Source organism: Helianthus annuus, chromosome 13, assembly GCF_002127325.2.
Source record: "Helianthus annuus cultivar XRQ/B chromosome 13, HanXRQr2.0-SUNRISE, whole genome shotgun sequence".
Taxonomy (NCBI): Eukaryota; Viridiplantae; Streptophyta; class Magnoliopsida; order Asterales; family Asteraceae; genus Helianthus; species Helianthus annuus.
This window is the reverse complement of record NC_035445.2, coordinates 125,706,549-125,778,637: the sequence shown is the minus strand read 5'-3', so window position 1 is coordinate 125,778,637 and position 72,089 is coordinate 125,706,549. Positions and strand designations below refer to the sequence as shown.

Sequence of the window (72,089 nt, the reverse complement as noted above, 5' to 3'; positions counted from 1 at the left end):
ATGTTCACCTCTTCTTCTACTTTTTATACCAATTTCTATTTATTATTCAAGTCTGATAGAGATAAAAACAAGAAACCATGCATTGCAATAACTCCATACCAGATTTCGCCAAAAAAAAAACAGACACAAAATGACAACAGTGATCATATTACATTCCAGATATTGGTTATGATAATTTGATATGATCATATTACAAGAGGCCCAATGTGGGGCCTACCCACCAACCTACCGATAACTTTGGCCTTTGCATGTGTAACAGATGCTTATAAAATTAAGAACCAAACCAGATTTCGATACAGGTCGGGCAACTGAGCAGTATATGAATACGGTGATCATCAGCTCCGGTTGATTGCTTTGAAGAACTCAACTATCGGTATAGTCAATCAATCGGGTCCAGAGAAAGGTTGTACTCCTATTCTTTTAGAGCTTTATCCTTGATGAATATATTGTTAGATTAATGTGCTGACTCGTGAGACCTTTTGCTGAATCGGGCTGTCTGGTTACTCCGGTATTGTTCTTTGTTTATCGTGTTTTGATACACGATAAGCAATTTTGAGTTGTTTCGTATAAGCAACTCAAAACATGTCATTTCAAAACAAACCAAACAGTTGTAATAAGCAATCTCTAAGTTAACCTTGTTGTTAAGATATATTAGATGGAATAGTTGGGAGATGATCATGAGAAAACTAAAAAACTACCAAGTTCCAGGTTAAGTTTTAGGTTTTTGGGGGTGGGGGCTTTAGGTTTTTGGGGGTGGAGGGTTTAGGTTTATAGGGGGTGGCGGTGACTCAGGGGCGGATCTACGTTCAAACACCGGGTTCCCAGGAACCCATTCGGTTTGTAATTCTTAGTGAAAACGTATATAGAAAACTGAAAAGGAACCCACAAATAAATTATGGGTGAACCCACAAGCATAAAATTCCAGTGGTCCACTGGTTAAACGTATTGTTGCAAACCCTAACATTCCAAGTTTGAGTCCCGCATTCTTTTGTATAGTTGTTAGCCTTTTTCTTTTGAAAGCTTCAAAGAATGTGGCTGAATTTTGAAGTTATGTGTGAATCATTTGATCTCAAAAGTCAATATGGTGTGGCAGTGTGCACAGAAAGTTTTGTACCAACAAAGTTATAATTTTTGGAGGATTATTACCATAAAGCTTTATGTATCTGTCAATCTTTCTTTGAAATTGATTGAATACTTGAAATATTGATTTGATAGTTTGATTGAATACTTATAATTTTGGTTTGAAATTGGTTTTACTTCATCCCTTCGTATGTTAAGCTTCAATTTTTTGGTATGACTTAGGCACTTCACACAAAACAAGCCCCTCTAGGTACTTACTAGTCTGTCCCACAATTGGTTTGAATTGATATGAGAGTATGTTATGTGTATTAGGATTATTATTGGGTTTGGTTGTTGAAATTTATTGAATATTTAAAATTGAATAGTTGAATCTCATGTATTAGATTAAATAATATGAATTTAGAATATGATTTAGTCTTGTTAAAATAAGAATTGTATGGCTACTGAGAACGATTCTTACGTTTCCCGACTAGACCTAATGGCCAATCCGAAAATAGAAATCTTATTACCGAAAAAAAGTGAACCCATAGGAAAAAATCCTGGATCCGCCACTGGGCGGTGTGGGGGTGGGTTAGGGGATTTAGGTTTTTTCGTATTAATGCATATGTGTAATACTTTTTAAAAAAATTATAAATTACAAACAGAGAGTTTTATGAAAAATATTGAAAAAAAAAATTGGTGTGTTTTTAGGTAGTTCTTTTGTTTTCTCATTTAAGCTAGCTTTCTCATGATTCATCCCCCAAAAGAGTTATCTTCACAACAATTAGGAGATATTTTTTTCTAGCTAGGTTTTTTTTTTATAATTATCTTGATTGTATGTTTATATATAGTTGATTAATATTAATATTACACAATAAGTCAGGGATTTTACTTTTATCACTTGTTTTACTAACTATAAATTTCATTTAGCAACATGAATAATAATGGACCAGCTGCCACAGAAACAAGGTGGTTATATGACAGTCCAGTCAATTCCGATGTAGAAGCAAAGCTGAGGCGTTTCTTGGTTGAACTAAAGGATACTGATAGAATACTTGGAATCCAGGTGTGCTTCTCCCCTACAACAAAATTGGCTATTTGGCGCGGCTGAACCCGTCGTAAATTCATTGCAGCCGTTTGTACCGTATTTGTTACAACAAAACTCAGTCGCAAAAACCTTTGCAGCTAATATATATTATGTTATTGTGTTTCTTAGGTTTGTGCATACAAAGATGGGCAAGTGATAATTGATACTGCTGCTGGAGTACTTGGAAAATATAATCGCCGTCCGGTTCAGCCCAACAGCTTATTTCCTGTTTTCTCGGTAACTAAGGCCGTCACAGCCGGTATGATACATTGGCTGGCTGATAAAGGGTATGTTTCTTTGTTTTTATTTTTATGGAAGCTAGAGGGTATCACAGTCATTTGGGTAACAAGTTAAAACGGGTAATATTGTGTACCGGTTAATAGCCTTTTTTATATATATAGTTAGTGTGTTACATCTGAATATAAATACCATATAATTACTTAACTAATATGACTTGGGTTGAATGTATTTAAAATACAAGTTGGTCAGTTTTTTAACCACTTTAAGCTATTTGACCCGTTTCTTTAGAGCTTGAAATAAGCTGCCAAATTGACCAATTGATAAATGATAGGGAAAATTACCAAATTAGCCAAGAATAAACTTTGACCACCAAATTAGCCATTTGATGCCTCCTTTGAGCAGGGCATCACGGATTCAAATGTGCGGGATGCCTCTTTCAATGTGGAAGTGACACGTGTCTCAATGATTAGGTAGACTCCTCCAATGCCCCTCCACAGACTCATCCAATGCCTCAGCAGACTCTTCCAATGCCCCTCAACAGACTCTTCCAATGCCTCAGGCATGAGTTAAAATTTTATGTGGGACCTACCACCCACTTCATCTTCACCACCACCACCACCACCACCGCCACCGCCACCACCACCACCGCCGCCGCCACCACCACCGCCGCCGCCACCACCACCACCATAAAATATACTACTAATCTTCCTTCAGATTCATTTCTTTCTATCCTCTGTTGACTTGGTGAACACAGATCGATCATCATGTCTTCCTTTGAAAGAGGCATCTTCCCTGCTGGAGCTCATGAAGGATCTTGAAGATGAAGTGGTGGTGGCGGTGGCGGTGGCGTTGGCGGTGGTGAAGATGAAGTGGGTGGTAGGTCCCACATAAAATTTTAACTCATACCTGAGGCATTGGAAGAGTCTGCTGAGGGGCATTGGAAGAGTCTGCTGAGGCATTGGATAAGTCTGCTGAGGGGCATTGGAGGAGTCTACCTAATCATTAAGACACGTGTCACTTCCATATTTAAAGATGCATGAGGGGTCTTGAAAGATGCATCCCGCACATTTGAATCCGTGATGCCCTGCTCCAAGGAGGCATCAAATGGTTAATTTGGTGGTCAAAATTTATTCTTGGCTAATTTGATAAATTCCCCTAAATGATATGCATTTAAACATGATTATGACACCCATGTAGGGAATAACAAACAATATGATGTATTTGATCTTAGGAAACTGAAGCTCGATGAAAACATTGGAAACTTTTGGCCAGAGTTTGCTAAGAATGGAAAAGATCAAATAAAGGTTGACTTTAATCTTAGTTCTCTAATTAAAGTTGTCTTTGATATGGTGTGTATGCATAGTCAATTATTAAAACATGGGTTTATAAACGTGTAGCTAGGTAGAACAATGTGGTTATATATATTTGCATGCATAAAGATGACTACTTGTTCAAGATTTGTTTTATTGAGTAAATTTGTATGTTTCATGAATTCAATAATAATTGACGTGTGTTTTAAGCATTCACACCTAAACATTAGAACAGTGGCGGATCTTACCCAAAACTTTAGGGTAGGGGTGTTCATCGAATCGAATATCGAATTTTCGAATTATTCGAATCGAATTGTTCGAATAATTTTTATTTTTCCTTGAATTCGTATTCGAATAAAAAACCCAATTCGTATTCGATTCGTATTCGATTAAAATTTTGAATTCGAATCGAATTCGAATAAATTTGATTTAATTTAGATTCTTTAAAACATGTAAAAAAACTATCAAAATGAAACATAAATTTTAAAGCAGCCATAAAGCACGATATCACATTAAAAAGTTTCAAATAAAGTACCACAAGTCTAAAATTCAAAACGAGAAGTCGGGAATAATCACTCCACATTACAAGTTAATATTTTTATGTTTAGAAATCTATTGATAGATTTGTTAATTAGGTTTTACTTGTGGGTCATGTAATGGGTTTGATAATGGGTAATTTTAATACTTGGAAACAATTTTGAAAATAATTTATAGTATAGCTTAATAAAAGTTATATATTTATTATATATAAAAATAATAAATAAAAATGTATAATTTTTATTCGAATTTCGAATCGAATCGAATTTGAAATTATAAATTCGTATTTGATTCGTATTCGATTTACTTGACTCGAATTGAATCGAATTCGAATTCGAATTCTTATAATCGAAACGAATTCTTGATAATCGAATCGAATTTAAACGAATTTCGAATTTTTCGAATTCGAAACGAATCCTGAACACCCCTACTTTAGGGGCATCCCAATTTATTTTTTTGGGGATCAGGGATATCCTTTGTATAAAACCGGAAAGGGGTTGAGGAGTAGCCCGTGCTACCCCTCCTAATACACTAATTCCGCCCCTGCATTAGAAGGAGATTCTAGAAAATGAGACAGGATTTAGAAGAATAATCACAGAAGATAATTCTATAAATTCTATAAATTCTAAGTTCAGTTGTATTAATTCTAGTTTAATTTACCTAGAAAGTGTAAACAATCCATATGTAATATAAATAATTTTTTGTTGCTAACTTGGTATCAATCCGTCACAGTAAACCCCATCATGGCTGGGGTGTGACAATAAACATTATGTTCTAGCAGTAGTAAGCACTTAACTCCCTCCGTCGAGGTCTAAGCTTCAAATCAAGCTAGTTGCGTTCTAGTGATTTTCCTGCCTTTAACCCCCTTGAAGGAAACAACCAACCCAACCTTAACCGCTTTTTTCATAGCCAGTCCATTGGTTAGTAGGTATTAATTGGATGTGTACCGTAAGTTTTCCGGTAACAAGTTCTCACGTGTAGTGTGTAGTCTGGGTAGTGTGGTGTCATCCCCCCCCCCCCCGCTACATCAGTCTTTAGTGCCTCCCACACCACCCCGAGGGCACCAAAGTTGCTCTTGTGAGTAGAATGGTGGGCGTGAAAGGGAAGGAGAGGTGGGGGCCTGTGTACTTAATCAACAAACTCCATTTGGAGTTAAAAGGAGGGGGCGCCAAAGGGCACCACCCAGCCTTACAAGGAGGATCACTTTCAAAGAGTAAAATCAAATAAACTAATTATTTTTCCTTCTCTCTCAGGTTAATCATGTACTTAATCATACGGCTGGTCTACACAATGCTCTTGCTGGCGTTTGTGAAGAAGATGATACATTATTTTGTGATTTTGATGAGTGCGTAAAGCGTATTGCTATGGTTGCACCTGAGACTGAACCTGGTCGCGTACAGTTGTATCATTATCTATCATATGGCTGGTTGTGTGGTGGAATCATTGAGGTACCATTAGATTCCCTTTCTATTTAACTTCAATTTCTTCAAGTCTCACGAGTCGCAAGCTTCAGATGACAATATTGTTGCAAATACACATATGTAGGATGCAAACTCATGATCTTTAGGTTACCTTGATTAACAGGTCCCTATTACTTGACCACTTTTTGTCTCAAATTCTTTGTGATGCCTAGGATTTTGTTAGGGCAAACAATATACCACACGATCGAGTACCCTTGTTGCAACATTTTTTTGTCGCAACATTCCACCACTAGATAAATAGTTTAGTTTTCTTTCAAAACCGAGTTGCATCTAAACACAAAGTACTTTTTTTCTATCATGAAACTAAAAAATACTTTATTTTAAATACAACTCGATTTTTGGTGGAATAATGTATAAGTTGTTCGAGTGTCCAGCATGCTTCCGGAAAGAAGTTTCAAGACGTTCTGGAGGAAGCTATTGTGCGCCCACTTAACATCGAAGGCGAACTTTACATAGGGATTCCACCTGGTATTATTAATTTAATTCATCAAAACATGCAATGTCACATATTCTTCCTGAAATGTTCATTTAAAAAAAAATTATGTTCTACCTCCCTTCAGGTGTGGAGTCTCGTCTTGCAACTGTTACATTAGATCATGATATCTATAAGCCCAACTCGTTCTCGATCCCACGGCCTTCCTCATACACATTCAACATGATGTCAAGCATTATACCATTATCAAATACTCTCAATGTGCGTCGTGCCATACAACCTGCGGCCAATGGACACTTCTCGGCTCGTGCTGTGGCTCGCTACTATGCCACCCTCGTGGACGGTGGTGTGGTCCCACCTCGTCACCCCTCTTTATCCGAAAGCCACCCCATGAGTGATAAAGTTGACATAAAAATCTTTACCAGCCCAAAAGGGAAAATTCATGACGCGCTTTTGGGAAGTGGAGATTATGAGGATTTGATCGTCCCAGATGGGCAGTTTGGGGTTGGGTTTATAAGATTTAGTGAAACCAATGGTTCGGTAATTGGGGTTGGCCACCCAGGTTTAGGTGGTTCTACAGGTTACTGTGACATAAACAACAGGTTTGCAATTGCTGTAACCATTAACAACTTATCATCAGGTGCTTTGACTGGGGAGATAATCAAGTTTGTTTGTGCGGAACTTGATCTTCCTATACCGGGATGCTATGACAAATGACTAGCTCGTTCTAGTGCTTTAATCTGAAGTTGCTTATTGAAAACTAGTTTGAAGTTGTAATGGTTTACTTTCTTGTTTCTCTAATAATAATAACTGCTAGAAAATCTGAATAAAATTTCTAATTATTAGTTTTATTTAAGATTAAAGTGAGTCTCTTCTAATCATACCCCCTCATGTGAGAGGAAAATTACTATTTGATAGTGGGCCCCACCCAAGTTTGTGAGAGAGGAGGTACGTTTAGCCTCACCAGCTATTATTTTATTTTATCTTATCTTTTTTCTAATTTTAGCTAGGTTCGATTTTTAAGTTATTTTGACCAAAATGATTCAAAAACAGAATGGGTAACAAGCCCGAGCAAGTTTGGAAAAAAACTATGGTTTGTGCACCTCTAACCACAAGTCACTACTCTTATACATGGGTCAACCTTACGTAAAGCGGTTATGTAATCGCTTAACCAGGTGTGGTGCTTAGAATCATGTACTTAAAATTAATTGTATTAGAGGAGATTGTGTGTGTAGTGGCGGATCCAGGGTGTTTTGGGGGTTCCGGGGAACCCCTCAGTTTGGAAAAAAAATAAAAAAAAAATAGTGGAAATTTTATAGGATTTAAAAAAAAAAAAGATAGTGAGAATTAGTGAAAACCTATCAAAAGCAACCTGGTGAAAAAAAATCCTGGATCCGCCACTATGTGTGTTCTAGAGCAACATGCTATAATGATTTTTTTCCTCCACAACATAATAGTACACTATTCTAGACTTGTCAACTACTACATAGGGTCTAAACTAATGTAAGAACATTGTTCCTAACATCCATCCACAGTTGCATCATATTTTAAAACTAAAACCAAAATATACTTCACCAAGATCATGTCACAAGATTAAGTTCATACAAGCATTACATAAATTACAATAAGATTACGCAAAAGAAACAGAAAAGAACACAAACAAACGAGAAGGTTCTAAAACATTAATCCCTTTTATTTAATGTTCAAACGGGACTATGAGCATCCTGAGGCCACATTTCAGTTACACAACTTCCACCATCGCTGCTTATACCACTGTTCGCATTACCATTAAAGATGTCAGGCTCAACACCTAGTCCAGCCATCATATGTTGCCCGGGAACGTGTAGGCCAGAGTGGGGTCTATGGTCATCCCCACAAACGGTTATGGTTGGAGAGACGTTTCCCATTCTAGGCACATTTTGATAGTTGAACATTTGGGGAGTGGTTAAATGGTTCTGAATAAGGTGGCTCAGGCTAGATGTTAATGAACCCCTGGCCAAGGTATCTTCAGCCAACTTAACCTGTAATCGAAGAGCGTTTTCTTTTAGCACCAAGATTTGGTAGAGAAATAGGTTTGACTAGAAAAGGTCGTATTTTGTGGATAACGGGTGCGATGTAGGAAGGGGACAAATGGATCGAAAACCAGTTACTGTGTAAAACTTTACAACCTTCCACGTCTTTTTATTTTAACAAATTATAAAATCAAGATTTTAATTTAACAGCGTACTTTTTGTTATCGTATTTGACACATCACATGTTGATAAATTATAAAAAAAATGATACAAAGTGTTGGTACGTCAAACTGGCCCAGCCCGTACTTAAATTTGCGCGTTATGACATAACTAATTTGAACCACCACCCGACCCGTTTTCTAAAACTTTCTAGGATTTTAAATTTTTCTTTGTTAAAAAGAAAAAGTTATTACAGGTGTTTAACAGTCAAAGTGCATGTAAGTACTGTGTTCGCTTCTGTTACGTATATTGAACCAAACTTGTTACATTCATAGTTAAGGAAAGAAGATACCTTAGCTCTCAAGGCTTCCACATCTGACTTGAGCACTCGGTTGTTGGTTGAAGCATCATTGTATTGGTGCGTAGCAGTCGTGAGTTGCTTGAACAAAACTGAGTACTCTGCTCGTAGCTTTTCCACCTGGATTAGTTAGGAAACTGGTCAAAAGAAATCATTTTTGGCGCGTGTTGAGCTGACCATAAATTATTTTTTCACAAGACATTTTGTTTTTATTAAATAATTAGTCTGTCAAATATTATTACACAAACTATATGATATTGATAGATTTAGGAGACTTTACGCCTTAACAATACACATTGGGCGGCTTTTGACCTGTTTCCTTTTAATTTCTTTTTTCAATTTACCCTTCAGATATATCCCAAATGAACCCGCTCATAACTAAAGGGGTCAAAATTTCCACCTCTAGTACAGTAATACCTATGTTTAGTTGGTGTTTTCAAACATGTTCTTATTGCTTTATATCAACATTTAAAAAAAATAGTAAATACTAGATGCATACTTGTTGCTCAAGATCTGTTAAATGTGCTTGTTTTCTTCTTCTTGAGCGCCTAGCAGATTCTCGGTTTGAAACCATCCTGAACTCATAGTCAATCGTATTAAAGTAGTATTTACTAACCTTCCGTTTAATGAAAGAAATTCTTGACAAGAATTTTTACCTTTTGATCCTTTTTACATCCACTACATCGTTGCTCTGTTCACATTGGCCGGTTTCAATCTCTGGATCATAGTCTGATTGTTCTTCATCACTAGTTGTCCCGATGGCGTTGTTATCCCGCCTTATTGGTTTGATTTCTGAAGTTGGGCTCTCAGCTGACCAAATATGAATACATCATCAACTAACCATGTGAAACCCCTAAAACTTTGTTCATATATGAGTAAAGAATGTCAAATTGTTTTGAAAACAAAAATGATTTAGGAAGTCTTATAAATGAAAAGGTCACTTTGGGTGATTCGGCCTTATTCCATTCTAGATTTTTTTATCAGTAAAAGATCAAACATAACCCGAATCAACACATATCGAGGTGCTTGGATGTGCGTTTAAAAAGTTATTACGTGATATTTAAATATCATCACATATCTAGCTATAAGGTAATGAGTTCTGAACCATACCACAAATCGAGGACTGAGCATCCATTGTCATCGTGACACTAGAGTTCTGTGGAATAATATTCTGAGACCATATAGAGTTACCGAGCATTCCGCCAGAAGTTGAAAACCTATTTAGATTCTCCTGTAATCAAAATGGTTAATAAACTCATTGGTTAAACTAGAAGAACTTAAAGCAAAGGTGCATTGAACACCTAACTAATGTGACCAATGTTCAATACACACTTGATTCTAGTATCAATATTTCAAACTGATGTAAGATACCATTAATCTTGCACCTATTTGACTATAAGCTTAATGTTCACATCTTTAGCAACCGATTGATGTGTACAAAAACAATTAAAAATTTGAAGATGAAAACAGGCATGGTCAGAGAGAGAAAAAAAAAGTAATAAACAAAAAAGAGAATTTTGGACTCAAAAATTTTGTGACACGATAATCTCATATTTCACCTTTAGTTCAAAACAAATGTTCTGTCACCTTTGCAAAATCCACGTATTGCATGAGCGTCGAGTATTCTAAAAACTCTTTTGACCCCGGGCAAGTAGTGAAAATCAGGCCTTAAAATGTATTAAAAAACCTTAAAATATATGATAAAAACTTAAAAATATACATATAAAAAATCATCCTTTTCAAATATCGGGCCCTCTGGAGCTTTGGAAATTGGGTGGTCGCCGACCCACCCAGCCCCAAAACCAGCTCTGACATATTGGGCCATATGAAATTCCTGACCTCAAATACAATCAACGTGTTTAAGGCGCACTGGCTGTGTATAACGGAACTCCACAATTAAACATGTTAAACATGCTTGGGTAGAGCAATCAAGTGGGGACCTCCCGGAGTCCTGAGAAGGTTCCACTCGTGTAACAAAAAACAAACCATGGTAAGCAATTATTGGTTGGTACGAGGAACCATAATTTCTTTATCTATATAATGAGCTTACAAGAAAGGGTAAAAGATCAAATAAAAATAAAATAAACGTACGAACTGTACGAATTGAAAGAAAAGTCAAAAAGTGGCGGTGGCAATATGGTAATTATCAGCAATTTCAATAGTACTGTACTGGGGAAAAGCAAAAAGCATCTGTAGGGTAATTTTGAGCATCAATAGGGTAATTTTGAGCATCTGTAGAGTAATTTTGAGAAATGTAGGGTAATTATCAAATTACTCTAGTAGAGTAATTTTGACTTCTGTAGGGTAATTTTGGGAAATGTCTTGTAGAGTAATTTTGTTAGCATTTAGTTATGGGGTTTAGCTTTATGGTTTAGTTTTTAGCTTTTAGTTTGGGTTGGGGGGGGGGGGGGTAGGTTTTTTTAGGTTTTGGGGGGGGGGGGGGGGTTTAGGTTTTTTTAGGTTTTTTTTTTTTTTTTTTGGGGGGGGGGGGGGGGTTAGGTTTTTTAGGTTTTTGGGGGGTGGGGGGAGGGGTTAGGTTTTTTTAGGTTTTTGGGGGGTGGGGGGGGGGGGGTTAGTGTAATTTTGATAATTACCCTACAATTTTGATAATTACCCTACACGACCAAAATTACTCTACTTGAGCTTTTACAAAATTACCCTACAGAAGTTCAAAATTACTCTACTAGAGTAATTTTAAAGTTGCTGATAATTACCAAAATGCCACCGCCACTTTTTTGACTTTCTTTCACTTCGTACGTTTTGTACGATAATTTTATTTTCACAAGAACTTAACTCTACAAGAAAGTCCCATTGTACTTGTACAACATTAGTTTTAAACCTTTCATTTTAATTTAACTTTTGACCTTTAATTCAACAAGATTCATCATCTTTAACCATCCTCTTATCAATCATGTAACGCTTAACAACTTATTCTCAAATCAAACACAATTTAAATCAAGAACTCAAAATCAATCACTCCATTTCAACAATAAAACTTGGTCTAATGTAGGCCCTACCTAGAGAATCTTAACTCAATAAACAAATAAAAAATTCAACAAATAATTAAAAAAAATCAAACCTGATTTCTATACTGAACAGCAACATCAAGAGAACAACCAGCAGCATAGTTTTTGCTATCATCATTACTAAAAACAACACTATCTGCAGCCGAAAACAACCCATCCGAAGGCGGGTGACCCCGGTGATCAGCATCACTTCCCATTGACTGCTTAAACAACTCTTCAAAATCAATTTCAGAAAAAGTTCTGCTCATGGTGAATGGTTTGTGATTGAAGTTATCCATGATGGTATGTGGGTAACATTCAAATGAATTATTTAGAATCATAAACAGAAAGCCCACATATAATCTTGGGAAAAAGTTGGATCTTTTTGGTTTACTTCACCCTTAAGGATTTGAAAAAGATTGAGGGGTGTGTTTTTTTATGAAAAGTGGGAGGAAGAGTACAAAGGTTCAAGTGACTTTGTAGAAAGTGAGTGAAATCAACAGTGGAAGGGAAGTCAGAATCACTCACTTTGAGGTGACTTTATGTTCAACATTGTAAGGTTCTTTACTTCTTTGTTAAAAAATTAATTCCAGTACGTTGTTTTCATCCGCGCGTTGCAACATAGAACCAACGTCTATTAGAAAGCAAAAATAATCATAATAATAAAAAGTCCAGTTATTGTTAACGATTTATGTTTCGGTTACATATTTCCAGTACAATAACATAAATTAATATTATTTGAAACTATATATAAAAAGATATGTTAAAAATCATGATGTCGCAACGAAAATTCGTTTAAAATTTAAAGCAGCAACTTTTTTTAAAATTCGGGGGTGGTAGTGTAATGCGGGTTTAAAAGAGTAAAAATAACTTTATTAAAGTTCATGGAACGTGTGATAAATTTATGAAAATTCAGGAGGGTAAGAAACTAAGAATGTAATTGGTTTAAAAAAACTTAACATAATTTGAAGGGGTCAAAGTGTAATAACCAAAACCTTTGTGGTCAAAACATTAAAAAAAGAATAAACTGTCTTATAGGATGGTTACAAATGCCATAACAAATGAGTAAATTACATAAATGCCATAAAATAAAAAGTTAAATATATGAGTGTAGATGACATTACTATAATTAAAAGCAAAATGGAGACCAAAGAAAACATGCTAATTCAGTGGTAAAAAAAAAGTACAAAAATAATGTTGCTAAAATACCCTAGATATCCTTTACATAGCTTAGAAATAGGCTTTGAGGGGTTCGGTATGCTAAAAAAAACTTTTTGGTCATTCAGGGACTAAAAGCATCAAAAAGTACATAAGTTTGCATTTTCGCGCATAACTTACGTTCTGAATACATCCGGACATCCAAAAATTTATGTAAGCATTAAAATATTTTATTTTAGTGTTTGGCATAAGAAAAATCCATTCGTTGCGCAATTTGGATCGTTTTTCGCGTTCATGCGTATTCCGTCGTAATTAAGCGAATATCGCGATCATACGGCCAAACGAACCGACATCCGACATATTTTTGAGCATGTTTTATGTCCCCTACACTTAGGCATCATTGTAAAGCCTTGAAAATGGCTTAACGGGCCTTAAACGCATCAAAAATGGCCTTAAAAGCATGCAGGGACTGAAACTGCAATTTATGAAACTGTTTTGCTGATCTGAGTTTTAGGCCGGCCGCGTAAGCCTTCTTTGATTCTTACGTCGGCCGCCTAAAACTGTCAAATGTGCAAAAATAAATTTCCAGCTTCTTCCAGCTGTTCCCCATGGTTGAAAATGGTTTTTATGATTCTAGGGGCTTGTTTTGAGGCTCCCATTGTTTTACAAATCAGGGGGTACACATGTATGGCCTGGATTAAAGCTCGTTTATCGAGGAACAATCCTAACGGTCACCCGAAATCTATAAATACCCCACCCCTATTTGCTTGAAACTCACACCTTGATCTGATGGTTCTCTAAGTTGAAGTAATTTCACTTCATACCCGAGAATAATCGGGTCAAGCTTCCGTTCTTGGACCTTTTGTAAGTCCCCTTTCGTTCTTTTATGCGTTTTTAGCTTAAGAGTCAAACTTTGTTTGAATTTCTGCATTGACCAGTTTATGGTCAACGCGAAGTTCGTTTAAACTTCATAACGTGAGCATAATCACGATGGTTTTAGTCTCTTGTGACTATACCTACTGATTACCACGTTATCTAGGCATAGTGACGAGTCGTAGTTTCAGCCAAAATGCGTATTCTTGCGTATTTTGTAACCAAACTACTTTTAGGTATCAAGACCCTTTGTTTTGAGACCAAACCTGTTTTCAAACCTCGTTAAACATGTTTTAACATGTTTAGCTCGTCACTTTAGGTTTAGTGCTTATATAGGGTCGTAAGATAAGCAATCTAAACAATCGCTTAGACTTTCGAACACGATCCGTTTGGTCGATCATAGGATCCGACCAAACACATTAGGTGGCCATAGTTGTATAGGGAATAACCTTCCGAGGTTATACCTTATGGTCACATCGTTTAGTTAGTTGTATGATAGGTAGTTTATATGCATTAGGAAAATTACCAAAATGCCCTTTTTACGCCAAAATTCATTTTAAGCATATGTAACATAATTTTTGACATCTAAAATGATTAGGCAACAATATTAGACATGTTAAGGCATATTTTACCTGTCATAGGACTAGTTAGGCGGTCCGAACGCGTTTTACGCGAACAACGCATTAAAGTAGCGTTAGCTACCTAAACGAGTCATAATGGGTCGTAAGCACTTAGAATAGGTTCCGTTTTAGAATGTATGCTTTGTTAAACCATATTACATGAGTTCCTATACTCATTTGGTTTACGAAACCACATTTTATCCGATCTTCCGATTTAGGTCCGTTTATTTACATAGTTACCTATATTAGGTGCCGTTTGATTCCGTGATCCCTCTAGCTTTGCTTGGTTGTTATTCAAGACTTCTAAGCACCCTCAAGTGAGTACATAGTCCCCTCTTTTACTGTTTTTCAAACGTTTTGGGGTGAAACACATGTGCCTACTTGTTACTTTCATGCTTTCCATGTTTTCATATCATATACTTGATATATTCATTAGTACACTATTAGTACACGATTTCATTATGTTTTTGCTATGTATGTCCTTTTAGTGCATACTTAGTACATCGTTTTACACGTCATTTTATGCTATGTATGTCCATTCAGTGCATACCTAGTACATTGTTTTACATCACATCACATGTTATGTATGTCCATTTAGTGCATACTTAGTATATTGTTTTACATTGCATTTCACGCTATGTATGTTCATTTGTTGCATATGTGTCACACCCCAACCGATGGCGGAATCATCGGGGCATGGCACTGAGCGAAACAGATTGTCCAGAAGTTTCCACAACAACTATTTATACTATTTAGTTAAATGATACGTCCCATACCGTATCCCAAATAATACAATATATTATTATAGATAACAACTAGTCAAGTAATTCTGTTCCGACAACTCAGATTTAATTAAAAACGAATAAATATTGTTCAAATGCTCCTAAAGACCCTGCCGAACAAGATCTACAGACAACTATGATTTAGACACTTGTTCCTGACAGACAACTATTTGTTGGGGGCCTCTAGAGCTTTATTCTAGCCTCGCTTTCCTAGCAAGCAAACATCTTAAACACCTGTCACATACGTTAAAATAAAGTCAATACATATAATGTAAAGGTAAGCATACAAGTTTGATAATAGCATATAGAGTTCGAAATAGTTTACGCATAACCATTACGTACACAGAGGAAAACGAAGCATGTTAATTATCGACATGGATCTATCGATACCAAAGACTGCGGGTTGACTGTCCGAGACAGTTCGCAATACATGATTACCACCGTAATCCATGCAAGTAATTGTCCTTAACAACCCTCGTGTGAACGGGTGTTGAGTCCAAACTATAGTACTACGTCGTTAAGGCAGGTAGACAGCATTCCACATGTAAACACAACCAACAAGGATTCATTTATTCACGTAATACATGCATATTGGTCAGCGTTTAAATAACTTGAGTAGTGTGATCGTTTGTGTTTTGATATAAGTAACGTATGTAACACCCAAAAGTGCTAAAAGCAAAAAGGGATCGAGTATATTCACAGCGATTGATTGATGGATTGAAGGGAGCGCTTGAGAGTAGGGTTAGCCTGAACAGTTCGATAGCATAACGATGAATACGCGTAAAATGGAAACAAGTGTAAGTGGGTCGAACAGCCTGGTCGATCGAACAGCAGGTTCGATCGAACGGGTTGTTCGTTCGGCTGGACAGTCCGTTCGGACAGTCTGTTCGATCGGCCGGTAGGCTCGATCAGCTAGACAGTTCGAGTGGATTGTTTCTTCCTTTGAGTAGGATGTGTTTGTGTATGATGGTTTGACCTTTTGAAGTTTTCGTTGTAGTATTTGAGAACACTGAAGTGTTCTTACCGTTTAGGTCGATCGATCGAACGGTCTGTTCGATCAGTCGGCTTAACCGATCGGTTAGTCACTTCGATGGTGGCACTCCGTACTACTACGAGTTGTAAATCGATCAAGGGTTGAAGCATAAGTATCTCATGATCCGATGAGTAATGTTTACCAACCGGTTCGTTCGATCGGACATCACCTCGTTCAATACTATACTTCATGGAATTGTCAAAGTGTGGGGCCACTTGCTAGCCGATCGGCTGGCCTGGTCGATCGGCTGACATGTCCGATCAGTTGGGCTGTTCGTTCGGACAGCCTAACCGTTCGGTCAGCATCCTGACCTGGTCGGCCTGTTCGTCTAACACTTGGCTGTTTGGTTATTTGACGTTATTTCGAGGTAGTTTGACAACGAGCTGAACCATAGAACCTTCTTTCTTACTTGTTTCCCCTGCTTGGACAGGAATCACCTAAGTCCGGCCGGTGAACTGTTCAGAACGGTAGTTTGATGTTTAACCCGAAGTCGGTGAACCTCGTAGATAGAATCCGAATCTTGAACCACTCATCCACTAGAATGATTGGTGAGTTGACTCAAGCTCCGTTTCTATCGGTTTGGAGGCATTGAGTGTAAAAGAGTTGAAAGAAAGTTGGAAATCCTTCTTTCAATCCTTCACACCATGTAAATGTTCAGATCTTTGATAGATCTTAGCTTGTTTATGTGGAAATCGGTTAGATCCGAGCTATCCATGGTGGATTGAGGCCAAAACATGATGTCCTTGAAGAACACCATGATGACATCATCCTAGAATGCTTAGATCTTGATGATTTCACGATTAGAAATCAAGATTCGAAAGGTAGAAAGGTGTAGGAGTGTGTATTGATCAAGAAAGTACAAGATTTAGGATGAAAACTTACCGAAATTGGAAGAAATCTGAGAAAAGGTGAGGAGCACGAGCTGATCGGTCAGAGAGATTCCAAAAGTGGAAAGAATGACAATGACAGCCCTATTTATAGGCTCCAAAAGAGGAAAGGGCTGGCCGATCGGCCAGGCATCCCGATCGGACAGCCTGCTCGATCGGACCGTCCGTCCGATCGGCTGGGCTGTTCGATCGGCTGACAGCCTGATCGATCAACAGCCTGGTTCGAGTGTTCGGTGCGACGATTTTCGATATTTCGATTTCGATTGAAGATAATACGAGTACGATAGAGTTTCCAATTCAAATTACTTTCAGTCCCAATCACTATATCTAACATACAATCATCTACATTTCACACTATCCTTACGTTACCATTCGTCATAATTCGATTTCGATTGCATTCGATTTTGAGTTTCGAGTTTCGATTCGAGTTTCGATTGATTCGATTGATCACCACACAAAACATAAAGTAAACACGCACAGGCAACACATAAGGCACACACATGTAAAACAACCAAAGTTTGCGTAATTCGAGATTCGAGTTCGATGATGGTTAGATCGGTTTGATTACTGATTAGTTAACTTTATCGCATTGTTACTTCCTACTATTCACAGTCGTAAATCGGTTCGCGTCGATTTAACATTCGATTACTTCGACTCATTCTGATTAACAACACTTACTCCACATAATACAAATAAAATATAAAATAGACTAATTATAGTCAAAGAAGTCAAAGTTGACTTGGACTTTGACTTTGACATTCGAAAACACGGGGTGTTACAGCCTCCCCTTGTTTAGGGAATTTCGTCCCGAAATTAGGCTCAAAGCTGCACAGCACCGTGGATGATATTACCAATTTCTCGCTTCAGATCTTCATTCAAACAACTGCGGGTACTTAGCCTTCATGTCGCTTTCGAGTTCCCAAGTGAACTCTGCGCCCCGCTTACCTTCCCATCGGACTTTCATGATAGGGATGCGTGAGCGTCTGAGTTGCTTGGTTTGGCGATCCATGATTTCGACAGGCTTTTCCACGAAGTGTAGTGTTTCGTTTACTTGAAGGTCGTCGAGAGGTACAATCAGATCATGATCAGCTAGACACTTTCGGAGGTTCGACACATGGAAAGTTGGGTGGACGTTACTAAGTTCCTCCGGTAGTTCGAGTATGTAGGCGACTTTTCCGATCCTTTCCAGAATCTTAAAAGGTCCAACATATCGAGGCGCTAGTTTCCCTTTCTTGCCGAATCTGACCACACCCTTCCAAGGTGATACCTTTAGGAGTACGTAGTCGGCAACGTCAAATTCAAGGGGCTTGCGTCTTCTATCGGCGTAACTCTTATGTCTGTCCCTGGCTTTCGACAAGTTGTCTCGAATCTGGAGGATTTTGTCAGTTGTTTCTTGTAGTAACTCGGGTCTGGTTAATTGCGAATGACCGATCTCGTGCCATACAATAGGCGAACGACATCTTCTTCCATATAAAGCCTCGAATGGTGCCATTTGTATGCTGGCATGATAGCTGTTGTTGTACGAGAATTCGACGAACGATATAAATTTGTTCCAACTACCACCGAAGTCTATAACACACGCTCGGAGCATGTCCTCAAGAGTATGGATCGTTCTTTCAGTCTGTCCGTCGGTTTGAGGGTGGAATGCAGTACTCAGGTTAAGCGACGTACCAAGAGCCGCTTGAAACGTTTCCCACAATCGCGAAGTAAACCGAGCATCATGGTCCGAAATGATGTCACGAGGCGTACCATGATTACAAATGATCTCGTCGGTGTAGATTCGGGCTAGTTGTTCTACCTTGTAGTCTTCCCGTATTGGTAAAAAGTGGGCTGATTTGGTCAGACGATCAACTATTACCCAAATGTTGTCGTGACCTGATGGCGTGGGCGGAAGTTTGGTTATGAAATCCATAACTATACTCTCCCACTTCCATATGGGGATTGGAGGTTGTTCGAGTAAGCCGGAAGGTCGCTGATGTTCAGCCTTAACTCTCGCACAAGTCAGGCAACTTCCAACATAGAGGGCGATATCCCGTTTCATACCGGCCACCAGTACTTGTAACGAAGATCCTGGTACATTTTATCGGCACCAGGATGAATAGAATACCGGGATTTGTGGGCTTCGTTCATTATAAGCTTTCGCAAATCGGTCCGCTTAGGGATCCAAATTCAGTCCAGATAATAGAAAATCCCATCTGCCTTGCTTACATGCTGAGCTCCATCGTGATAGATTCTCTCCTTCTTCAAGGTGCGTTCGTTAAAGCAAGCATGTTGGGCTTCACGGATGAGAGCTTCGAGATTGTGTTGGGCTTGGGTATTGCGAATACTGAGCAAATAACTCCGCCTGCTGAGTGCGTCGGCAACAACATTTGCCTTGCCTTGGTGATAACGAATCTCACAGTCGTAATCGTTAAGAATTTCTACCCATCGGCGTTGACGCATGTTAAGTTCTTTCTGATTAAAGATGTGTTGTAAACTCCTGTGATCGGTGAAGATCGTACACTTGGTACCATACAGGTAGTGTCGCCAAATCTTCAATGCAAAAACAACTGCGCCTAGCTCGAGATCATGGGTTGTATAGTTCTTTTTGTGGATTTTGAGCTGACGAGATGCGTAAGCTATAACCTTGTCCCGTTGCATGAGAACACAGCCAAGACCAAGGTTGGAAGCATCACAATAGACAATGAAATCGTTGTTTCCGTCTGGCAACGCGAGAACAGGAGCATTGCAGAGCTTGCGCTTAGGGGTTTAAAAGCAGATTCTTGTTCAGTTCCCCAAACAAAAGACCTGTCTTTATGAGTAAGAGCGGTAAGCGGCACAGCGATCTTAGAGAATCCTTCGATAAATCGTCGATAATAGCCCGCTAGTCCGAGAAAAGAACGAACTTCAAACGGGTTCTTTGGCGTAATCCAGCTTTTAACTGCTTCAATCTTCACGGGATCGACATGAATACCCTAACTATTCACGATGTGACCCAGAAACTGAACCTCCTCCAACCAGAATTCACACTTGGAGAACTTGGCGTAGAGTTGGTTCCCCTGGAGCAACTCGAGAACCAAATGTAGATGTTGCGCGTGTTCGGCTTTCGTCTTGGAATAAATCAAGACATCGTCGATGAACACGATGACGAAACGGTCAAGATAAGGCTTGCGCACACGATTCATCAGATCCATAAAAACCGCGGGTGCGTTGGTTAGACCAAAAGGCATAACAACGAACTCATAGTGGCCATAGCGAGTTCGAAAGGAGGTTTTGGGTATATCTTCCTCTTGTATGCGTAACTGATGATAACCTGAACGTAGATCGATCTTCGAGAAACGATGCAACTTGTAGCTGATCAAACAAATCGTCGATTCGAGGTAGGGGATAACGGTTCTTGATGGTCAGCTTATTCAATTCCCGATAGTCGATGCACATCCTGAACCACCCATCCTTCTTTTTGACGAAAAGGACTGGCGCGCCCCAAGGAGAGGTGCTCGGGTGAATAAAGCCTTTTTCAAGTAACTCTTGGAGCTGCTTTGAGAGTTCCCTCATTTCGGATGGTGCGAGTCGATAAGGGGCTTTGGCAACAGGGTTAGCTCCAGGAATGAGGTCGATACGAAAGTCGATATCACGACTTGGCGGTAGTTCGGGAAGATCATCAGGGAATACCTGAGGAAATTCACGAACCACTGGGACGTCTTTGACTTCAACCTTCTTTTTCTTTTCCTTCTCCGCCACTACAATGTTGGCCAAGAAAGCTCTGTATTCCTTGCGGAGATACTTGCTAGCATGGATACATGACATGAGCTTGAGACCTTTCGAAGCTGTTTCACCGTATACACATAAGAGATCACCATTTGCGAGCGAGAATCGAATCATCTTTTCAAAACACACAACTTCAGCATGGTTTTCGCAAAGAAAGTCCATGCCTACTATGATGTCAAAACTTCCGAGTTGCATCGGAATGAGATCAATTTGGAAGAGGTGATTGTTGAGCTCGAGGGTACAATCACGAAGAACAGAGTTAACTGCGACGGTTCTTCTAGTAGCAACTTCGACTTCGAATGACGAGGGGAGATAAGAACGCTTACGACTAAGGAGCTTCTCGAATTCAAACGACACAAAGCAGTTATCGGCTCCAGTATCAAACAAACATGATGCATAAATACCATTCACAAGGAACGTACCATTAACCACGTTGTTGTCAGCCTGGGCTTGACGGGCGTTGATGTTAAAGGTTCTGGCACGGGCTGCTTGCTGTTGTTGCTGAGGCTGCTGCTGTTGCTGCTGCTGTTGGGGTTCTTGTTTCACAACCCGGTTCGGGCACATGTTTGCAAAGTGGTTAGGATCACCACATGCAAAGCAGACTCGAGCATTGAACACCGGTGCTTGAGCTGCAGGTTGGCCTTGAGGGGCTGGGAGTAGAGCTTGATGAGCGGCGGCTTGAACTGGGGCTTAACGGGGACCATAGCGACAATTCGTAGTGAAATGCCCGTAGAGGTTGCAGTGGGCGCAGAAACGACAGTCAATTCCCACCGAATGATGGTATGAGCATGTCGGGCAGAGCGGGTGGGGACCTGTGTAAGCGCGCTTGGCTGGCAGCGCATTGATCACTGGAGCTTGTCGATGGTGCGACTGCTGCTGAGCCTGTACGGCTTGCAGAGGAGCAGCAGTCGTTGTCACAGCACAGTTCTTGTTGCTGGAGCTGTTGTTGTTGTGCTTCTTCTTTCTTCTTGATGACTTGGAGGGTTGGGCAGTGGTGGTGTCGACGGTCGATGCGGTGGTGGCTTGGTGCAGAGACTTGGTATGCTTATCCCAAAAACCAGACTTTACCCGCTTGTCATTGATCTCAGCGGCAAGCAGGCAGGTCTCTTCAATCGATGATGGCTTGGCAGCATGAACGAAATCGGCAACACAATCGGGTAGAGCTCGAATATATTTCTTGATGGCCATGTCTGACGTCATGACTTGATCGGGACAAATGATGCTGAGCTATTTAAAGCGTGCAGTCAAGGCAGCGTTATCTCCATGCTTCTGCTTAATGTTCCAAAACTCGTCCTCCAGCTTTTGGCGTTCATGGGGATGGCAGAATTCATCCATCATGATGGCTTTCAGCTCCTTCCATGTAAGCTCATAAGCTGCATCATTCCCGCGTTTGTTTCGTTTGGCAGTCTACCAGTCTAGAGCTCGGGACTGGAAGACGCCTGTAGCATTGAGGGTGCGGAGATTTTCTGGACAGCCGCTTTAGCGCAGAGTGACTTCGATAGAATCGAACCATTGAAACATAGCTGTTGGGCCATCTTCTCCGGTGAATTCCTTTGGTCCGCATGCCTTGAACTGTTTAAAGCTGAAACCAGTCTTGTTGGTATCTTTAGGAGCATCGATTCGCGACTCCTTAGATGATTTGCTGGCGTTTTCATACACATCGCTCACAGCTTTTGCCACACTCTTGGCAATGATAGCAGCGAGACGCCTGTCTCTCTTCTCTTGGCGAGTAAGTGGGGTTCGGTGTCCAGATGACGACATGGTCTGCAACAGACATCGTCGTAGGTCTCAGACACAACAACCGAATCTCACCTCACACATCTACTACTTACTAAAGCTTAGAAATACGTCGAAACATGCATCACATAATCACATAAACACAAATTCACAGATTCACATAACCACAGAAGCACATAGAGCACAGAATCACAAAAGCACATAAGCATAGAATCACAGAAGCACATAAGCACAGAACCACAGATGCAGTCAGAATACAGAAACCTATCATTCAAAGCTCGCAAGTCGTTCGTATATAGCGATCGCGTATAGTGTATCGAATAGTATAGTATGTTCGTATAGCATGTCGAGTATAATATAAGCGTATATTGTAGCATAGTTTCGTCTAGATTTGTAACGACTTGTTACCGTTTTGAGGTAGAAGAGCAATGCGAATCGTGTGTGTCATTCAAAGTGATAGCAAAAATCGAGCGAACATCAAAATTAAACACATAAGCAGATAAACACACATAAAACACGTAAAATCGACGAATCATCAGAGTTGGCAGTTGCGGGCTCAGAATCGAAACACATAAAAAATCGAGAAATAGATTGTCTGCGGCTACTGGACATCGACTACCCAAAGCGATTCGACTATTCGCAGTAGACTTGTCGTCACTTTTCGAATTTCGGGATCGCGTTTCTGCCTCGATTCTTGGGCATTCAACGCGTATTCCCTAGGTCATACTTGTGAGTTCAGGTCGTTGGAGTCTGTTGAGTCTTTGGTGAGATGAGTAAAAGTTGGAATAAGTTGCCAAGGTTCGGGTTTCACCCCTGGCTTAGCAATTTCTTCCTTGTTTTAGTAAAATTTGAGGAGATTATTCATCAAATATGGATTTCACTCCTGATTTGGTATAATTCTCCTCGTTCGTTAATGAAAATAATGAGAAAATCATTGATAATTGATAAAATCAGCATTGACCAAACAATTTAGTCAAGAGTTTACGGCTTTCACACCTAATCTCGACTAAATCGCTTGACTCTATTTGAAAATTCGAGTGCAGTGATAGCAAAGAATATTAGAATATAGCACATAAGCTTGGTCTGTTGGTTCCTAACTATAGTCTAGGTCTCTAAGACAGCGACCCGGACTAGGTCGTGTCAAGCCTAATTCCCTATAGTTATGGCTCTGATACCAATCTGTCACACCCCAACCGATGGCGGAATCATCGGGGCATGACACTGAGCGAAACAGATTGTCCAGAAGTTTCCACAACAACTATTTATACTATTTAGTTAAATGATACGTCCCATACCGTATCCCAAATAATACAATATATTATTACAGATAACAACTAGTCAAGTAATCTGTTCCGACAACTCAGATTTAATTAAAAACGAATAAATATTGTTCAAATGCTCCTAAAGACCCTGCCGGACAAGATCTACAGACAACTATGCTTTAGACGCTTGTTCCTGACAGACAACTATTTGTTGGGGGCCTCTAGAGCTTTATTCTAGCCTCGCTTTCCTAGCAAGCAAACATCTTAAACACCTGTCACATACGTTAAAATAAAGTCAATACATATAATGTAAAGGTGAGCATACAAGTTTGATAATAGCATATAGAGTTCGAAATAATTTACGCATAACCAGCACGTACACAAAGGAAAACGAATCTTGTTAATTATCGACATGGATCTATCGATACCAATGACTGCGGGTTGACTGTCCGAGACAGTTCGCAATACATGATTACCACCGTAATCCATGCAAGTAATTGTCCTTAACAACCCCCGTGTGAACGGGTGCTGAGTCCAAACTATAGTACTACGTCGTTAAGGCAGGTAGACAACATTCCACGTGTAAACATAACCAACAAGCATTCATTTAGTCACGTAATACATGCATATTGGTCAGCGTTTAAATAGCTTGAGTAGTGTGATCGTTTGTGTTTTGATATAAGTAACGTATGTAACACCCAAAAGTGCTAAAAGCAAAAAGGGATCGAGTATACTCACAGCGATTGATTGATGGATTGAAGGGAGCGCTTGAGAGTAGGGTTAGCCTGAACAGTTCGATAGCATAACGATGAATACGCGTAAAATGGAAACAAGTGTAAGTGGGTCGAACAGCCTGGTCGATCGAACAGCAGGTTCGATCGAACGGGTTGTTCGTTCGGCTGGACAGTCTGTTCGATCGGCCGGTAGGCTCGATCGGCTGGACTGTTCGAGTGGATTGTTTCTTCCTTTGAGTAGGATGTGTTTGTGTATGATGGTTTAACCTTTTGAAGTTTTCGTTGTAGTATTTGAGAACACTGAAGTGTTCTTACCGTTCAGGTCGATCGATCGATCGAACGGTCTGTTCGATCGGCCGGCTTAACTGATCGGTTAGTCACTTCGATGGTGAGTCCTCAGCTGGATGTCACCTGATCGATCAAACAGCATGTTTGATCGGGTGGCACTCCGTACTACTACGAGTTGTAAATTGATCAAGGGTTGAAGCATAGTATCTCATGATCCAATGAGAAATGTTTACCAACCGGTTCGTTTGATCAGACATCACCTCGTTCAATACTATACTTCATGGAATTGTCAAAGTGTGGGGCCACTTGCTAGCCGATCGGCTGGCCTGGTCGATCGGCTGACATCTCCGATCGGTTGGGCTGTTCGTTCGGATAGCCTAACCGTTCGGTCAGCATCCTGACCTGGTCGGCCTGTTCGTCTAACACTTGGCTGTTTGGTTATTTGACGTTATTTCGAGGTAGTTTGACAACGAGCTGAACCATGGAACCTTCGTTTTTACTTGTTTCCCCTGCTCAGACAGGAATCACCCAAGTCTGGCCGGTGAACTGTTCGGAATGGTAGTTTGATGTTTAACCCCAAGTCGGCGAACCTCGTAGATAGAATCCGAATCTTGAACCACTCATCCACTAGAATGATTGGTGAGTTGACTCAAGCTCCGTTTCTATCGGTTTGAAGGCATTGAGTGTAAAAGAGTTGAAAGAAAGTTGGAAATCCTTCTTTCAATCCTTCACACCATGTAAATGTTCAGATCTTTGACAGATCTTAGCTTGTTTATGTGGAAATCAGTTAGATCCGAGCTATCCATGGTGGATTGAGGCCAAAACATGGTGTCCTTAAAGAACACCATGATGACATCATCCTAGAATGCTTAGATCTTGATGATTTAACGGTTAGAAATTAAGATTCGAAAGGTAGAAAGGTGTAGGAGTGTGTATTGATCAAGAAAGTACAAGATTTAGGATGAAAACTTACCGAAATTGGAAGAAATCTGAGAAAAGGTGAGGAGCACGAGCTGGTCGGTCAGAGAGTTTCCAAAAGTGGAAAGAATGACAATGACAGCCCTATTTATAGGCTCCAAAAGAGGAAAGGGCTGGCCGATCGGCCAGGTATCCCGATCGGACAGCCTGCTCGATCGGAAAGTCCGGCCGATCGGCTGGGCTGTTCGATCGGCTGACAGCCTGATCGATCAACAGCCTGGTTCGAGTGTTCGGTGCGACGATTTTCGATATTTCGATTTCGATTGAAGATGATACGAGTACGATAGAGTTTCCTATTCAAATTACTTTCAGTCCCAATCACTATATCTAACATACAATCATCTACATTTCACACTATCCTTACGTTACCATTCGTCATAATTCGATTTCGAATTCATTCGATTTTGAGTTTCGAGTTTCGATTGATTCGATTGATCACCACACAAAACATAAAGTAAACACGCACAGGCAACACATAAGGCACACACACACGTAAAACAACCAAAGTTTGCGTAATTCGAGATTCGAGTTCGATGATGGTTAGATCGTTTGATTACTGATTAGTTAACTTTATCGCATTGTTACTTCCTACTATTCACAGTCGTAAATCGGTTCGCGTTGATTTAACATTCGATTACTTCGATTCATTCTGATTAACAACACTTACTCCACATAATACAAATAAAACATAAAATAGACTAATTATAGTCAAAGAAGTCAAAGTTGACTTGGACTTTGACTTTGACTTTGACATTCGACAACACGGGGTGTTACAATATGCTTATCCAGTATATGGACACATTGTTTTATATCTTTTTGAACCATTTAAAGCTGATTGATTTATGTGAACCATTTGTAACCTTTTGATTTATGTGAACTATTTGTAACCTTTTGATTTATGTGAACCATTTGTAACCTTTTGATTTATGTGAACCATTTGTAACTGTTTGAACCATTGGGTTTTGGGAAGTGATTGGGTAACGGGGCGGGTGTAATGTATTAAAAGCATGGTGGATAAGTCGCTGATACTTCCTATATATAAGTGCTTTTAACACATTATATATCGTTCCGTTATCTAGATCACTTGGGCAAGGTTATCAAAACAAAGTTATATTACAAGGTTTTTCTAACAATATAAACCATACGAGTTTTTACGAGATGTTTTACAAATTTTGGTTTTCTTAAACAAATGTTCTGGGTTAAGAATCATGGCTATGAGATTTTATAAAATATAACCAACTTGATTTGAGTTGGTTAGTTATGATGCAATGATGTACTTTTCAAAACAAGGTTTTTAATAAGGTGTTGCAACATGTAAACTAGCCATGGATCCGACACTCATACAAAACCTATGTACTCGCCGGCATTTTTATGCTGACGAATTTTCAGATGTGTTTCAGGTATCATAGTTGATGATGTTTGATGATGATATTTGTGTACGCTCACACAGGAATGGACGAGGCCTTAGTGACTTAATAACAATGAAAGTCTATTTTTTCTTGATATGTTTCTAATTCCAATATAATGTAATACATTTAATTCAATAAAACGAAACTGTTTAATCCATGGTTGTGAAACACTGATTCTGTTACAACACTCCCCGACGTTTCCCCCACGTTTTGTTGTTACGTGGTCGGGTTGTGACAGAAAAGTTGGTATCAGAGCCAATGGTTATAGGGAATTAGGTTATTAGTAACGCTTTGAACTAGACCATAACCTTCCTAGGACCCTAACGCGAGTTTACTTGCGTTTAGTCATAAAACAATACCGTTGCCTATCTTTAGGCAACAACCACAATAAGAACACAAATTTCGAATCTGCTTTGAAAACTAATCATCCTGTTCTAGGATGATTTATTATAAGGTTTCGAACCTTCAATGTTTTCAAATTCTCGTCAAAGTTTAGGGCTACATAATGTGAACACGTGCAAACTAGAAGGGTGGGTGCCTGTACCCTGAGCTTTCTGTCTAAGGCAAGAGTGTTCGTACAAATCCGCGATATCGGACCAGTCACTCTTACCTGGGAACTCTTGGGGTGAGTGTCCACTTATAGGCGAGCATGTCTTCGCGATACATTATGAGGACCTATTTACTTTAATTCAGCCTTTGTGTGTCATTTGTTTGCTTCGTGGTTCAAACAAATGACCATCACCCATGATTTTTGGTCGGTAATTGTAACATCCTATTCTTACCCAATGCCATTTCATTTGTTTTCTCTCTTGTTTCCCCTTTTTAGAATGCCTCCACGACGCGAAAATCAGGTACCTATTGAAGAGCTGGCAGCTGTCATTACGCAGCAGATGACTGCTGCAATCCCGAACATCGTTGCTCAATGTAACCAAGCTCTCAACAACAATAATGTCCCCTGCAACTTCAAGACGTTCAACTCGGCTAAGCCATCAAAGTTTTCTGGGTCTCAAGGAGCGACTGCACTTCTGCAATGGTTCGAGAGTCTAGAGAGTACCTTCAGATATGTTCAATGTCCAAACGAGCGAAAGGTAGATTTCGCATCTAGTGTCTTTGAGAAACGAGCTTTAACGTGGTGGAATGGTGTGATGAGAGATAGGGGTACTGATGTGGCAATGGCTCAAACGTGGGAAGAGCTTCGAACTCTGATGATGAAGGAATTCTGTCCTCGTCATGAGATTAGGGCCTTGGAAAGGGAATTCGACGATCTTAAGCAAGATAGCGGTGAGCATCGAGCCTACACGGACCGTTATGAGGAGTTAAGTCTATTATGCCCGGATATGGTTACGCCTTTAGATAAGGCAATCGAAAAGTACATTGATGGCCTCCCCGATTCAGTACAAGACATTGTGACTGGTATTAACCCCACTACAGTTAAGCAGGCCATTGAGTTATCTGCTACCTTGACTGAATCTCAAATCAGGGAAGGTAAACTTTTCCGAAAAGGTGATAAGAAACCAGTCAAGGAATCGAAACCCGAAGATGAACAGACTGGATCCTCCAAGAAGTCAAAGAAGCGAAAAGCCTCCCAGAACTTCGCCGTGGTTGCTCACAATGATCAAGCTGCCCCCAACCAACCAGCTCAACCCCCTGCTAGGTAGCCATACAATGGAACTGCACCCTTGTGCAACCAATGTAACCTTCATCATCATGCTAGTGTGAAGTGCCGCAAATGCCAAATTTGTGGACTTATAGGTCATACAGCAAGAGTTTGCCGAGCTGCAGTTGCACCCAATCAAGCTGACAACAATCCTGCTCAATCTCGTTTTCCACCAGGTTCTTGCTACAACTGTGGCGAGATGGGTCATTTCCGAAGAAATTGCCCAAAGCTTGCTAATGCAAATCCAGCACAGGGATGAGCATCTGACCGACTAAAAGACAACATCGTTTAGAAATAATCACGTCTTATGTATTATTTTCTTTTGTTGTCAAGGTCCATGAAACAGCTGTTATCGTTGTTTATAAATAAATCTTCTATTTACATTGCAATGTATTTATGTGGTTGCATGTATAAACAACATATCCCCTACAATACCGACAATCAGGGAATCGTATTCCTTGAAGAACAGACTACCCCCAAATTCCTCCATTTTATAATCTCTTGCGTTTTCCATGAAAATCCTAAGTACCCGTTTCTTCCAAGAAAACGAAGTACAAGGCGCAAGTTACAACTCTGGACAAATACCCAAAGTACCACTATAAATCCTTAATAGGGTACCTAAGGGTATTTCCGTAAATCCTAAAATTGTTGTGTTCCTTAATTCGAATATTACGTTTCTTTGAAAACAAAATCGAATTTTTGGAAGATCATCCTATCTTAATAGATAGATTCTTGAAATTAATTAAATTGCCAAATGAAATCCACGGATTGGATTCCTGGTGTGCTTTAAATATCCGTGTCCAAAGATAACCAATTAAAGGTCAAGTTAAACAATTATGTGATTATGTGCTTATGTGTTCCTTTTTTTATGTTTTTGTGTGATCCAAAATTTTGTTATCCAAATCCTTGTAGAATCTTCCATATCTTCGTATAAGGGATTCATAGTAGGATATCCAAAGGTACTACCTTAAATCCTTAATGGGCTTCTACGTAATAGTTAAGACCCTTGGATTATAAAGTACTATTCCATAATTAGACCCCTTGAGTGGTCTACTTAAACAGATTGATCCAAAAATCTGGTTAGGAATACCATGTGATAATATAACTGAAAAGACTCCTTGGTGGTCTAATTAAAGAGATCATTTGTTGATCTAATTAAAAGAACCCTATGGTAGTCTAGTCACACTCATCACAGGTTTGATTTTTCTTCCCCTTCACATTACAAAACAAACTGTGCGGACTGTGCAAGGAATTACGTAATTATGGATGCATACATAATTATGGAATTCAGTGCACAGAAACCACAGCAAGTTTTGTCATGTGTCTAGAGTTGACTCAATTCATTTCCATTTCTGAAGAATACCCATTGAGGAAAATGACTCATTCCGTTCATTTTCGTTTCTGAAGAATACTCATCAAGCGAAATGAATATCCTTGATTCTTCCTTCATTTCCATTTCTGAAGGATACCCATTGAGGAAAATGACTCATTCCGTTCATTTTCGTTTCTGAAGAATATCCATCGAGGGAAATGAATATCCTTGATTCTTCCTTCATTTCCATTTCTAAAGAATACCCATTGAGGAAAATGACTCATTCCGTTCATTTTCGATTCTGAAGAATATCCATCGAGGGAAATGAATATCCTTGATTCTTCCTTCATTTCCATTTCTGAAGAATACCCATTGAGGAAAATGACTCATTCCGTTCATTTTCGTTTCTGAAGAATATCCATCGAGGGAAATGAATATCCTTGATTCTTCCTTCATTTCCATTTCTGAAGAATACCCATTGAGGAAAATGACTCATTCCGTTCATTTTCGTTTCTGAAGAATATCCATCAAGGGAAATGAATATCCTTGATTCTTCCTTCATTTCCATTTCTGAAGAATACCCATTGAGGAAAATGACTCATTCCGTTCATTTTCATTTCTGAAGAATATCCATCGAGGGAAATGAATATCCTTGATTCTTTCTTCATTTTCGTTTCTGAAGAATACCCATCGAGGGAAATGAATATCCTTGACTTTTCCTTCATTTCCATTTTGAAGAATACCCATTGAGGAAAATGACTCATTCCGTTCATTTTCGTTTTCTGAAGAATGTCCGTTGAGAGAAATAACAGGATTATGCCTTGAATATCCTTGATGGGTTATTCTACGCAAATAGATAAAAACCCTCGATTCCATGCAAGACAATTATTTAACACAGCATCACAGACAGACTCCTACGAATAAATTTCGGGACGAAATTTCTAAAAGTAGGGGAGACTGTGACACCTATGCCTCTGCAACCATCAAACAAATACCAAATTTATGAAATATTGTGTTTCATACTTGGGATTTGTAAAAATATGTGTATCGTTTGCACATATCATTTCATGTTCGATTTCAAGCTTTAAATCGCTTTCTAGAAGGTTATACGCGCACTGATGCGTAAATATAACCAGTTTAATGCAACGAACACTCCGGAATAGTGAAATAGGCTTAACATACCTTAAATAACCTTTGCATAACTTAGAAATAAGTTTTGGAGGGTTTGGTGTGGCGAAATCAACTTTATTCGCTTATAGGGACTAATTTCGACAAACTGCGAAAGTATGCCGATTTGTACTGTAACGAACATTTCGGAACTTGATCATAAGTTAAACATACCCTAGATGTCCTTTACATAGCTTAGAAATAGGCTTTGAGTGGTTCGGTATGCTAAAATAAACTTTTTGGTCATTTAGGGACTAAAAGCATCAAAAAGTACATAAGTTTGCATTTTCGTGCATAACTTACGTTCTGAATACATCCGGACATCCAAAAATTTATGTAAGCATTAAAATATTTTATTTTAGTGTTTGGCATAAGAAAAATCCATTCGTCGCGCAATTTGGATCGTTTTTCGCGTTCATGCGTATTCCGTCGTAATTAAGCGAATATCGTGATCGTACGACCAAACGAATTGACATCCAACATATTTTTGAGCATGTTTTATGTCCCCTACACTTAGGCATCATTGTAGAGCCTTGAAAATTGCTTAACGGGCCTTAAACGCATCAAAAATGGCCTTAAAAGCATGCAAGGACTGAAACTGCAATTTATGAAACTATTTTGCTGGTCTGAGTTTTAGGCCGGCCGCGTAAGCCTTCTTTGATTCTTACGCCGGCCGTCTAAAACTTCCAGATGTGCAAAAATCAAGTTCCAGCTTGTTCCAGTTGTTCCCCATGGTTGCAAATGATTTTTATGATTCTAGGGGCTTGTTTTGAGGCTCCCGTGGTTTTACAGATCAGGGGGTACACATGTATGGCCCGGATTAAAGCTCGTTTATCGAGGAACGATCCTAACGGTCACCCGAAATCTATAAATACCCCACCCCCATTTGCTTGAAACTCACACCTTGATCTGATGGTTCTCTAAGTTGAAGTAATTTCACTTCATACCTGAGAATAATCGGGTCAAGCTTCCGTTCTTGGACCTTTTGTAAGTCCTCTTTCGTTCTTTTATGCATTTTTAGCTTAAAAGTCAAACTTTGTTTGACTTTCTGCATTGACCAGTTTATGGGCAACGCGAAGTTCGTTTGAACTTCATAATGTGAGCGTAATCACGATGGTTTTAGTCTCTTGTGACTATACCTACTGATTACCACGTTATCTAGGCATAGTGACGAGTCGTATTTTCGGTCAAAATGCGTATTCTTGCGTGTTTTGTAACCAAACTACTTTTAGGTATCAAGACCATTTGTTTTGATACCAAACCTGTTTTCAAACCTCGTTAAACATGTTTTAACATGTTTAGCTCGTCACTTTAGGTTTAGTGCTTATATAGGGTCGTAAGATAAGCGACCTAAACAATCGCTTAGACTTTCGAACCCGATCCGTTTGGTCGATCATTAGGATCCGACCAAACACATTAAGTGACCATAGTTGTATAGGGAATAACCTTTCGAGGTTATACCTTATGGTCACATCGTTTAGTTAGTTGTATACTTGTGTGATAGGTAGTTTATATGCCTTAGGAAAATTACCAAAATGCCCTTTTTACGCTAAAATTCATTTTAAGCATATGTAACATGATTTTTGACATCTAAACTGATTAGGCAACAATATTAGACATGTTAAGGCATATTTTACCTGTCATAGGACTAGTTAGGCGGTCCGAACGCGTTTTACGCGAACGACGCATTAAAGTAGCGTTAGCTACCTAAACGAGTCGTAATGGGTCATAAGCACTTAGAATAGGTTCCGTTTTAGAATGTACGCTTTGTTAAACCATATTACATGAGTTCCTATACTTATTTGGTTTACGAAACCACATTTTATCCGATCTTCCGATTTAGGTCCGTTTATTTACATAGTTACCTATATTAGGTATCGTTTGATTCTGTGATCCCTCTAGCTTTGCTTGGTTGTTATTCAAGACTTCTAAGCACCCTCAAGTGAGTACATAGTCCCCTCTTTTACTGTTTTTCAAACGTTTTGGGTGAAACACATCTGCCTACTTGTTACTTTTATGCTTTCCATGTTTTCATATCATATATACTTGCTATGTTCATTAGTACACGATTTCATTATGTTTTTGCTATGTATGTCCTTTTAGTGCATACTTAGTACATCGTTTTATACGTCATTTTATGCTATGTATGTCCATTTAGTGCATACTTAGTACATTGTTTTACATTGCATTTCATGCTATGTATGTGCATTTGTTGCATATGCTTATCCAGTATATGGACACATTGTTTTATATCTTTTTGAACCATTTGAAGCTGATTGATTTATGTGAACCATTTGTAACCTTTTGATTTATGTGAACCATTTGTAACCTTTTGATTTATGTGAACCATTTGTAACTGTTTAAACCATTGGGTTTTGGGAAGTGATTAGGTAACGGGGCGGGTGTAATGTATTAAAAGCATGATGAATACGCCGCTGGTACTTCCTATATATAAGTGCTTTTAACACATTATATATCGTTGCGTTATCTAGATCACTTGGGCAAGGTTATCAAAACAAAGTTATATTACAAGGTTTTTCTAACAATATAAACCATACGAGTTTTATTAACAAGTTTTTACGAAATGTTTTACAAATTTTGGTTTTCTTAAACAAATGTTCTGGGTTAAGAATCATGGCTATGAGATTTTATAAAGTATAACCAACTTGATTTGAGTTGGTTAGTTATGATGCAATGCTGTACTTTTCAAAACAAGGTTTTTAATAAGGTGTTGCAACATGTAAACTAGCCATGGATCCGACACTCATATAAAACCTATGTACTCGCCGGCATTTTTATGCTGACGTATTTTCACCTGTGTTTCAGGTACCATAGTTGATGATGTTAGATGATGATATTTGTGTACGCTCACATAGGAATGGACGAGGCCTTAGTGACTTAATAACAATGAAAGTCTATTTGTTCTTGTTTTGTTTCTAATTCCAATATAATGTAATACTTTTAATTCAATAAAACGAAACTGTTTAATCCATGGTTGTGAAACAATGATTCTGTTACAACACTCCCCGACGTTTCCGCCACGTTTTGTTGTTTTAGGTGGTCGGGGTGTGACAATTATATTAGTTGAAACTATATATAAAAATATCATGACGTCACAACGAAAATTCGTTTAAAATTTAAAGCAGTAACTTTTTAAAAATTCGGGGGTTGTAGTGTAATGCGGGTTGTCTAGACAATATATTTAGATAATAAAAATATAATAACAAATCATTCAATTTTTTTTTATTTTTTTGAAAGGAGAACTTCATTAGAAAATGCCGAACCCGAAAACCGGGACGGACAAAACATACAAACAACTACATATTAACAAATTTACACCAATGGGACGGTAATGGTTCGGATAGTTTTTCGGTTGCAGCGGTTAAAAAGCATATTATTCTAGAGCAAGACTTTAGTGACCGGCATGTTATAGAATGGTGTAACTGGGTACCGCTTAAATGTAATATTTTTGCTTGGCGGGCGGACATGGATAGAATCCCTACGGTGGAGGCCTTAGCTAAGAGGGGTGTTTTGGTTGAAGATGGTGGCTGCAGTTTTTGAAACGAAGGTCCTGATTCGGTTTCGCACATATTCACAGTTTGTCCTTTAGTGTTGGGGTTGTGGGAAAAGATTAGTTTTTGGTATCAAGTGAGAAATTTCTTCATGTTTTCCTTTAGAGATTATACGTAATTTTAGAGTGGTGAAATATTTCGTTACAGGAATAGTTGTTTATTGTATATTGTCATTTTCACAAGATGTAAAAAGAAAAAAGGTTATTTGAGCTTACAACATCCGTATTAAAATTGTATTGTTTTAGTGCTTTTTTCCTTAAAAGTAACCATGTTGTTGTGACAAGGAACCGCAATATTTGTTTAATTTTTTTTTTCTTGAAAAAGTAACATATTTACTTTGAAAGGATGCTTTTATACGTATAAATCGGTCATACAGGTTTATTAGTCTGATCATTTTCGATGATGGGAGGACCACATAAACAATTTAATATATTATATAATAATTAGTTTAAAAACAAAGATGAGAGGACCACATAAACAATTTAATATATTGTATAATTATTAGTTTAAAAACAAGAGTAAATTTCTATTTTGCTCTCTCTGGTTTAGTCACTTTAATAGTTTTATCCCAAACTTTTAAAAATAGTCATTTTACTACATGATCTATGAAGCCTTTCATGATTTTACTCCCTGCCCTAAACGTCATCCATTTTAAACGTTAAAGTCTGTCACATGCAAAACATCTGATGGGCAATTATGTCTTTTCCCGACCCTTATTAACGAATTACCTTTTAAAACCCTAACGTTTAAAATAGATGATGTTTAGGGGCAGGGAGTAAAATCATGAAGGGCTTCATAGATCAGGGAGTAAAATGGCTATTTTTAAAGGTTTAGGACAAAACCGTTAAAGTGACCAAACCATAGGGAGCAAAACGAAAGTTTACTCTAAAAACAAAATACTTTAACTACTTTATATGAAGTTTGGAATATACAAAACATGCAGCTTAAAGCTAGTAAATACGTAAATTAGGTTCTGAAAGGAGGCAGTTAAAAAAACAAAAAAAAAATATATATAATTAGATTCTAAAAGGAGGCAATTAAGAAATATATATACACACACCCATTTTACCCTCTGGTTGGTTTAAGGGAAAACGGGTTTGTAGCTGGACAAGCAGCAAGAAAGGCAGAATCGAAGAAAGTTGATAAGCACGCTAAAACTTGTACAGAAAACCAGCTTGTTTTTGTCCCTTTTGCCTTTGACATATTTGGCTCCCTAGCGCCATAAGCTCTCCAATTTCTGACCAGTGTCCAACGGGTGATGCACAACAATTGCTCAACCTTAGGGGGACGGGGTTTTGTCTTTGGTAGGTTAGGGTTTGTAATTCAGAAAGGGTTGGTGGCGCAGCTTGTTACCCGTCTGCCTTCTGTCTTGATGTAACTTGGCAAGTATGAATTTAAGACTTTGATTTTGATTAAAAAAAATCAAAAGTACATAGATATTCTGTTACAAATAAAAAAACACACACACACTAGGGGTGCTTCATGTGTGGAATAAATTCATGTATTCTTGGGGTGGTTCGTGTCAATTAGGGATGTGTATGGGTAGGTTTGGGTAGGTTTTGACCAAAAACCATAACCATAACCGCGATGTCGGTTGTTGGATAACCATAACCATAACCGATCGGTTATGGTGGTTATGGTTATTCGGTTTTGATGGTTATAGTGGGTCGGTTATGGGTGGTTAACCGTGTGTTTAGCTTAGCTAAAAATAGCTTAGTTTTTGTTAACATGGAATAAATTGTTATTGCATATTTGTGTATATTATTATATTACATAGTATTAAATAATACATATAATCTATAATATTAATACCAATTATTATCGGATATTCAAATAAAGTGATATGATACATTCTATAAATTCAAATAAACATTCAACCAAAACCACAAAATGATATGAAAACCCCATAAGTAATAAAACCCCATAAGTTCTAAAAATCTTCAGTCAAAAACATCAAATATTAAAAATATGATGAAAAGTTATAAATCCTACAAAGATTTATTACATGTCGGTTCGGTTCGGTTATGGTGTGTATGGAAAAAATGATAACCATAACCGACCCGCTATTTTCGGTTTTCAAAAAAACCATTAACCGACCCACCGGTTTTTTATTTGGTTCGGTTTTTTCGATTCGGTTTTGTCGGTTAATTCGGTTATGGTTCGGTTAATTCGGTTTTTTGCACACCCCTAGTGTCAATCATGAATACTTGTACGCGTTTCAAATTCATATATCTAACTCAATTTTCATTTATATATCATGTCTAGGTTCATGTAAATCAGCAATCACCAAACAACTTTATAACCCATCTGCTTCGCTTTGGTTGTAGTTTAGATGTGTGGTCGATATTCCACTGCACGACAACTATATACGAGCAGTGGCGGACATAGAATTTTTTTTCAGTGAGTCCCTTTTTCTGATAAGATTATTTTACAACCGAATGTCAAAATTTTTGGGTCGGTCGCTGTTCGGGTTAGGTCGGGACGAGAGACATAGCACATGAGAATTTTGAAAAGCAGATATGGAAGGATTTTATTGACATTAGAGCATTTATTAATGCTAGCATATACACATTTTACTCTATATATATAATTGAAGTTAAATGGCGGACTCGTTGGAATGAAAATAAAATATCCTAACACATAAGAATTTTGTAAACCCAAAACTATCTTTTGCAATACAAAAGACTAGAAAGATGAAAGCAAAATTACCTACACCATTTGCCGAGGCACAAAGAACTACATTACCTACACGAAAATAAAAAGACTTGAAATTGTGACCTTTAAGATAGAAAACAAGGAATTTAACACTTCAACAAGCTTAACATTGATTCTATAGGTTTCATTTAATTAATTTTATGGGATCCTTAAAAAAATTAACACCCTGTCTCTACTATATTTTTAGAAAACATTGGGGTCGTGTGACCCCGACCCACATAAGGTGGGCCCGCCCTTGTATACGAGAGTGAAGAGTCTGTCTAACCACCGTCAAAACAGACCTTCCCTTTCAACAGATGAACATTTTACGCCCTTAGACATTTAATCTTGAGACGCTAATAACAAGTTAAAATAAAACAAAAACCGTCGAAAGCACGCCATTTAAACACCTCTACTTTATAACCATAAATGCTAAAGACAATGTCTTAAACGACAATGGCAAACATCCTTTTCATGGCTATCACCGTCATCATCACCGTCCTCTTCGTACTAAACCCAACAAAAACTTGCTATAAGTGTGTCGTGTACCTCTTTTTATATTATATAGTGTTTCCCGGTTGCATTATTTTATCATATCAATCATTTGTACATCATACATGAACTACTTTTTTAAAATAATTTATTTGATTTATGCAATCTGCCCTAATTCATCGAGATTTAGATTCAATGGACACACCATTAACGTTGTGTCGTTGTTGCCACAAGCTAAATCATCATGCTCACTAAATCTCACCAATAGCAAAGCAAAGGTAGAGTCTGAGAAGGGTAAGAAGTAGACAGCCTACCTCTACACTGTAGGAATAGAGAGGCTGCTTCCAGTGAGACCCTCGGCTCGAACTCCACAAGCTAACCTCCAACTCGTCAAAAAAGATGACAAATTTGATTGATACTAACTTGTTATATGAAATATCGTTATGTGAATTTGATATAAGAAATCAAATCATAAGTACAATGCGATCAGAAAACATATAATATTATGGTTGCATTTAATTTGAAATTACCTAGCTAAAAGCTCAATCGAGTCAAGCTTAAACGAGCTTGATTTCAAACTTGAGCCTAAATTTGAGCTCATTTAATAATCAACATGCTCGAAATATCCAAATTGAACCGCAATTAATAAACTAGCTGGAGCCTGGAGCCAAGTTTCAAATACCTATCTTGAGTAGATTAAGCAAAGCCCATTATTTATATGAATATCTTGTTCTTTTATGAGTAAATTGTCATTTTAGTCTTTAAGGTTTGTCTCAAATTGCCATTTTAGTTTAAATAGTTTTTTTTTCTCCTTTGGGACTCTGAGTTTTCCATTTTTTTGCCATTTTGATCACATTGCCTAACTTAGTCTAAAAACCTGATTATAACCAGGGGTATTTTTGGCATTAACAAAAAAAGGTTTCTAAATTGCCATTTTCATCCATTATAAAACACTTGAATTCCGAACAACAACACAGACTCGTCGTCGCCGTACTTCCACCGGAAAACCTCACTTACATTCCGAACAACAACAACGTAGACTCGCCGTGACAGAGATCTTCACGGTCGTTGTCACTGTCCGGCTCGGCGTCGCAGAGATCGATAACTTCCGCCGTTGCGTCGAAGATGAAGAAGGTGTACGGTCTCCGATCTAGCTCCGTCGCGGTAGTTCTGGCTCCGGCGCAAGTTCCGGTAACAGATCTGGTGGAAAGGTGAAGAAGAAAGGGAGATGGGGGTTCGTTTTGGTCTCTTGCCAGATGGTTGTGGTGGTGGTTGTGTGGCGGTGGCAGTGGTGGTGCATAGTAGTGGTTGACTGGTTGTGGTGGTGAATGTTGAGAGAGCGAGATAGAGACATGAAAGAGAGTGTGTAGGGTTGTGAGACGGTGGGGATGGTGGTGGTTGTGGTTGTGGTGGTGAATGACGGTGGCAGTGGTGGTGCACGATGGTGATTATTGTGGTGGATGAGAGAGAGACAGGAGAAGGGGGGGTATTTGAGTATAAAATTGATTAAAACAAAAGGATTATAAAAATGGTTTTGGATGAAAATGACAATTTAGAAACCTTTTTTTGTTAATGCCAAAAATACCCCTGGTTATAACCAGGTTTTTAGACTGAGTTCGGAAATGTGATCAAAATGGCAAAAAAATAGAAAACTTAGGGACTCAGAAAAGGGAAAAAAATATTTAGACTAAAATGGTAATTTGGGACAAACCTCAAAGACTAAAATGGCAATTTCTATCTATATCTATTTTTAAATATACAAACACCTAATGTATTATCAAACTTATAATAAAAGACTTCAAATATACAAACACCTAATGTATTATCAAACTTATAATAAAAGACTCCAAATAATGCCACATGTCATTATCTCCTTTAACCTCATAAATTTTATTTATATTTGTTTAATAAATTTCTTTTAATATTAATATTAATATTAATTAATAAGCAATATATAAATATCACTTATTTTTAGCTGTATCTATATCTAAAATTAATAAATATCTTCAATTTTGCAATTAGACCCTTTGTTTTTTTACTTTTAATCCAAAGTTTTTCATCTTTTGCTAGGCCTGTAAACAAATCGAACGAACACGAACACATGCATGTTCGTGTTTGTTCATTTAACTTTAACTGAACAACTCGAACATGTAATCGAACACATTATTTTGTTCGTGTTCGTTCATTAAGAAATCAGTCATGTTTGTGTTCGTTTATGTTGGTTCGTTTAAAGCCTAAACGAACAGTTCACGAACATAAACGAACATAAATTAAACATAAATTAACATTTATTAAACAAACATAAACGAACACAAATGAACGTAATTGTACATATATAAACAAACACAAATTAAAATTAGTGAATACAAACAAACAAGTCTAATATATTTCAGTTCATCCGAAAACACATCTAAATTAGGGCTCATAGATACTAAAATTTAGTAGTTTTTTTATATAAATATTAAGTAAGTAATCAATTACGATATAAGAAAAATTTTAAAATTTCATTTCTATAACTAGAAAACTCAATTACTAATTAGTTATGTTTATATAAGTAGTTAGAAAACCTAATATTTATATAAATATAACTATGTATGTATTTAATATTATTTAAACGAACGTTCACGAACATAAGTGAACGAACACAAGGTGTGTTCATGTTTCTTCCTTTAGTTAAACGAACAAAATTTTTTGGTCATGTTCGTTCGTTTATTAAATAAACAAACATAAACAAACTTCCCGCCAAACAAGTTCATGAACAGTTCATGAACGTTTGGTTCGTTTACAGGCCTATCTTTTGCAATTTAATCCTAACTTTTTTTTTTATTTTCAATTTTGGTCCAACATACTTTTCATCTTTCCCAAGTTTTTCGTTTCGTTCTAAATTTTGTGAGTTAATGCACCGCAACGTGCGTGTGGGGTTCAACATTTTTTCGTATATTTTTTCTCGTTTGACTGGCTCGCCGCGTCACATCTATTTTTCTGCGTTTGACAAGTTCGTCCAACACGCGAGTCCTGGATAGACTTAGTTATTTTTTTTCTGTTTTTTATGTTTCGGTTTAATTTCTCAGCAACTAGCGTGCGTGATTCAAAGATTTTACGTCTGCTTTTCGCTCGATGTTATTTTTTTCGTTTTTATTTATTTTGTTTTTACGATTTTTTCGGTGTTGGTGGTCGTTGACAATGGTATAATATTCCTATTACTTAACACAGTTTTATGACAACGCTGCAACGCATGGGCTTAATACTAGTTATGTATATAATTGCAATAATACTAACTCAATAATATATGTTCTCTTATACATTAAATTATAGGATTAGGTTCAAGAGTGAACACTCCCCTCAGTTGTGAACTGTGTGAACTCATCTTGGCCCTTGATTTCTATGATCTTGAGATTTAGATGAGTGGCATGATGGTAATTATGTGGTTAATTTTTTCCATTTAATTAAATACAAAAAGGGTATATGTGTACTTTTTATCTTAAATTGATTGCATAAATCATATTCTCTCTCATAAATTAAATAGGAAAGTAATTTTATAAAAAAATAGATTTAAATCATGATCTTAATAATTGAAATCGGTTACATATTTCCCATTTTAATTCCTTATCCATAATATCTTTCCTATTTTAAATTCATTATCATTGCTCTGTTTAAATGCGATGTACACATGTGTATTCTGATTTTGCCATGTTTTTAATGCGATATACACATGTGTATATCGTCTGTTTTTGTGATATCTCAGAATTTTTTTGTATTGAGTGTTTGATGTACACTTGTGAATTACTGTACACATATGTACGATGCTGAGTACACATACGTACTGTTCTATTTATATCCAAGTACACATGTGTATACCGTTGAAATATGAGGGTTACGTGGATCTTAAAAATCAAAATTTGAATTCTGGTGATGAAATCTGAAAAATAAAATTAAAATAAAAGATATTGTGGATAATTAATTTAAAATATGAAAGATATTATGGATAAGGAATTAAAATAGGAAATATGTAACTGATTTCAATTATTAAGATAATGATTTAAATCTAATTTTTTATAAAACTACAATCCTACCTTTAACAACTAAAAAGGAAATCAAGGGTCCAGATGAGTTCACACAGTTCACACTTGGGAGGTTGTTCACTCTAAAACCCTACCCTTAAATTATAACAGTAATATATAATTATATAATAAGATATGTAAATACTTTTAAATAATAAACTAGCATGATTCGGAGCAGTGGCGGAGCTAAGCAAAAAATTCAGGGGTATCCCAATTTTTTTTTTGGGGGATTAGAGGTATTATTTGTATAAAAAGATAAAAATTTTACACTACGTAGACAAAGTTGAAGGGTATTTTTACACTACGAAGAGGGAGTTGAGGAGTAGCCCGGGCTACCCCTCCTTGTACATTGGTTCCGCCACTGATTCGGAGGATGCTCAAACTTAGGCGAGCTTAAACTCTACTCAACGACATACAAAAACACAAGTGGGGAAGGATTCACAAGAACATTGATGGTAATGGCATGGGTTGAAATTGAAACCAGTTCCGATTGACCCGAAACACATTTTATTCATAAGTCCACTTTTTTTCATTAACATATATGTGAACGTTGTACATGTGTAATACTTAAGTTAGAGTGTAGAGTTTAAAGGATGGGCTATGTGGATCAGTAATGGTTAATTTTTCATGCGTGTTGGGTCGGGCTGAGCTAAAACAATTTTCCTTTTTTCTTTTTTTTTTTTGTTGTTGAGTTAAATGCCCGGATAGTCCCTGTGGTTTGGTCTTTTTTCAACTTTAGTCCCTAACTTTCTAAAATTACCTCTATAGTTCCCAACTTTTCAATTTTCGTTCCCGAATAGTCCCTGGCGTGGATGGGGGTTAGTTTTCTCAGTTAAGTTGATGTAAAATGACTATAATGCCCTTAAACAACAGGACTTTAAAAAACTGATCCCAGAAAATTATCTTATATTTTCAACAGAAGATGCAATCTACAACCTAATCATGCTACCAAAAGTCAAAATTACCACCTGGGCAATTTCGTGAGGGATTGCTATAAAGAGATATGAGTTTCTCATATGTACAGTGCCATAGCAGTACCATCAGAATGTCACCACTTGACTGCCACCATCGCCGTTGTTGATTCGTAGTCGTCATAGTCGGTTGAACACCAGAGAAACCATGAACAGTAAAGGAAGTAACGTTGTGACGTGAGGGAAAAAACATCAGGTTCCAACAGAAGATGCATGCGTCGATCTACTTCGAAAAGTTCGAAGTTCACGGCGACATGAAGACGATTCTGGCGAAGCTGAAGTCTGGAACGTCATCCCGATATACGAACATAACTAAGGTGGGTTTCATTTTTCGTCTGGCAGAATCTGATTTTGAGTCCGATTCGGATGATAACTGAGGTGGGTTTGAATTAGAGTTTTGAAATTAGGGGCTTTTTATTTGTGGGATTTTAAATTGGGGGTTTCTTCTTCTTTAGATGACGATGATGAGGCCTTGTCCTCTGCTTCCAAGATCGTTGGGGATGTCGCGGTGGTTTGAGGGAGGTGTCATGGATGTCAGAGGTTGGTGTTTGGGTGGTTTGAGGGTGGGCTGTGTTGTGTTAGTTGACTGGTGGTTGTTAACCGTTGGTGGTGGTGGTCCGTTGGTGATGGTTGGTTGTAAGGGTGGGTGGTGGTGGTTGTAGGTTGTCGTAGGTGGGGATGTAGGGGTGGTGCTTGCATGGGGTTTTGCTAGATATAGAGAGAGAACTAATTAAATCATTTTACTTAAGGGCATTATAGTCATTTTACACCAACTTAACTGAGAAAACTAACCCCCATCCACTTCAGGAACTATCCGGGAACGAAAATTGAAAAGTTTGGGACTATAGAGGTAATTTTAGAAAGTTAGGGACTAAAGGTGAAATAAGACCAAACCACAGGGACTATCCGGGCATTTAACTCTTTTTTGTTTGAAAAAAAGTAGCTCTAGGTATATATATACATGCATTCTTTAAACTCCAAAATCAATCCATGTAAGGATTTTGGTTTAGTATAGAAAACACCAACCTTCTAGTTATGCAGTAACATGTCTACTTACAACTCATCAACCTTCTACTTATGCAGGAAGTGTTGATCAAACACCCTGCTCAGAGGGAGTGTTATACTCTTATTTTACATTCTTTTGTTAAAAACTAACAGTTTAATAAATAAACATATATAACAGGCGCTGCATATATATATATATATACCTTCTATGTATGAGCACCAAAGATGTCCAAGAGACCAAGCTTTCCCCAATACTGAACTGCTAACCAACTCACAAAAGAAAAATATGCTACAAGAAAACACGCCCGTTTGAAACGGATCAAATACGCATCCCTTATCATACTCGTACTAACAATGCGTGATTTGAGTAGATATAGCATTCTACCCAATGCGACCGTGATCAAAGAGGTTACAAAACCCGTAACCGCCCCAGCTATGGCTCCCCAACTCACAATGTTAGACCGGCCCTTTTGAGAAAACCACGACGTGAACATCTCCATGGACCTACAAAAAGTTGGAAGAAAAACTAAAAATAGTGTATAGTTTTTAATACCAGTGTCACTGTAGTCATGTTTAACAGATTAACTACTTATTAAAGTAGCAAATTAACAAAAGAACATGTTGGCGAGTCAACTGAGTTAACTCACCTTTTTTGACCCATATCTAAACTACCCGTTTCGCCATTACACAACCCGCCTATTTTCCAGTCTCTACTCTTTTTAAGTTTCAACCACAGTTCTATTCTTATACCCGCTGCAAAGGAACCAAACGTTCAGGGAACAGTTCGTGAACCGTTCGGTGGGAAGTTCGTTTGTGTACGTTCGTTTATTAAACAAACGAACACTAACAAGAAATTTCATTCGTTTAGTTAAATGAATGAATGTGAACAGAGGTCGCGTTCGTTCATTTATGTTTGTGAATGTTCGGTAACGTGTTCGTTTATGTTCAATAGTTCATTAGTGTTTTTAGTTTATATATTTTTTTAAATACTTCAAAATCCCGACAAATAAAATATTCAATAAATGTTAGTGTATTATATATTCTATTCATGAACGCATGTTTGTGTTCGTTTGTTTCAATTTGTGTTCATGAACATTAGTTTGTGTTCATCAACGTTTGTTGCCTAAAATTAACAAACGAACACGCTCATTTCCTGAACATACGAACACGAACATAAAATCTTGTTTGGTAAGTGTTCATGAACGGATATATTTCTTAACAAACGAACATGAACAAGGTCTTGTTCCTGTTCATTCGGTTCATTTGCAGCCCTAGTTATTAACATATGAACTCACCAAATTATATCAAGTGATACATACACACCATCTTTCAAACGTGTTATAAATAAGTTCCAGGCTATGTAGCAGAGAATTAAATAACACTAACTTGTGCAGTAAGGTTGAAATTTTATATATAGCAAGTAAACAAATGTGGATTCAGAGAGAATTTAAATAATTGATTAACTCACAAGATAAGATAGCGCTTAAGCATCTCAGTCGTTGACGGGTGGTCAGCTTGGCAATTAAAAAACTCATCGTAATACAAATTTAGTTTGGAAATGCCGAGTGTATACCAGCAATCATACGTTTCATTCACCTAGCAAGAAAAGCGGAAACGTGTGAAAATATTAGCATTTTTAACGGAAAGAATTTCAACGTTCACAAATCATGTGGGGTCATATGTCCCGTAGATTACCTTGAATCTATCTTTTGCCATCCATGCAGCGTTGAAAGTTGGTCTGCAATCAAGTGGGAGAGCCTCATTAGGAGCTTCCGCAAACGCAGTATGAAGATGACCGGAGTGATCTGTATATTCTACCTGTGCAAGAACAAAGCAACTAAGATATAAGATCATGCATCACTATTTCGGGTCGGGTCATTTTTAGTATGGGTCGCAACAGACCACGTCAGCTTGGGTTGACCCACGGACACCATTTTGACCATATATATGAAAGCTTGAAGTATATACCTCGAATACAGAAGCCCAATAATAATCATGGCGGCATCTGAACTTCTTCTTCTCGGATGGATAAAACACATGCTTTGCTTTATAATTTAGCAACCCAAGTTCACACACTTTTGTTGACCTAAGATCTACATCTGCAACAAAACTATACAATTAGACAAAAGCTATGTTGTCAAAGACGCAAGGCGCAGGCGAGGCGCATCGGCCTCGCCCGGAGCCTAGGCGCAAAAAAAGCGTGGGCTTTTTTAAGAAAAGCTCACAGAGAGAAAAAAAATATAAAAAATATGTTATGCTTTGAAAATAAATAAGATTCCACATATAAAATTAAAAAAACTATTATATATGCCATTTAAGATCATGTAGCTAATAGTTAGTAGCAAAAGTTTAGGACTTATATGTTGTAAGTTTTGGGTGTGTGAATAAAAGTCTCAAAAGGTGGTAAATACTTTGTCCCGCATTGGTGAGGGAACAAAGTGAGTGGTTGTTTATAAGGTAAAATGATTAAATGAGTTTCTGAGCTGGAATTTGGTTGAACTCATGCCTGCCCGCACGTCCTGCGGACACGAATGCAGCTCCGAAAACCCGGGCCCGCGTGATGCAGTTTTTGCACGCACTCGGTTTCATTTTTTTTTCTTTTTTTCAGTTTTCCTGCTTATCTACTGCGCCTCAGCACCGTCTTTGCGCCTAGGCGCGCGCCTTTTTGCGCCTCAGCAGCGGTCTTTTCAAAAAAAAACCCATTTTTGCGCCTAGGCTACCACCAGGCGCTATAGGTGCGCCTCGCTGCGCCCGGGCGCCTAGGCGCGCGCTTTTTGCGCTTTTGACAACACAGGACAAAAGTCACAAAACCTAAAGAGTTGCAATTACAAATTAGGTAATCTAATTTGCACTATCATTTATCTTCAATTCAAATTACACAACTTCAACTCATCTACTCTTACAACCTAAATTTTAATATTAAACACTGCTTTTTTTTATATTGGTTAAAGCCTCTATTCAGAAGCAACAATTCTATGCAATTACACAAAACCTAGAAAATTTATAACAGTGATTAAGTATTCCAATTCGCACTATCGTATATCTTCATCTCTATACATCATCATCATACTCAGTATATCCCACCAATAGCAAAGCTAAGGTAGGGTCTGAGGAGGGTGAGATGTAGACAGCCTTACCTCTACCCCATAGGAATAGAGAGGCTGCTTCCAATGAGACCCCCGGCTCGATAGTAGTTTTGCATCAAGCCTTGGACATAAGACACATAACACTCAACAATTGAGACAAACGCCGATTAGTGCATGTACCCCCTTGTCTTTCGGCTATCAATGCCACCACATGATGCATGATTAACCATCCCCCTCTTTTAACGTTATCTTCATCTCTATACAAATTACACAAAATCAATTCATCGACTCGTTACAACCTATATTTTAACATTGAACACTGCATTTTATATATGATTAATAAAATCTCTATTCAGAAGCAACAAATCTAATGAGTTGCACAAAACCTAGAAACTTGTCTTTCTACCTAGCAAACAATCTATTAGAAATTAGGTATTCTGATTTGCACTATTCAAATTATATATAATAATTCAAGTCATCTACACATTAAAACCTAAAACTTCAACATCAAACACTACAAAATTAAAACAACTAACAACAAACTTACTGCTCAAGCAAGCTACACAATTCAATTCAATTCATCAACACAACAAAACCTAAAAACTTCAACATCATAATCATAACAACAAACACCAAAACTTACTGCTCAAATCACACAACTTCAACAAAACCTAAAACATCAAAATCAAAACAATTAACTACAAAACTTACTGCTGGACACAATCCTGCACTGGCAGGGGACAGAGATCGGATAGGAAATGGAGAAATTGCTAAGAAACAAGGCGAAAATGACAACGGAAAAGACAGCTACAAGGATTAAAATTAGAGGAAAGAGGAGAGCGATAGAGCATCGGAGCAATAGGTATACGACGGGTGTCTGTTTCGCCTCCGCTATCCGCTCCGGCGAATTCATGGTGGTCCGATCACCAGAAGCGGTTACTTTCCGGTGATCGGAAAATGAGAAGTTCGTGTTTCTGAAATGATAAAGGTTACGGAGGATGGGATAGGGACGGGATTGGATAGTGTCGACTTTTATTAGTGTTACATTATTAATATTCAAAAAATGCTACTACATTGGTAATATAGTTACATAAAAATTGATTAAAAGAGTAGTATTTGAGTTTATATGGTTTGGTTTAATTATATGAGTCTAATTTTTATTTATTTTATTTTTTTAATTATTGAGTACCTATCGTTTTTAATCTGATCAATTTAGACCGATTAATTAATAATATCGAAAAATCCGGTAAAAGCATTTCATGTGCACCTCATATGAGAAGTATTTTCGCTTTTTCCAGTTTGACAGTACGTTGTTTCTCTCCATACCTTTTAACTCAATTAACTTCCCTTACTTCAACTCATTTATTCTCAACCACCCCGATGATCATCCATTCGACCTCATTAATGAATTAATGAACAATTGCCTTCAAACATTCAAGATGTCAAAATTGTTGTTCAAGAATGAAGATATTATACTTTGACTATAGCTCAAATCCGATCTAAAAACTAAGCAAATCATCACTTTCTCTCTCTAGAAATGTTCCTCTCTCACTCTCTGACTCAGATTTAGATGAGAATGGATGAGCATGGAGGCTCACCTTTTAACCATTTAGGGTTTGTCTGCTGGGTAAATTACTAACTTGCCTTAATGAGATTTTTATATATAAACATGAAGGCCTTGCATAGACTTTAGTTATGAGCTAAGCCAAATAAATAATACATTAATCCAATTAAATATCCTTAATTAGTTTTTTCATATAAGATTTAGGGTGTTACACTAGTTTTAGGACAAGTCTCCAAAATAAAAATAAAAAAAGCAAAACTCTTTAAACCAACAAAACAAGTGACCCTAAACATATGAGTAACACACTAAGCCCAGCTAACTCAACGACTAGCCATACCATTGGGCTTGGCCCAAATTCATTACAACCCATCTACTACTTCTAATAAAGCAAAACCAACTTATGCCACATGGCATCAAGTTAAGCTACTAAATGCCACGTGGCATTTTTATACTCCCTGATGAAAACCTTTGAGCACTAAAAGCATAGAAGCGGCCTCCGTCTTTTGTCTTCACTCGCTAAATCAATCAATCCATATTGAATCGGAGTTACCTTTTTTTCTCCCATTTGATTGAGCATTTATTGAGGGTTGTTACAATCAAAAACCCTAAATCCAGTGTTTCCTTTCATCCTTTGCCTCCCAATTGAAAGAACCCTAGATCTCATCTCTCTACCTGGTAAGTTTTCGTTTAGGGTTTGATTTCATATGATTTATTCGATTCGAAGTTAGTATACAAATTCCTAACTTATATTTCATATGAGTTAACTTCATATTTATCGAATCCGTCAAGATATGTTTCACCCGTTTTCTGTAGAAGTACTTTCAAGGGTATCCAGATGAGGCTTGGATCAAAAATTGATAAAATCAACAAGTTAGGCTTCCATGTAGCATGTTTCTTCTTATGTTTTCAATAACTATAATCTATTCATTCTTTGCGATTTTAAGATTGGTTTTATTCGGTGCAACAGGTTGAGGTTTCACCATCCTTGCCCTTTTTTATTTTGTATCAAAGGTATGTTCTACCTCTTATTTCCTGTTTTTTTTATTTGATTTCTATAATTGTGTTAATATTTGTTGTTCGATTTTATGTCATTTGATAAGGTCTTAGATCTTGGTATGTCAGGCCATGTTTGATGGATATATAAATAACAGGAAACTGTGGGGGAAAAATAAAGAAATTAGCGGATGCTATGTGGCGAACTGAGATTGAGGTATTGCTACTCTACCTTTTTAACGTGGGTTCAGCCTTCAAGTATTCACTCTTCATTGGCTGATTATCTATTTTGGTTAGTTTGTGTTTCAATTGTGTACCAGTGTATTTTCTATTTTAACTATGTTACTTGAAGTCTAGAACAAATCGATTGCACAGTTCTGCTGCTAATGTTCTTAGGGTTTCTTATTCTCAATTGGCTACTGTTGTAGATGAAACACCCTAATCTCAATCCATTCCGATGACTACAATAGGTGAGCTTTCACATATTTAGGGTTTTTTCTTTTAATCTTGAAATCTGGAGTGAACAACCTGTGTAGATGTTTGCTTTGAATCTGTTTGTTATTGTTTTCGTTGAGATAATTGGATTTTAAATGTGAATGATGGCGTATTTATAAAGACCACTTTTCTTTTGCTACTGAATGTTGTGAAACGGCAGGTATAATTTGTAATCTATTTTCTACAGGGAGTATAGGGATTTTCTCCAGCAGCTTTAGGGGAAGTCTTTAGTTGAAGATCAATAGAAGACTGAGTCATGAAGGTTGTTGAAGGAACTTTCAACAGCAGGTGATTTATTATGTACGTGTTTAAAAAAAGTATTTTAATATATTTGTTACAATATAACATGACTTAATATAATAATTTCTTAATAATCCATAAAGGGTAACTTTAGTTAAACATTTTACTTAGAATTATATACATAACTGATGCAATTCAATGTTATGATATTCATTTGTGGAAAAATATTGATAGGTTGTTGTAATTGAGTTCCTTATTACATCTTAAGTTTTAATTAGAGAAAAAAATGTGATCATTATTTGTTGGTTTTCATGTTTAGGTCGAACCGAATTAAATGATAGCGAACCAAGTGTTTTTCGTTCTGCTATAGAGGAAACAATTCTAGCAGAACACAGGTTTACCTGGTAGAGTTTGAAAGAAAAGCTAAAACCTTGCCCTTTCATGAGGATTTTTCGGTAAGTCAGTCTAACTTATGGTTAGCATTAGACTTACCAATTTGATGCACCCCTTGAAATGGCAGCAATTTAGCCTCTAACAATAGGGAAGTTCTTCGGTTGCCCTTGATATACATAGCTTGCAATTACAAATTTACAATCATTAATTTGTTTAGTTGAAATCTCAAAATTATGATTAATAACTTCTAACAATGGCTCTATGTTCTTGAATTCCTTTTTTCCTTCAATTGATTAATAAGTTCTCCGTTGTCGACGTTTCGGCACTGGTGAAATTTATGCAACAATAGTGAAGCTCGACTTTTAATACTGATAATGTGATATTATAAAAATCAAATTTGGATATCATAAAAGTTGAGATGTCAATGAGGGTGTTTAACATCCATCATATTAAGTTGGTAAATGATGAGTTAATAGATTTATTACCCTTAAAACCTTTAATAATTTTCATATTTTTGTTTGCAAATCCGGTCCCATTAACATTGTAGAGCTTGAAGTGCGAGTACCACTCTATGATTTGATAGGTCCAGAAGAAGGTGGTTTATATCATTTTTGTTAGAAGTATGATGACAGCCGGTAAGAGTGATGATCCGGTTGTTGCGAAACGGTCCCACAAAAAGTAATTAAGTGTTGGTGTTCGAAGGTATGTTGTGGCGGTTTGATTCTTTCGTTTCTTTTTTTCAGTGTTTTGGGTTAATTTGGTGATTTGGTTTCTTTTATTGTGGGTATTATGGGTCATCTTTTGTTTAGAATTTAGTGAAGGAGAGCTTATGGGACTAAAAATCCAGAAATTTGTGGGTCTGAGAAGTTTATATCATGGCATTTTAGTGGTGGATTTGGGCAAAAATCACAAGTTTTTTAGTTGTTACCTGTGGCCCTATTTGGTGTCCATTTTGTCCAGGTTGTTATGCCTCATGTGGGCCAGTTTTATCTTTTATAAATTGGCCAATCTTCTATCAGTTTAGACCAGCTCCAATCCGTGAAAAGAGTTGGGTATGTTTGATGGTGTTTATTGGTTTTGATGGCCCACCACCTGATTTTATTAGTTGGGTGGAAGGGGTTTAATAGACCCGTTATATCAATTTTTTGTTGGGTAGGGGCTGCGTTTTTTTTAACCACCAGATGGCGGCTTTTCATCGTGTAAGAAAGTGGACCAGAAAAGTCAAAACCTTTTTTGTGAAAGGTTATGTCTTTATTCCAATAATTACAAGTAAGTTGAAAAACTTCTAAATTTCCTTTCCTTTAAGAAACTCGTTTTCTAAAAGAAAACCAAGTTTTTGATGGGTGAGTTACGATTTTGTGAGCCTAGGTTTCTAATTGCACCTTTTTATGTTGCCCGTTCTTATTTCACAATACACACATATCATATCTATACCTATTTAATACATAATCCAATTGTATTTTATCTCAAAATATCCTATTAAAATACCGAATCTTAAAAGAATGGACTATGATGCTTAAGATAAACTCAATAAAGGTGATATTTATTTACCAACTTCAAATTAATTTGATGTTCAGCTTGGTCTTCTAATTATAGGTTTTCGGACAAGTGAGGTGGTTAGTAATAGTAACACGGAGTACCCTCTTGGCTGCAGTAGACTTGAAAGCTTAATTGACTATAGCATACATGACTATTAAAATCCGGTGAAGTTTACGACGCAGGAACACAAAGTTGTGAGTTCATGCTCCCCCTTTTCTTTTAACTGTTTTCAGATTTATAACTTCGGGAGTGAAATACATGTTACAAATGTTACAATGTTTATAAATGGTATGATGAATACAAAAACAAGAAGCACTCTTGGTGATAACTAGTACCAAGTATGATGCGTTTTGAGGAATGATACGAGAAATCGTGTCACGAATAGGGTACCATAAGCACCATTAATCGTGTACATACTAAAACCGCAGAACAAAAGGTTAGATCTAATGGGTGACCGGGCAGCCACACTCTCGGTGAGAACTAGTACCGAGTAGTGCTTTTGTGTCTCCGTCATGAATCGACAACTAAAAAAATGCCTATGGTTTGGTGACTTCCTACGTCGTGTCACATGTTAATGGCCTTGCAACCCATTAACAACCCTGATACATACAAGAATACTTTATAATTCATACCACAAGAATAATTTATTTGTACGAGGTTCGTACACTAGAATACTTTATTTGGTTCATACCACAAGAATACTTTATTTATACAAGAATACTTTATTTACACAAGAATACTTTATTTTTACAAGACACATTTCACGTTTTCATACTAAGTATACAAACGTTCAATACAAGAACTGCATGAATTCACACCAACATTATGTTGACGTTTTTCCAAAACTCACATGTATTTCAGGTAACTAAAGTGGATGTGCGCGCGGTCTTACTCATGCTCCTGGATGTTGTTATGTTTATCTTTAAATAAAGTTGTAAACTTTCAGACAATGTGTTGTCTCGTGATGTAAACACTTAAACCATGTTTTCTGTTATGTAATGGTGTTTGAAGTTATTTTTACGAGCATGTAGTATGTTTACCTTTCGTATACAATGAGAATCTTTCATAATCACACCTCGTGCTTCCGCCTAAGAAAGGGGTGTGACGATATGTTGGTTGGTTGGTTTGAATCATTTATAATCTCAAAACTGGTCAAACAAGAAAACCTATATAAAATGGAACGGGTCAAATGGCCGTACCAGTTGACAGTCTTTTAAATTGTGTATTCATTGATTTAGATCAATATTTATTTTTAATCATATTTTCTTTGTATTTATATATGTAATATGTAATGAGTAGTTATTTATTAGAAAAAAATACACTAAAAGGTGGTGTTCAGTCACCCGTTTCGACACAACAGTTTTGCTTTTATGTTTGTAACATAAAAAATTATGTTTTTTAAGTTTTAAATTTTATTCTGTTTTGTAACAGAAGTATATGTGCATGCACAAGGAATTTTATTCTATTCTGGTCAGACAAATGGACTTCTGGGGGTTATTTATGTGATTTACTTCCAGCTTTATATCGCATATTGGCAACAAAGATTAATAGATTAATAGATTTTATGCATCGTATAAACACTTTTGGGTGACTTTTGACCCATTCAACTTATTTGGCATGTTAAAAGGGTTTATTGGATGTAAACATGGTTTCAGGAATTATATTATTTCAATAATAACTTTAACCTTGAATTAAAAGATTAAAAGATTAATGGATTTTATGCATCCTATAAACACTTTGGGTGACTTTTGACCTATTCAACTTATTTGGCATGTTAAAAGGCTTTATTGGGTGTAAACATGGTTTCAGGAATTATATTATTTCAATAATAACTTTAACCTTGAATTAAAAGATTAATAGATTTTATGCATCATATAAACACTTTGGGTGATTTTTGAACTATTCAACTTATTTGGCATGTTAAAAGGCTTTATTGGGTGTAAACATGGTTTCAGGAATTATATTATTTCAAAAATAACTTTAACCTTGAATTAAAAGATTAATAGATTTTATGCATATAAACACTTTGGGTGACTTTTGACCCATTCAACTTATTTGGCATTATACTTTTTTTACACAAGGTACAGTTTGTACCCAGAAGTTTATTCTTTTATACGGGGTTGGGGTTGCACTTTTGACATGTTCGGTATTGATGACTTTAGCTATTCTTTTATACGAGGTATTGGTTGTTCTCCTCTCACAATTCCAGTAATAACTTTATTTGTCAATATACGTAAAACTCGAGGCCATTTCCTAAAAAAAAAACACTATTTGAGAAAAACCCTCCTTCACCCGGGCTTGGAACCGGCAAAATAAACTAAATGGTCTATTGATGGCAACGACACCCTACCTATTGGAAATGAGGGTATGTAATTGAAAGTTATATTCGGTCGTTGCGTCCCGAGTTCGTTTTGTGGCTGTGATGAGTTTGGTAAAAAAATTAGGTTCGACGTTGCATAGCAAGGATGGTGAGTGCGCTGTTTGCTACTAGCAACCTGTTATGCAGCCATGACAACCTCAATACCTATTCTGAGCCGTCTGTTAGAAGTCATTAAAGTATTGAAGCGGCATGGTACTTAACACAAAATTCTTGATCAATATCATTAGTTGCCGTCTTCTATAACCAAATTAGTTATATATATATATTGTTACCATTACTGTTGTTGGCTTGTAGATCATACGCGGCGTGAAATGACTCAGAATTTTGTTGAAGACGCTCCATTACAGAAGCACACATTGGAAGACGACCTCTACATACGAATTACAAGTACTAACCAATGGGGACGCCTAAAGTTTGTTTTTAACGCACACAACCTCCATTTGTTTTTATTAGTTATATATTTAGATTTACATTATGATTATAGTACTACTGCTTTCTTCAATCATAATTAGCACATAAGTTATTTTAATGTTTTTTATAAGTAAAAAGTGTTTTCATTACCCAGCCTGTTGGCACGACAATCTTGTCACATCTGAAAAAGAATACAAATATATGATTGTGTGCGTGCTTTAATATGTAGTTTTTTTTTTCATCTCGGGCAAAGAACTCTACCACTTAATCCTACCGGTGATTACTTTGTAGCAAAGAGTATGTGTCAATTAGCATGTGCACCGAATAAATTACTTTTTGTATGATTTAATTATGTGTTAATCATAAATAGCTTTACTATGATTTATTTCATTGATTATTGATTATATGTGTTCTGCTCAATATATGTTAAGGTCAAAATAGGTTCGGGTCAGTCAAAACGGGTTTTGCTCAAAATAGGTTCATGTCAATATGTGTTTTGCTCAATATACGTTAAGGTCAAAACTGGTTAAAAATGCTTTATTTAAGAAAATATATATCAAATAACCAAAGTTATAAAAAAATAATTAAAAAAAATGAAATCTATCCGGGTTCTAAAAAGAGAGCTATAAAATCATTTGTACAATAACATCTCAATATAAAAAATGAATCAAAACATATTTACCTAAGTGAGAAAAATCATATTTTTATACGTTTATATTGAAAAGTTCTTTCATTACAAAGTTGATCTCATTGCCAGTATATATTATATGTTTGTGTTAAGCCACCCACGAAAGTCACGGGATCTTAGTCTAGTATCAACAAAAAAACATGATAAATCCTATACAAAGCTTATGATGAATCAAGATGTGCAAGTGGGCCTTAAACACATGGCCGTGAGGTGGGCGGGGAGGACCAGGCCAGGGCCCCGATATTTTGAGGGGCACGTTTTTTATGAAAAAAACTCGATATGCATACGTAAAATATTTTGTTAATAATGTACACTAATACAAACACCAACATAGTCCCCCTTACAAAACTATTTTTAAGGTTTAGATTAGTTATTAACCCCTTTGGCATTAGGTTTAGACTTTTAGTGAGCCCAATACCCAATTTCGTTAAGTCTTGGGGGCACATTTTTTTGAGCTCAAACAGGGTACACAAATTCTCAGGATCGGCCCTGCCTAAACATATGGGTAACATACCGGTCCCGATAAACGGACATAATGGGTACTGGTACTAAAAATAATCGGTACGGTATTTGAAGGTAAATCAACCAAAATACCGGTATCGTACCGAACCGGTACCGGAAAAATAGGTATCGGTACCGAAAATGGTCAGTACAAAACAATATTGGTCCGGTATCAGTATCCAATACCAAATGCTCATCCCTAATTCAAAATGGTGTGTGGGCTACGGTCTATATCCTAAAAACATATGAATTTGTGTCATATAATTCACATAATAAGGCCCTAGTCTGAATCTTTCCCTTTTTTAAAAATTTTTAATACCCGTCCAAGTCCAACTCATAATCCTCCAAATGAGTGTGTATAAGATTTAATCACGGCCCAATTCCAAAACACATATAAGCCCACATCGCATATTCCTAAAAATCTGGACCCAACAGCTACAGCTCCAGCGGTTTTCATAGTTTTCAAGGCCCATATTCCGGCGAACTAAGTTGGATAATTTTTATTGATGATGGATAGAAGAGTAAAACAAAATGGATTAGCTTTAAAAAGAAGCTGGAAAATGAATTGAGTGGGTTGATATGTAGAAAATGAACTAGTAAATTGCCTCATGCTTTGCCGTGGCGTTCCGTAAAATTTTAACGTTAAAACGTATAACAACTGAAAATATACATAAAATAAGCATGAAACGTAAATCAACTTGAATTTATAAACACACACATATATAAAAATAAACACGTAAAAGTTGATTACAAAGACTTTAGAAAGTTAAGGGGTTATAAATGTCAATATTAAAATCTAAGAGGTAAAAATAAAAAATAAAAAAGAACCCCAAAAGACTAAAAGACAAAAAAAATTGAAACACATACACTATTCACAAACTTTGCTAATTGTATAGAAAATGAATGAATGAATGAATGTGTCGGCATTGTCCTTCAAAATATGTTAGACGGATTTTATTTATTGTTTAGCTTTTGATAAAGTATCCATTTACTGTTACCCGTCACTCGATCATTATTTTTTTGGTTTATTGGACAGATAGACATCTGTTTTGGACATTATGGTTTATTAAATGATCAACATACCTCTCTATTTTGCTCTCTAGTAATTGATTATACATCTAGCTCTAAGGTAATTATACAATTAGCTTATTCTAAAGCAAGCTTGTTCAAGGGTATTGAGTTATTGGCAAAGTATTAACCAAACCCGACAGAACACGAGAAGAACGCTTGGAAAAATGGCGATGGAGATTGTTCAAAAAAAGATGGTGACGTTGAGAAGAGAAGCGCATTGGTGGTAATAAGAAGAGGAAGGACAACAATGGTATACACCTAGATGAACTGTCATTGAAACTATTAGTCATCTCAAAAATGGTAAGATTATGGATATAATTGGTTAAATGAGTCATTGCCGTGTATTCAACGCATATAAGCAGGGTGAGGAGTTTAAAAGAAATGTCCGGTTTTAAACAGTGTATTACCGTCTATTACCATATTATGGATTTGGTGTCTAACTTTCACTAACTACAAGTCTAGTGTTTATACTATTTGCTCGAACGTAACCAGTTTGATCCCTAAAATGGATGTTTATATGGTTGTCGATCATTTTTTTTAAATGAGAAAATAACCCTTACGTTAAAAACAAAAATAAAAAGAGAAAGACTTTGTCGGTCATTTTACACCGAAAAAATATACCTATAGTCGGTCACAAGGCCGGCTCAACCATTTTGGTGGCCTAAGTCGAAGTAAAATCTTGTTGCCTTTTTCCCAAAAAATGTATGTAATTGAAAGTTAAACTTGAAGGGCCCAAGTGTAATTATTTGAAAGATTGTGTTAAAATTTAAAAACAAGAAAAAAATGGTGAATGAGGGATTCGAAACCGGGTCTCACCAACATCCATACATACACAAAACCACTACACTACCAACCATCAATTTATTGATAACCCATACCCTAAATCTTTTATAAATGGACTGTGATTTTATCAAATTGTGCAGGTCCTATAGTTTTGGTGGCCCAAGGCCCAAGCCTCATTTGGCTTACCCTTGGGCTGGCCCTGGTCGGTCATTTTAGTTAATTAACTGAATTAGTTATAAAAATGACATTTTACACCGAAAAAAAAAAGACTTTGTTGATTAAACAAAAGATAAAAGGTTCTTAGGATGTAAGGAGTGGTTAAACACTTTGGAGTGACAAACCAAAAAACCGACCAATCAGAGTGCGCCATGTCAATCAGTCAAAAGTGTTTAAACTTTGCTGAAAAGCGTTGGCAATGGTTTAAACATTTGCTCAAGTTGTAAAGTTTTATTTTTATTTTTTATTTTTTATTTTTTTGTAATCTAGAATATTTAATATTTAAGTTAATAAATATAGAATAAATACATTAAATTAAAAAACAATAAAGTTACATAAATTAAATTAAAAACATTAAAATTACATTTAATTAAAAAACAATAAAATTACATTAACTTGAAATAAATTAAACCAGTCTTCGTCGGAATCGACCAAAAGGTGGAGTAAATCTTGACTTGCGAGATTTAATGTTACCGGTACTCGTCGTTCTCGTCTGGAGTGTTACCAGTTGCGAGCAGTTTAATAGCCGATGTCACCTTTTGCAACGGCGTAAAGCCCTTCCTACCTCGCGCATCGGGGGCCTCTTCAAACCACGGGTCGTTTTCTTCCACGTCGGCCACAATTTTTAGAAACAAATGTTTCGACATACGGAACCTATGCCGAAAGATATCTTCGTTGTACTTCGGGTCTTCGACAAAATAATCCGCCATGAGTGTCTCATGCCCCTCCTCACGTTGACGTTCAATATATCTCATTCGGTTAGATGTGCCCGTGTCTTGAAGTTCGGCTTCTTCGATGAGATTTTGAAAAAAAAAAGAATGCCACTATCGGATGAATCGTCGCTACTCATGGGTGGGAATCATAACGGGAGTTCATCCGCCATTTTGTTTTGTAATTGTTTGGGAAGAATTGGTGGTATTTTTTGGTATGGTTGGGTATATATTTGAAGGTATTTGGTTATGGTTTGGTTTGATATTTATAGTTTAATTTTTTAAAGAAAAAATAATTTTTTTTATTTGTAACGGTAATATTACCGTTAATACTTGGCCCACATTCCAAACATCTTTCTTCCCCGCGTCGGCAATCACTCACCGCACCCTTCACCTCACCGATCGGTAAAGGGGTCGACGGCGGTGTTTCCGCTCGGCAAAACCGAGTTTGCCGCACCTCTTTACCGCCCACTCCGGACATCCTTAGTGTTTCGGGGGGGGGGGGGGGGTTATTGCATGGACCTCCCGGCCGCTGGAGTGATCCCACTCCACAAGCTAGCAACGTCCCAATGCTGCCTGGCGGTGAATACCCCATCCCGAGCTGAGTCCGTTTCCCTCTGGGAAGAAGGTGGCAGAATTCCCCCTGCCTGGACTCGAACCCGGGTCTCTGTGAAGAGTAGAGGTGGGACTGGCCAACTGGGACACCCCAGTTGGTTTCCTTAGACCAAGCGTAATGGGGCGTTTTTTTTTTAAAAAAAATTGCCCGAAAACGCCCTAAAACGCCCAACCCCCCATTACAGGGGGCGTTTTCAGGCGTGATTTTCGAAAAAAATAGGGGTCGGCGTTTTTATTTAAACGCCCAAATTTCTGACATGCATTTGACTTTTGTGGCCCACCCTCACTTTTCACCTTGTTCCTCCAATCACTTTTGGAGCTTTTGTCTGACATGCTTTTCACTTTTTTTTTTTCATTAAAAATAATATGGGCATTATAATTCTTCACCACTACACTACTTTTGCTATAATGCCCCCTTGCTGACTAGGACGCCACATGGCGCAAAACGCCCCATGGTGGGGGCATTATAGTGTTCTACCACTACACATGGTCTTAGACCAAGCGTAATGGGGCGTTTTTTTTTAAAAAAAAATTGCCCGAAAACGCCCTAAAACGCCCAACCCCCAATTACAGGGGGCGTTTTCAGGCGTGATTTTCGAAAAAAATAGGGGCCGGCGTTTTTATTTAAACGCCCAAATTTCTGACATGCATTTGACTTTTGTGGCCCACCCTCACTTTTCACCTTGTTCCTCCAATCACTTTTGGAGCTTTTGTCTGACATGCTTTTCACTTTTTTTTTTTCATTAAAAATAATATGGGCATTATAATTCTTCACCACTACACCACTTTTGCTATAATGCCCCCTTGCTGACTAGGACGCCACATGATGCAAAACGCCCCATGGTGGGGGCATTATAGTGTTCTACCACTACACATGGTCTTAGTGCTTCGATAAACCCAATGACAAAAATACAATTTACTCTTATTAAAAGATGCTTTTATATTTTCTAGAAAACAAACAAAATGATGGTCAACTTTAAGTTGATGTGAAATTAATCATTAAGATCATTTCATTTGACATAAAAAATAAAAATAAATCTGATCGTCGTTAGTTAAACAATTTTTTTTTAATTTAAAAAATAAACTATATTCGTTATTCGTTAATTATTAACCAATAAGTCACCCATAACCACAACTACAGTACACCTAACTACACATGTCTCATAATTATTAATTAACCTAATATTGGGTATGTCACAATCAAAATGGTCATTGCCAGTTATTATTATAATCATTATTATTATTATTATATTTTTTTTTTTATCCCTCAAAAGACATCTATACCATCTCCCTCCACTTGTTCAATGTTGGTCTATGTAAGTAAAAGTTGTAGGGTTGGCTCCATGTGGGTGTAATGAGTTCGGTAGATAGGGTTTGTTAACTGGTTTGGTATTATATGAACAAGTCAAAATAAAACAATTCATTATTCATATTAAGCAAACAACACCACATACATAATGAAAGGAATGCAAGTGTAACATAATAATAAACTGAAAAAACAAGAGTTAAATAGTCAACAAACACACTTTTTGATTACCGTTCATCACCATCCCAATCAACCTTCATTTTAGGTCCGGTAGGTCCATCCTCACTAGAAAATTCCCTCGGTATGAGGCCAAGCAAGCTTCCAATTGGCGATGCCAAAGTTCCGTCCACTGAGCTTTGTACGTTTTCAATCTCCGTTCCTACATCATACGTTATCTTAGGACCCCATTTTCTTGTGAAATTCACCCATGGTAGCTCGCTTACATCATTGATGTATTCGGCTGCCATGACTGAATATCTTTCCTTTACGTTATAAAAATTGTCACTTTTTGCAGTATCGTTTCTAATACCAGCCACATCGTTTCCTTGTAGTACAAGTCCTGGGGCCGGGTATGTTGCATGGCCATTTAGAGATGGGTAAGCTGCGAAGTTGTTACTCGCATCGAAAAACTCTAGGGAAGTGGTGTCCACCCACACCCCTCCACTATGTTGTGCGAAATAAACACGATATAAAAGTCCATTAAAATTGCTAACCCTTAGGGTCACATGCTCCCAATCACCTATATGTTCACCAACCCTTCCTAGAGGGACATTTACCAACCCTACTTTAGCAGTTGCTGGGCCATTAAAAGGGTAAAAAACCCATATGGCTAGATCGGTAAATGTGGCTCCAAGCATTGGTTTGACATGAAGATAAGCCTCACAGCTTTGCAAGTCACCTTTCTTGACCCTTTCTCTCTCAGCTTCATCAACCGGCAGGTCCAGCCAGTAAGTGCCATCGTTCGAACCACCTTGAGGAAGGTTCGAGCCGGTGGGATTGACTGGGATAGGGTTTGATTCTTCTCCTGTGTGGTAGAGTTGAACCCCATTGGTGAAATACCATTTTGTAGAAGCAGGAAAGTAGGTTTCTTTAGGGTGAAAATAAAATCTTGGAGAATATTCTTTAACCAGGGCATCAATTTGAGCTAAATTTGGCATGAAAGAAGTCAAGTTCTCAAAGTTATTATTCTTTAAACAAGAAAGAGATAATAAACTTGTATCATCTCCATTTTTGCTAATTATGAATGTACCTACAGACACCCCTAGAGCTTGTCTCCCCCTAACTTTTGGCCTTAACCCATACACATTCACACCACTAGAACTCCATAACAATGCATCTACTTCGGTTTCATCGGTTAGATCGGCTCGAACACACCGGATTTTATCCAGTGAAGGTTTGCTAGGCAAGGTAGTGATGGTGTAGCCTACTGACTTATAACCCTCCGGTGGGGTTGGTAGCCAGACATAAAATGAATTGTTACTGCTCCAGACTAGAGTGTAGTCTACTGGAGCAGCTAGGGTTCCGCCGGAAACATCTTTTCCGGCGAGAACCCAACCAAAAAGTGGGGTGTTATTGGATTGGCAATGGCATCCAAGCATGGAAAAACCATTTGGTATGGGTGATGGCTCAAAGAACGTGACATCATTATTGGACCAAATTTTGGTGAAAGATGTTATCTGGCAAACTTGAAGTCCTCCAAGATCAATTATTCCACTAGCAAAACCTTCCCCTATGAAATCAATCAAAAATAATAATAATTATTATTATATATAAAAAATAATACTTGTATATCAATTGAGGTTTTGAAGCTTATATAAAGAGAGATGAATAATTAAAACCTAGTGGCCAAGATGGCAAGGCAGAAGGAAGCTTGAAGCTTGTGTCAACAGGAAGAGGTTGAGATGAGGAGTTCCCCATTTTCTGTACAAATGATACTGTGACTTCTTAGAAGAACAAACATGCACACATATATATAACTTGAACCCAGAAACATATTTGTATTATTTAATAAAAATTTAGGAGTCTAGACAAAGTAATTCACATGTTACATGTGTGATTATTATATTCCTACCTGATTATTTAATGAGTCCATTTTTTTAAGTTAAGGATCCATGTGGTTGACTTATTCGCAAAGTGTGTTATCATTCTACAATGAAATTTTTCTCTCACTCGCATGTTATATCGAAAAAAATATAAGGGACGATCTATGTATAATATCACCACCAAAAAAAGGTAATTTTTGTAACACCTCGAAAACGGGTTTGGTAATAAACTCTGTTAATACTAAAAGACGGGTAAAGTACCGTTAGTGGTAAAAGTAACCCGGTAAATATTAGGATTGAAATAAATAAATAATCGTAATATTAAATAAAACATGAATAAAAGACTTTTGAGAAAATAAAGTTACGAAAGGCCCGAGTTATTGGGACTTAAAATAAAACGGGTTATAATTTCCCGAACCCATTAAAATAACTAGGAATAAAAATAACCTAGTTAGAAAGAAGCCTTATAATAATATGTTAGAAGGTTAAAAACACCTAAAATAAGAACCTAATAATAGTTTGGGGACCAAAGGTGTTAAGTTTGAAACTAATATTATTAAAACAAAATTAAAAACACCAAACACACACTTGTGTGTGTGTCTGGTTCGATCAAAAACACAGGGGGGGGGGGGGCGACCAAACATCCTCCACCAAACCCTAATTCATGCAAATTGTCCAAATTGAAGGCCAAATTCTGTTTCAAAACGAAATCCGAGCACGAAATAGTGATCTCCACTGAAAAAGGAATCATAAGGTATGTGAATTTCATGAGAAATCTCTAGTTGAATTTCTGAGTGATATTAGAAAATTCGAAATTGATGGTTGCATGTTTGTTATATGGATGGAATAGGAACAATATAGTGTCTAGGAGTAAGCCCTAGACAAGAATATGACGAAATCATGCCTAATTGTAGTAAATTCCATGAACACCATTGAAGGTGATTAGTTGGTTGTTGTGAACTTGATGAACACTAGGATTTCGAATGTTGTTCTAGTGTAATTTGATATTTATGAAGCGATTTCTGATTTATTGATGTTAACCTTTATATAAAATAGTCTGATTGATGTTAAATTTGGCTATATGACAAGTTATGAACTTGATAATGAATCATGTAAATTTCTGCCCATAAGGTGTTTGTTAAAACGCCTAAGAGAAAGCTAAGATGTTAAGTTTCGAATAAAAACGCATATTCGAATAACATTGTAAAATATGTGTTATATGTCATGAATGGAGTTCTAAACAAATCGTTGATTGAAATCTATAGACAAAGGAGTCGAGTTTTCAAGCGGACAAATCGGAGTGGACATGCGCTTGAAGGGAACGCTTTAAAGGTACGCGACTTGTCGTCTCGTTACATTTATATAGACAAGCTTAGTTAAAATATGTTTAAGGTTGATATAACGAAAATGGTTGAGTTGGTATGTCAATGAGGTGATGGAACTCAGTCGACAACCAAATGGGTCAAATTAATAGTTAAAATAATAGTGATAAAAAATAAAGACATCATTTGGTAAAAAGTTATAACGGGACGGACACATTAAGAAAATGTCTTTTATATAGTAAAAAAACTCACGGCGCGAACCGGAATTGTTTCAAGGAGCATGATGAAATTAATATACCATCATACGTTGATAAATGGTCATGTCGACTAAACGGGTCATATGGTGTTTTAATACCATTTGACATTAATAACTGACGACTACTTGTTGAGTTTTGTGATTACAGGAAATAACATATGTTGCATTGCTTTAATTAGAAAATTTAAAGCAAGAGGTATGTAAGCGGGTCAATGCTATGATCCGAGCCAGGTACATATAGTTAGATTTATAGTTAAAAGTGGTACTGTGGTGAATTAATTAGTGGAAGGCCTTTGTCGTAAATTGAAGGACTAAAATTGACCAAAAAGCCCTTGAGGGGTAAATAGGGTAGACAACCTTTAAAGAGTTGTTTTGAAATAAGCGTCTTGTTAAATTGAGTCCTTGGAATTCGTATAAAATGGTGACAGGATGTAAACCATTAGAAGCATGATTTAAGTCTAAAAATGTAAAATACTCGTAACGGGTCAAAACAAGTATATATGCATAACGAGTTAAAACTTCTTAAGGAATCCATAAAGTTGAATCTTGAAAATTAGTAAATGGAAATAACATGATGACCACGGTATTTTGAAGGAAAATAACAAGTTAGTTTGGTAAAAGCATGAACGGGTCAAAAGTGTCATAATTGAATATCAAGCCGAGATCTTGAAATCTAAATTTTATGAATTCGGATGTCGGATTTTAACTCCATGTGATGGAGAATTAAATTACGGACGCGTAGGAAAAAGAATCGTGTAAAACGGATCAATAACGAATGAGTTATGTCCGTTTTCGTGAAACTTGGGTTGGCTGGGAATTATGCAGCAGCAAATAAACGACTTGCTGTCAAAAAAGGGGCTAGGTGTAGCGCGACGCCCCTAGGTGTAGCGTCTAGGCCCCCTTAATTTCGAAAATTGTTAGAATTTTGTTGTTTTCACTCATGAAGCTTGTTATACCTATTCTAACATTACCAAAGCTAACTTTTATGTTGGTTTTGGTCATAGGTGAATGTCAAGGGAAACCGGATGAAGATCAAGCTCAACGAAGAACCGAACACACGAGATCAAAGCTTCCGCACGGCGCTACGTCGTAACTTTTAAACGACAAACGCAATTACATTATGTTGTACTATTTTCAAATTGTAAAAGTTTTAGTAAACTCGTATTGTCATACGTATGTGTAACCGTATAAGCATGTATTTATACGAAACTTATATAAAATATTTTATAAAACAAGCAAGGGTGTTACAAGTTGGTAATCAGAGCTCATGGTTAAAGAATAAAGTGTGTTCGGTTCGAGGCTTGATCGCAAATCTGGTAAGTACATGTATACTAATAGTTTAGTATGATTAAAGTATTGTGAACAACATACAGGGGCATCGTGTAATACACGTTACCCAAATTAAATCGATAAAGGACCAATAAAGTCAACAAAATTACGTGTGTCGACACGTATAGTGGAAAGCCTTGTATTATAATACGGGCGTTCATTAATGTCGAAATTACTAATTTTTATAAATGTTGTAGTTGAAGGACACTCGCATTCGAAGATAGCGGGAGTTTAACAAATTGCGGATCTGACGAAGGAACGGTACAAAGTATGACAAGCAGAGCATGCTCATCAAGGACCTAAATCGCGTAACGATCGCGAATAAGTTAATGGCAAGGAAAGCCCGTAAGGGCAAGCATTTACCAGGTGCACATTTTAAATTTAATCGCACAAATAGCAATATGCAACAAATATGTAGAGAATAATTGTTGCATATATTAATTAAAAGCTTGGAAAACCCGAATAGAATACCTATCCGGGATATTGTTTCCAAGAGAAACAAATAGAGGCATTACTTACATGGGGCGTAATGTGAATATTATAAAAAGGTCATGAATACTAGGTGTTGATCGTTCACTTTGGCCAAGTAAGTAGTGAACGCGTGGTAACATGAACTTCTTATGATGGACATATTTACATCTGATGTAGTAAGGACAGGGTTAATGGGACAAATTAAAAAGGTAGCCAAATGAGTCAAATAAGTAAAATGTTTAATGGTAAACGTAAACGCAAGTGGATGACGGAAGCGTATTACGTTAGAATAACGAGCCCGAAAGAAGGGACAAAGATTAAAGTAAATGAAAATATGAACCAATTAATATGAATGCTAAGACATAGGGAATAAAGTTTGACTGTCATAAGTGAGGAAATTCACACAGACAAGTCAAGGGGGTAGAATAAAGAATAAAGGACTCGACTAAATAAAACGATAAATTTCGCTAAGATGACCAAATAAATTAAAGTGACGTCTAAAACCATATAAGAATAGTTACTTGATGATAACTTCGGTAAAGATACCCGATAGATGGGTAGGATTCTGAAAGTATGCGTAAACCAAGAGATGGGAACGCGAAATAGAAAGTCAAAGGACTCGGATTAAGAGTCATGACTAAAAGACGATAAGAATTTACAAATAGAAATTTTGATAACTACGTTCAACTATTTTAAAGTTGAACAGGTCGAATAAAGAATGAAGTTTGACGTTCATGAGTAATGAAATCTCACACGAACAAGTCAAACGAGATAAGTAAGGTATAAAAGCTTGGTCGTGTAAGTAAGCGCAAACCGAATAATAGAAGCGCGAAATATTAATAAACCTATGTGATGGGTCATAAAGGAATGTAGATAGGAAAAACGCAAACTAGTGAAACAGGAATGTTAAAGAAAACACTAAGATAAAGAACCCGGGTAACGGGTCGTAAAGAAGTATAGTTAAGAACCGGGTAACGGTAAGCGTAGGACAAATCAACGTATAATTGACGGAAGAAGCCATAGAGTCGGAGGAATAATTCAAAAGAAAACAGAAGTAGCCTTAGACTACGGTTAAGGTCAAATGAAATACAAAAGCGAAAATAAATGATACTAAACATAAAAAGAATAACTTGACGCTATATATATATATGTATATATATATATATAGTGGAGGGTTCAAACGAGAAGAATTTTTTTGTAAGAAGAAAAAAGAAAAAGTTTCAACCAATAAGAATGCTTCATTTTACTTCATTTAATATTTGCATTTAACTTTAATATAAGGGTATATTGGTAAAGTTACATAAATCATTAATTTGTATTCTTCTCCTTGGATAACTAACTAAATTAAATTTGTAACTCTTTTTCAAAATATATACTTTTTCCAAATTAAAAAAAACAACTTAATTTAAAGTGTAGAATAAATTACTAGTTGTGTAGGATAAATTACGAGTTGTGTAGGATATATTTCGAGGTGTGTAGGATAAAATTCTATAATATGTAGGGTATATGTAGAAAAATTTTGATATGTGTAGGTTTTGTAGATTATATGTAGGATAATTAATGATTAGCTGAATAATTAATTAAAGAGAAAAAAATTAATGATATGAGTTATAAATGAAATAGTATTTTACTAATATGTCCTTTCTTCTTTTTCTTCTCACATTAAATTTCTTCTCAAATGAACCTTCCCCTATATATATATATATATATATATATATATATATATATATATATATGTATATACACAGTTGAATATGGACTCGAATAAAAGATGATCTACGGGATTATCATAACCTACGAGGCTATAACTAATGTTAAGGTCTACGGGACCGAAAAGACCTTCGGGCCACAAATAGAAAGAAACGAATTGTCGGGGTCGAACCTAAAAAAAGGGGGGGTAAAAAGATGAAAATCTAAAGAAATAGCCTACGAGGCTAAGTGAAAGAACCTACGGATCAATAGTATAAAGCGAAGGAACTGGTTATTATTCCCCGTGTAAAACGAGAACGAAAAAGAATAAACTACTGATTGCCAATTTCCTTGATATGAGTAATTGACATAAGTTAAAGATAAAACGTTAAACTAAAATTCAATTTTAGTAAGAAACGACGTTTTAACTGATATGAATATTATGAGATGAAATTGGAAGTGGTTAATATTAAAGGATGTAAACACCGATAGGTGTAAAAAATATGATACACTTGAAAGAAAGATTTTCGATAATGAAGGGTCGACATAAACTTAAAACATGACGTGAGGAGATCACGGTCACAAAAGCGATATGAACATAACCACGTTCTAACGTGAGTTACAAGATATGAAATCATAAACACGCAAAAGGCCGATGATGGCAATATAACATATCCAAATGTCGAAATATAAGGTAACCGGTGGCTAGTAAGCCTAGCCGCGAAGACCATTTAAGGTCAAAACAGTAATTATAAATTAATAAAGTGTTTGCCTCAATAAAGTTAGCATAGGATGATGTATTGAGTGCCTCAAATAACCGAGTGGCCAAAAGATGACTCGTTATTAAAAGTGATAAAAACGAGGAATATTAGAAGAAACTAACGGCCTATGAGGCCTTATGCATGAAAGGCACATGCCATGTGGCTTATAATAATCCTTGACTTGAGGAACAAGGATGTAAATTAAAAGAAGGATGCAAGAATGGAGCATCCAAAAGGAGTCGGGCACCACTTTGGAGCCCGAAAGACATTACCGTACATTCCCGGTAAGATTATGGAATTAGTAAAAACGAGCAATGCTCGAATGAAAACGAAACTACGTTCGTTAGATCTAAAATAAGGTTTCGGGGACGAAACCTCTTTAAGAGGGGTAGACTTGTAACACCCCGAAAACGGGTTTGGTAATAAAACCCCATTAATACTAAAAGACGGGTAAGTACCGTTAGTGGTAAAAGTAACCCGGTAAATATTAGGATTGAAATAAATAAATAATCGTAATATTAAATAAAACATGAATAAAAGACTTTTGAGAAAATAAAGTTACGAAAGGCCCGAGTTAACGGGACTTAAAATAAAACGGGTTATAATTTCCCGAACCCATTAAAATAACTAGGAATAAAAATAACCTAGTTAGAAAGAAGCCTTGTAGTAATATGTTAGAAGGTTAAAAACACCTAAAACAAGAACCTAATAATAGTTTTGTCACACCCCCAAAATCCACATGCGGAGTATCACCGCTTGGAGGTGTGACTGACCAGGACCAAGCCACCAATCATATTGAAGATAGCGTGTAAGTAAATATAAAAACCCAAACACAATATAATTGGTGTCCAAACAAAACATAGTTTAAGTAATCAGCGGAAGCATAATGTTTAAAACCAAAAAAAAAAAGTTCAAATGTATCAAATGTTTGACATGGTATATGACAATCCATGTCCCACAACGACCACGCCTCCCCGTTCAAGCTCCATGAGTACCTAACGACCTGCAAGGCATGTAACAACGAGTCAACAACAAAGTTGAGCGAGTTCACAGTTGGTGTTCGTTGTTAAGTTGTTTCAAAAACCAAGAGTTCATTTGTAAGTCGTAAGTTAATCAGTTTACCCTGTTTCCCAAACATATCCATAGTTAGTGGGGGCTTCCCCATGTTAACCACTAGACCGTTACTATATCAACAACTGACGAACAATAGTTGTGCCCTACGTCAATGTCTATCATCATTGACAGTTTGCCATGATCCATTAGTACACGCCCGTTCGAACGACACGGTGTGAGATTTGTCAAACCTAATAGCGCTATTAACCAATGACCCGCTCGCCATCGGCCTCGGCGATTAAGTCGATACAAAAATGAGGGACTTAGGTGATAGAGTTTTGGTCTAGAATCCAGGTTGTCACCCTTCAGTAAAGAGGGTGTGTACGTGTTCCAAACCAGGAGATCACGCAGTTTCCAATTAAATCCTTATCACATATTGTCACCCTTCAACTAAGAGGGTGTGTACGTGTTCCAAACTAGGATGTCACGCGACGTTAGTTTAAATCCTTTATCCATTCCCAACCCTTGGGAATCCCATGCCTTGTGAAAGTGTGAACTCACCTCGGTTTGCTTGGTATGCTAAATTACATGCTCACAAATAATCAGTCAAGGCCTATAGTATGCACGTATACACAATCAGTTTAAGTTCGTAACGATTCACATGCAATCTATGTCACAAAGTGTGCTTAGGCAATCATCATCAAGTAACACATAACAGTTATCTCACGTTGATATAATTCGTGTTTCACATAGTTAGTTTTCAGTCTATTCTAACATGGGTTATTAGTTATCATACTAACAAGGTTAACATACTTATAGAGTTATCACACTAACAGAGTTAACATACTTGACTACTGTTACTTATAAGTTTCACGAGGAACCTTAAGGTTCCTCGTCATAGGGCAGAGGGTTCACGGGGAACCTTAACCTTCCTCACGAGGAACCTTAACCTTCCTCACGAGGAACCTTAACCTTCCTCACGAGGAACCTTAACCTTCCTCAACTGAAGGTTCCCCAGGTAAGCATGATCATCGTCATCAGTTACAGAACACAGGAACCCTAGTCACCACTAACAGTAGCAGTCATTTAAGCAGAAATAAATCATCCACATCAACCTACTAATTCATGTTATCATCCTAGTTTGCATCTAAGCCTGCATAACGATTTCTACACAGTATGGTCATGAAATCCACAAATACAAGCCAGTACACGAACAATATATTCACACAACTTTAGATTCGATATCTATGTTCCGTGCTATCCTTAATCCTAGGGTTTTATTAACAAGATGCATGTTCATAATACAGTTTCATTCAACACACTGTTTATTCGAACCCCAAATCAATATTATGATCCGCACAATCGTCATGTAACAGATTAATCATACATAATTCTTTCAAGAGCACATTCAACAACATAATCATATACTTAGAACTCAAAACAAACTAAACGTGTGAATCACTAACCGAACAGAGAATGATTAAACCAGAAGAATCTGGCTTCGAATGAGAGGAGGGCTGCCGTCGCACACAGGGAACTCTAGGGTTTCTATACGTGTTTTGATGTGATTGTGATATCAAGGTTATAACATAAATGAGGTTGGGCCGACGAAAACAGTCTTGGGCCAAAGCCCGCTCCCGACGAAGGTTACAAGCTTCGTCGAGTGGTGTGTGTGACGAAGGTTAACCTTCGTGTATCTCCAGTTTCGGGGAAGGTTAAGCTTCCTCGAGTGGTTGTTGTGTCTTTAGTTTCGGGGAAGGTTAAACTTCCTCGAGTGGTTGTTGTGGCGAAGCTTTCAACCTTCGTCGAGTGTGTGGGTGGCGAAGGTTATTCAGAATCCAAATTCACAATCTTTATTAATAGTTCACAGTTCAATGTTTAAAATAATTACATCCACATATATCAAGCATGAGCAAGTTATAATGCAAAGAATTACAAAGATAAATCATGAAACGATTAATGTGTCAAGTAAAGACCTTGGAAACTCGGGTTGTCACAAGTTTGGGGACCAAAGGTGTTAAGTTTGAAACTAATATTATTAAAACAAAATTAAAA

General features: G+C 37.1%; 4 protein-coding genes and 1 long non-coding RNA gene across 38 annotated transcripts; 2 read left to right on the top strand and 3 right to left on the bottom strand.

The window, feature by feature from the left end:
* The first annotated feature begins 280 nt into the window (after nt 1–280).
* Nucleotides 281–7,006, top strand: LOC110899301 (beta-lactamase domain-containing protein 2). 2 transcript variants are annotated; one of them, XM_022146191.2, is made up of 7 exons: nt 281–403; nt 1,990–2,125; nt 2,276–2,433; nt 3,618–3,690; nt 5,487–5,681; nt 6,089–6,182; nt 6,275–7,006. In XM_022146191.2, exons 2-7 carry the CDS (start codon nt 1,994–1,996, stop codon nt 6,862–6,864), a joined length of 1,242 nt encoding a protein of 413 aa, XP_022001883.1. In that variant the 5' UTR covers nt 281–403; nt 1,990–1,993; the 3' UTR covers nt 6,865–7,006. The 2 variants fall into 2 exon arrangements, with proteins under 2 accessions (XP_022001883.1, XP_035837362.1); XM_035981469.1 differs by lacking the exon at nt 281–403 and adding an exon at nt 1,268–1,330.
* Nucleotides 7,007–7,701: 695 nt separating this feature from the next.
* LOC110899302 (basic leucine zipper 9) lies at nt 7,702–12,137 on the bottom strand. The gene is made up of 6 exons (XM_022146192.2): nt 11,756–12,137; nt 9,787–9,907; nt 9,333–9,486; nt 9,176–9,251; nt 8,671–8,796; nt 7,702–8,168 (listed from the first exon to the last, which is right to left on the bottom strand). The coding sequence occupies exons 1-6, from the start codon at nt 12,020–12,022 to the stop codon at nt 7,851–7,853; spliced, it is 1,062 nt and encodes a 353-aa protein (XP_022001884.1). The 5' UTR covers nt 12,023–12,137; the 3' UTR covers nt 7,702–7,850.
* A 31,961-nt stretch (nt 12,138–44,098) lies between these two features.
* LOC110899303 lies at nt 44,099–48,298 on the bottom strand. Its single transcript, XM_022146193.2, has 5 exons — nt 47,918–48,298; nt 46,089–46,219; nt 45,816–45,938; nt 45,589–45,716; nt 44,099–44,624 (listed from the first exon to the last, which is right to left on the bottom strand). The coding sequence occupies exons 1-5, from the start codon at nt 48,117–48,119 to the stop codon at nt 44,327–44,329; spliced, it is 882 nt and encodes a 293-aa protein (XP_022001885.1). The 5' UTR covers nt 48,120–48,298; the 3' UTR covers nt 44,099–44,326.
* A 934-nt stretch (nt 48,299–49,232) lies between these two features.
* On the top strand, nt 49,233–53,478 carry LOC110899304. 32 transcript variants are annotated; one of them, XR_002570107.2, is made up of 8 exons: nt 49,233–49,445; nt 49,584–49,640; nt 49,738–49,781; nt 49,922–49,980; nt 50,192–50,233; nt 50,446–50,546; nt 50,818–52,624; nt 53,292–53,478. It is a non-coding gene; the product is annotated as an uncharacterized LOC110899304 (long non-coding RNA). The 32 variants fall into 32 exon arrangements; XR_004875859.1 differs by having other exon boundaries at nt 50,446–50,558; XR_002570100.2 differs by having other exon boundaries at nt 49,922–50,055.
* A 7,732-nt stretch (nt 53,479–61,210) lies between these two features.
* LOC110899305 lies at nt 61,211–63,107 on the bottom strand. 2 transcript variants are annotated; one of them, XM_035981468.1, is made up of 3 exons: nt 62,950–63,107; nt 61,641–62,840; nt 61,264–61,490 (listed from the first exon to the last, which is right to left on the bottom strand). In XM_035981468.1, exons 1-3 carry the CDS (start codon nt 63,026–63,028, stop codon nt 61,339–61,341), a joined length of 1,431 nt encoding a protein of 476 aa, XP_035837361.1. In that variant the 5' UTR covers nt 63,029–63,107; the 3' UTR covers nt 61,264–61,338. The 2 variants fall into 2 exon arrangements, with proteins under 2 accessions (XP_022001886.1, XP_035837361.1); XM_022146194.2 differs by having other exon boundaries at nt 61,211–62,840.
* Between the last annotated feature and the right edge of the window lie 8,982 nt (nt 63,108–72,089).

What these genes read in the sequence shown, in the direction of transcription:
- LOC110899301 (XM_022146191.2), top strand. Translation starts at nt 1,994, where the DNA reads ATGAATAATAATGGACCAGCTGCCACAGAAACAAGGTGGTTATATGAC. An exon ending in ATGGAAAAGATCAAATAAAG is followed by an intron (nt 3,691 to 5,486) that starts GTTGACTTTAAT and finishes CTTCTCTCTCAG; the next exon opens with GTTAATCATGTACTTAATCA. An exon ending in TTACATAGGGATTCCACCTG is followed by an intron (nt 6,183 to 6,274) that starts GTATTATTAATT and finishes ACCTCCCTTCAG; the next exon opens with GTGTGGAGTCTCGTCTTGCA.
- LOC110899302 (XM_022146192.2), bottom strand. Translation starts at nt 12,022, where the DNA reads ATGATTCTAAATAATTCATTTGAATGTTACCCACATACCATCATGGAT. An exon ending in CTGTTCAGTATAGAAATCAG is followed by an intron (nt 9,908 to 11,755) that starts GTTTGATTTTTT and finishes TTTTGATTACAG; the next exon opens with GAGAATCTAAATAGGTTTTC. An exon ending in TGCTCAGTCCTCGATTTGTG is followed by an intron (nt 9,487 to 9,786) that starts GTATGGTTCAGA and finishes ATATTTGGTCAG; the next exon opens with CTGAGAGCCCAACTTCAGAA.
- LOC110899303 (XM_022146193.2), bottom strand. Translation starts at nt 48,119, where the DNA reads ATGAATTCGCCGGAGCGGATAGCGGAGGCGAAACAGACACCCGTCGTA. An exon ending in GTGCAGGATTGTGTCCAGCA is followed by an intron (nt 46,220 to 47,917) that starts GTAAGTTTTGTA and finishes GTTTTGTTGCAG; the next exon opens with ATGTAGATCTTAGGTCAACA. An exon ending in CTTAAGCGCTATCTTATCTT is followed by an intron (nt 44,625 to 45,588) that starts GTGAGTTAATCA and finishes AACTTTTTGTAG; the next exon opens with GTCCATGGAGATGTTCACGT.
- LOC110899305 (XM_022146194.2), bottom strand. Translation starts at nt 63,028, where the DNA reads ATGGGGAACTCCTCATCTCAACCTCTTCCTGTTGACACAAGCTTCAAG. An exon ending in CTTGCCATCTTGGCCACTAG is followed by an intron (nt 62,841 to 62,949) that starts GTTTTAATTATT and finishes TTGATTTCATAG; the next exon opens with GGGAAGGTTTTGCTAGTGGA.